This window comes from Microchirus variegatus (assembly GCF_963457635.1).
Source record: "Microchirus variegatus genome assembly, chromosome: 5".
NCBI lineage: Eukaryota > Metazoa > Chordata > Actinopteri > Pleuronectiformes > Soleidae > Microchirus > Microchirus variegatus.
The window spans coordinates 12,023,392-12,094,146 of record NC_139806.1 but is presented as its reverse complement, the minus strand read 5'-3'; the positions used below and the strand labels follow the sequence as shown (position 1 = coordinate 12,094,146).

Sequence of the window (70,755 nt, the reverse complement as noted above, 5' to 3'; positions counted from 1 at the left end):
GTTTTGCTTCTCTCGGTATCAGTATGAATCTCCCCAATAATGTGGTCACAGTTTTTTGCAATTTATTATTCTATTTTTGTAAATAAGATAATATATATTTCCACATTGCCATCTGCTGGCAGAGTACAAATGCATTTACATTTTAAAAAAAATGCGCACAGTGAGCTTTACAACACGTGGGCTTGTTATTTTGATATTGCATAGTTTGCAGTACGCCTTGTGATGTGCTCAGATTGTCATCCTTTGGATTAATTGCTGTATACATATGCTCTTTTCTAATAATTTCTAGGCTCGTGTTGGTATTTTGCACATACTCATAATGCTGTGATATATTTTCATACTTTTTAAATATTTCTACATAAAATGTCCTTGACAGTGTGAAAATATTTAACCCCACCCTGCCTTGCACCTGCCAAATTCTTATTTATATATATTTTATTTCTTTGGTGCTGCAATGATCCAGTGTTGCCAAGGGGTCATTTAAGTAAGAGTGTATTTTATCAAACCATATGATTATGTATCATAGTGCACTTACATTCGAACTTCTCTATTGTCGGACAGTTGGTGTATTTTCAGTTTGATAACATGAAAGCCCGGTCGGATATTATCTGCTCTTTGTGATGCATCACCCCGTTGTTATTTGAATGCATGTCAGGTTAGGTACTGTTGTTATGAGATCTGACAAAATGGTGTATATAGCTCTTAAATGCAGATCCACCAGGCCTCAAGCTTAAACGCTCAGGAATGATAGTTATATGTAAGCCGATGTTTCATATACATACATGTGTGTATATAAATGAAATGAAAATAAAATATATTTTAAGTAGCAGCCTTGGTTATTGTCATGTAAACCTGGCCCTTCAGTATTTGAGAGTGATCTGGTTAAAACATCTCCCTGGCTCCCCCTGGTGTTTACTCCTTGTATTTTTTTCTGTGCTCTGACACCAGGGGTCTGGTTGTGTGCCTGGGAGACTGGCGCGCGACAAAAATGACGTCATATCCTGTGTCAGATTTTTGTAACTGTCGGCTGCGGCACGCGCCAACTCTTCCATGAAGGGTAGCAGTTCCGCTTGTACAAGCATTTGTATGACTCCGAGAGAGTCAAATGGCCTTAAATTCAAGGAAGGAGATTGTAACCACGTTAGAAAAAGACGATGGTTTTTGTCGTAGGACGTGGAAAAACATGAGAGTTCGCTTTGTGAAGGCCAAAAGACGAGCACATGGAAAGAGTGGTGACCCAGGGGGAGAAGCCCTCCCGGTGGTTGTGGTGGCGCTTTGGTGGCTGTGAAACATCGAGACACGGTCAGCAATGTTGAGACCAATGTAAGCGATATCCTAAAATTCAATGGCGGAAATTTGTTACTACTGTTGCTAGGCAGCGGACGTTTATATCCGGCGGCACACGTTGACTTGCTGCATAGTCACTGAATATTTTTGGTTTTACGCCCCCTGCCGTTGAGGCGAATACTGCAACACGTTGAGCATAAACGCCTCCGTGGAGCCAGCAAACATATTTGATCCATAGAATGAAGATAACCATGTATAAAACTGTCTATCTGTTTATCTATCTATATAAACTGTTGCATTTATCAAAACTAAAAAGTAATGAAAGAAATATACCCATATAACTGTAACCTAGAGCCACTAAACTTCCATCCATAGAATGAAGATAATCAATCATGTATAAAATTGTCTGTCTATCCGTCTGTCTATCTATCTAAATAAATAAACTTTTGCAATCATTAAAACTAAAAAGTAATTATAGAAAGAAATAAACAATTTTTTTTTTTTATCTCCAGGGAGCCACTGCAGAGGCGTTGAAGAGGCCCCTGTCCTACACGGAAAACCTCTGACCTGTGTGAGTATTTTGATAATATATGGTTAATTAGCTGAATGATTGACCCATGGATTTATTAAGAGATACAATTCAGATCATTTATTAACTACATATAAATGAATAGAGTATATAGGGGCCACACGGTTGATGTTGTGGTTAGCATGCATGCAGATTTGGGGATTAGGCAAGTGGACACTCTAAATTGACCATAGGTGTGAGTGTGTGGCCCTGTGATGGACTGGTGACCTGTCCAGGGCGTGACCTCTTTATACGCTTTATGTCAACTGGGATTGGCTCCAATGTCCCTCACGACCCTCATGTGGAGGATGAAGCAGTAGAAGATGGATGGAGTATATAGGGATGGAATTATAAACACATATATGTTTAAATAAGTACATGCTATTATATTCAATATTTAAGAATATTAATCTCCTAATTCACGATATATTTTAGCATGTGTTTACTTTCAATTCAATGAGTCATGTGTCAATTCTCTGTAAATGCAAACTCACAGTGAATAATCACCAAAAATAAGGATAAACCTTCAAAAACTGAACTGCGGCGCCATCTGCTGGCCAATCAGACAGCTAACAAGTGCACGAGGTTTCATGTAAATGTAACAGATTTGTGTATCTGTCAAACACACTGAAGAAAATAACCACAGGGAAGGAAGCACATACTAAGACTTTACAAAAACAGGAAACAGGACTGATGTTTTTACTTTTTTATCTTCATCATTTCTCCTTCAAAAAGATACAGTACAGTTTGACAGCACTATGTCCATGTTTTTGTCTAATTAGAACTAGTTACATGATTCATCACTGCAGTGAAGCGATTAAGAAGTGAGGTGTTGTAGTGCGCTGAAGAACGAGTTATTAACCATACTGAGCAACCAACAACTACACTGAAGCCTTCAGGTTCATCTATTTGGTCTGAAGCACGATGGCTGCTTCCAGTGACATGGCTCTGTGGACACAGTAGAGACATTGCTTTTTTGGACTGTTTTTCCCCTCTCCAACTTCTCACTGCCACTGACACAAAGAGTACAGCAAATATAAAAGACACAGAAAACCAGAAAAAGAAAAGAAAAAGAAATCAAATAAAAAGTTGTGTGGACATTAACTTATAGTGTACTTGCAGTTGATAAAAAGAAAGCCATTCAGGTAAATGAATGTTGCTGGAAGATTTGGAAAGTTCAATCCTCCTTTTCCAGGATGGCTTTCACATCAGCAAACACCTGGAAGAGAGAAAAACAGGTCAAACATATGGGACTAGGATTTAACTCCACAGAAGATCTACTTATTTGAATAATTGTGGAATTGCTTCAATTCAATATCTTTTTTAAACTGAAAAACTTTCACTAAATTGATTTATATGAACAACAGCCATGCACGCTCCACTGACTCGCCTATAGACATTTATTATAGCTGTTCACTGATGCTCCATATTTTCCCTGCATTTAAATTAATCAACACACCTCATCCACGGAGCGGGAGGCGTCTACCGAGCGCACTTTGCCCTGTTTCTCATACAGTTCAATGATTGGTCGTGTGGACTGTAGATAGGTCTGGAGTCTGCATCAAAGAACAAAAAGTTTCTGGTTATTGGGGACAGAAGACACACGGGATTCTAAGGAGACACAAATTAGGTCAAAAACACACACTTGCGGTATCCGGGTCAGTTAAATAGGTCAGAGAAATCCATACTGATCAAATATACTTGTTTCGGTTACAGACAGAAATAAACCACTACATGAAATCAATATTTAGCTGCAATGATTAGAACTCTCACTGTGTTTATTCACAGATGTGGAGGAATGTACCTTTTCTCCAGGCTTTCTCTGTTGTCGTCTGTGCGTCCACTGCTCTTCCCTCGTTCTAGACATCTGTTGATGCAGACCTGTGCACAGACAAGATCACGTCCTCATTGGAAAGTGTCTCCAAAGATATCGGCTTAGAATTATGTATGGAACTCAGTATTTCTAGTATCATGAACTACCTCATTGCTGCAGTCAAAGAAGAGCACAAAAGTGACATCTGCTTTGTCATCCATGTCCTTCTTCCATCCCTGAAGGTTGTCCTCATTGCGGGGGAAACCATCGATGAGGAAACGGAACTTTTTTGCATCTTTCTGCATCGTCTCTTCCATTGCCTTAGGGAGCAGAAACAACACACGTTATTCTCAATGTCAATTCATTTAATTATAATTATTAGGGTTGGGCGATATGGTCTAAAAATAAAATCCCGGATTTCTTTATAAAAAATTAGATTTTCGATTTAAATCGATTTTTTTTAAACTACTTAAGACAAAATCAGCCGAATCAGCCTGTGCTACTGCTGCCTTTTGTTGAAATGGGCTTGAAACAAACTTTGCAGCAGACAGTCACTTGTTCCACGTCTGTCACTGCAAAACCAAACCAGTTCCAAATCACTTAAGATACTAGTCCTTTCTTGGGAACAAAATTCTCACAACATTAATTAAACTGAAACAAACATCATATACAGATCATGTCAAAAAGCAGAAAATGAGCATGTACTAACATTACTATCCTGCTTTAGTGTTTTATGTATAAAAAGGACATTGCCACAGTAGTGACTTCATTCACAAAGCAAAGACAAGCTGATGATTTTTCTGCACTACAGTAGACATTCTGCCCCGAGAATGGCATTCAGTCATAATTCATTCCTTATCTACCGCTTGTCCTCCAAGGTCCACAAGTGGAGCCGGAGCCAATCCCAGTTGACACAGGGAAAGAAGCATTGTACACTACTGACAATTGGTGAGCTTACAACTTACACTTACAGTCATACAAATAGTCAGTTTAGTATCTCTGATGAATCCAACCCAAATCGGCACATATTTGGAAGCTGGAAACTTGAAAACTTCCACAGGTCCTGAGTAACTTGCCTGACCGCTGTGATTACGTGAGGAATCACAAACCTGTATTGCAGGCAGTGCTTGGTACATACCTTCCTGAGTAAGTTGATGGTGATCTCCACGGGGACAATTTTGCCATCCTTAATGTGGCTGGCAATGAGCTGTCCGAACTCTGAGCCCTCTCTTGCTCGTTCTGCTCTCAGCAAGTCCCCGGCAGACAGATGGGTGTAACAGTAGTTCTGAGAGACACATTTTAAACATGAAGAGTTGTAAGACTTTTCTGCTGAGGTGAATGTGAAGGTTTTTTTTCCAAATATAAACTTGTGCATTTTCTTTAACCTTTACATGCCCACGTCAGGAAAAAGCAAGTCCTTGTGCCCAGAATGAAAAGAGTCTCTATGCGTAGCTGCCATTCAGGCCTAACCACTGTACATAGAGCACAGCAGCCAACACCCACGGACATCCGTGAAGAGAGGTAAGTAAGTCATTACTAAGTGTCTCTTATTGAGGCCCATACAAAAGAAAAACAATTTAACAGCATTACATAAAATAAAAAAAAACATCCCCACCCTTGAGTATATGACTGACAGTAAAACACAAGAGCTGAGTAACTGTAATAACACTTAATGCTGCAGTAACAACAGAGACTTATCTAATCAGTCTATGGCAAAACAGCTACTTAATGCAATCAGGCATGGAGATGAGTTCAAGACACTAACACAAACACAAAATATGAACATAAATGTGCAGTCGGTTAAAAGGATTTTGGATAACATAAAATGTGTTAACATTAATATAATCTTGACTGTTTTGTGTCGAGGCAGGGCTGGGTCACTGTTTATATAATCTCAACTGAATCAATATGTCAGTCTGCTTACAACACAGAGCAAAAGTCAATAGTGACACTCCTGCTGACTGTATTTGCAGTACACTGAGATAACAGGAGCACTTTCATTTAAGCCATTTATTTCAGTTTTTCTTATGCCCCCATGTAACCCCGGGCTTGTTTTTAAACCGCTTATTTGTGTTATATTTTTTCTGTATACATGTTTCACTCCTAAGTTCTGTTTTAGTTGCTGGTCAAAATGGTATTTACACAGGCATTCTAATCAAACACCTTGCTACACTGCGTTATATTTTAGTTAAGCTATATCAGCAGTATGATACTAAAATGTCCATCTTTAGAAGATAGATAGAATTGAGTTTACAGTTTATTATAAGGAACAGCGGCTTCTATAGCAGCAAATAAACTGCACAGCTAGTGAGGCTAACTAGCTCGCAACACTGGTTCATTTTTAGAGGACAACCGGAAGTCAATGAAATGTAGACATTTAATCATAAAAAGAGCGGAAATAAAACCAACAACCACGGTAATAACAAATATCATTTCCATTACGACATGCTATAGCCTAACATCAACAGTCAAACGTTTTCACTGTCCCTTTTCTCGCCATTAGTCGTACCTCCACGATTTTGGAGCACTGGGTTCCTTTGCCGGCGCCAGGGCCGCCCAGCACGAACACAACCTGCGGCTTCTTCATCAGCGACACCCGGTACAACAAGCTCGGCACCCTCTGATACACGGTAACGAACAAACGGCCGATCATAAACCAACACCACCGTGAGCCGTGACGGGGTGGAGTGATGATTGGGTGGGGGGGCGGGTGGACAGAGACAATAAAAACAGGCTGACCGGTGAATGCGTGTCGATGCGGCTCGGGAACCCGGACACACTACTTCCGCTGTTGACTTCAGCAGCCAATGAGATTTTCACAGAGGCGGGACGCAGACACAGACACGCCCATCTGCCCTCTTCAGTAAAGATGACGTATAACATTCAACTGAGCCCGAACATCCACAATGAATACATTATAATGGCTCCACTTCATACTTTTATTGAGGATATTAATAAGATCCTGAAATCAATCAATATATCAATCTCTCTCTCTCTCTCTCTCTCTCTCTCTATCATCCCACATGTGGTTTGAAAGTCCAACAGTCCAGGTTGTAAGAATTAGTGACATCTAATGGTGAGACTGCATATTGCACCCCTTTCCCATCTATGTCAGGGAACTATGGTGGCCTTCACATACCAGAAAGGATGTAACATACTCCACCTTGTCCTCCTCCTTTCCTTGGTTGATGCTTCTTTATTTCCATTTATTAAAATAGGAGACACGCAGGTCTATTCAGGGAAATATATAGAGCATGGCTCTATGAAAGACTTATTCTATGGCCAGAAATTATACATGATTTATCATCATGGGTAATAATGTGTATTTGCATTTGAAAAAGTAGTTGCTGAATAGAATTGGGTTGAATGTAGTTATTTAGCCTTAGTATTAAATTGAATAAGATTAATTAATTCCATTTTTAAGATTTTTTTAAATTGGGAGTGGGGGGTGGGGGTGGGGAAGTGTTATTGCTGTTGTAAATGCAACCAGCCGGGAGACGCCCCTCCTCCCCTGCCTCTCCAGCATCAGCACCTCAAATCAGAAAAGGGCGACCTGGAAGGCTGGAAGATGATGCTCTCCTCCGGCCCGTTATGACTGGACACGCAGCGATGAGACGACGGAGCGAGAGAACGCTGCGAGCAGCCCGTGCTTCTGCCTCGCTGCCTCCATTCATGATGCACCATTCATGCATCCACGAGAATAAACGCGCGCGCTGAGTGGAAAACATGAACACCGCTTCTTTTTTCTTTTCTTTTTCTTTTTCTTCGTAGCGCTTCTTTTTTAAGACATCTCTCGAGCCTGTTGTGGAGCGTCTTTGATGGAGAGTCGTTTCATGTCCGTCAAAGGGATGAAGAGCCACATTTTGTCTTTTGAGGGCGCCGCGCGAATGTAGGGCTCTTACACGGGAAAGCGGAGCAAACAAAAGGCATCCAGACCCCCCTCCTCTGACGCACCTGGCTGCACTGTCGCCACCTGACATGACAACGCAGAGCCGGGAGCAGAGCAGCAGGATCAAGGGGCACCGACGTGCAGCCGGACGAGTGGACTATAAGCGGAGTAGTGGAGCCTCCGGTCGGAAGGTGGAGGAGAAGCAGCGGCAGCAGCAACAGCAGCAGCAGCAGCCCCGGGGAGGCCAGATTACAGTTTCTGGGGACGAGCGCCAAGGGCAGTGCGGCAGTCAGCAGGCAGACCGGGGGGAGGAGGCTGCAGAGATCTGTGATACTTACCCCCACAGTCCCCACTCTCCTCCATACCATCACACCCTGACAGTATAATGGGTGGATGTTTTCAAATTTGATCAATGGTGACTGTGATACTGCCCATCATTTTCTCTCCCGCCCCCCTTTTCCCAACTGTCAGTGATGATGGGTAAGTAAATGATCAGATCTGCTCTTCGGGCAGGGGTGGACCCCGGCGGGGACTGATGTGCATACTGGCCAGGTGTCATTTGCCCCCTTCTTCACTGGTTTTGCTCAGTTTCCTCGTCGCCTGCACTATGGGCTGTATTCAGAGCATTGCATGCAAGCCCCGCATCAGACGGGAGAACATTGTGGTGTATGAGGTGTCAGCCTCCATTGACCAGTGCCCCACCATTATTGAGGAGAACTCACCAATTGTGCTGCGTTACAAGACGCCTTACTTCAGGGCCTCAGCAGGGGTTGTGATGCCACCAGTGCCCCGCAATGAAACCTGGGTGGTGGGCTGGATCCAGGCTTGTACCCAGATGGAGTTCTACAACACGTATGGTGATATTGGAATGTAAGTGGAAAGACAACACAAACTGTGTGCATGTGTATGAGTTTGGGTTAGGGCTAAATAACTGAGAGAAGTTACCAACAGGTAGCAAGGGCATTTCAAGGGACTCTGTGGGACCTTCATGAAACCATCTCCGTCCTCAGCTCCCTGTGACTGTGGAGTTACAGTCTCTTAACAATCACTCATTTAAGAGAGTTTTCAGCAGTCCACCTCCCCTGTTGCAATGCCCCCATTACTATAACCAGACTGTTTCCTCACTCAGAGCATTGAGACCACAACTCTGTATCATCCACTCACCTGCTTTTTCCTTCCTTCTCCACCCACTGCTGCAGGTCGAGCTGGGAGATACCAGAGCTGCGAGAGGGTCGGGTCAAGGCCATCAGCGACTCGGATGGCGTGAGCTACCCCTGGTATGGCAACACCACCGAGACGGTCACTCTGACCGGTCCGACGTCCAAACCGTCCCGTCTGACCGTCAGCATGAACGACAACTTCTACCCTAGTGTGACCTGGGCAGTCCCCATCAGCAACAGCAACACACCCATGCTGACCCACATCACCAGGGACCAGAGCTTCATCACGTGGCTAGTGGCCATGAATTCTGTCACCAAGGTGGGACAAAAACACACACACACACACACACACACCTGAGAAAGGTTTGGTGGAAGATGTTATACTATGTTTAGGCATTGTCAGTTTCACAATCTTGTAAGAATAAAAGTGTCTTAATGAAGTGAACCTGTCATGGTCTCAAACAACAATTTTCCGGGCAAAAATGTTGTTTTGTTTCATTGAAGTGAGTACATTGTCCATCATCCTCTGTACTCCACTCACTGCCTCTATAGAGGTGTTCGTGATGGACAACCATCCAAAAACAATGTGCACGTCTACACATTTGTGGAATAAGAGTAGCATGAGAGGCCAACTGGCAAATTGATACCCCGAAAAGATTTGAGAGAATGTGAGGGAAAAATCCAGTCAGGTCGAAAGAATCTCAAGGAAAAAATGTTCTTGTGATAGCAAGGAGGAGGAAGAGGAGGATGATGAGAGAGCAAATGATCTTACTGGGAGGAAATCTGCCTATTATTTCAGCGTTGGCGATAATGGTGTTACTTTGAGAGCTCAATATTTTCCCAGGTGATACTTGCTATTAAAAGTTTGAGAACCTCTGATCTAAATTATTAACTCAAAGTGAGACCACAGTGAAATATGCAAAATGGTAACCTCTGTAACATTATCTCTGGAGGCTATGCTGTTGTTTATGTCACGTCACATGCACTTCACAGAGGTGAAACCACTGGCGCTGGGAATGGTGCTAATTGCTTTTTTAGTTACTTAAAAATCCGGAGTATATTATGCGTCACAAGCTTTTCAGAGCCATATTACTGTCACAATGTTAGGATTATCATATTGTAAGATTTTGATTTGTGCACCATGCATACACATATTATGTACATTCCAGGCCATGTGTATTTGATGCTGTTCTCCTCTTCCAGGAGCGCATCGTGTTGCAGACAGTGCGGTGGCGGATGCTGGTGGATATAGCTGTGGATCCAGACATGCCTCTGGGCTCCCGGGCCTCACTGATGGGCCGTTCTTACCAGGAGCAACCGCACATCCTCAACTACCAGGAGCCCATTCCTCCCAACGCGCTGGGGAGGCCAAATGCCAATGATGCCCAAGTTCTAATGTGGAGACCAAGAAGAGGAGCTCCACTAGTAGTTATACCACCAAAATAAGAGGGTAAATAAGAGGCTACACTGACAAAGTCTAATGGTTCCCTTTTGCTGAAATGGGAGTGATGAAGTATGATGAAGTCACAAGTCTTATCAAAGAGAGGACTGACGGTTCCTCTGTGCTCAAGATGCCAGTGGATCTTCTGTCCCCAAGAGATTTAAGTGAACCATTGAAACAAGTGGATATTATGTCATGAATCTGACACAGAAGAGTGTCGGGGAGGGGGAGGGGATGAACTTGTGTCATCAGCCAGGAGTTGAATCAGGGACTGTTCGGCCCTTGGCAAGTTTTGAACTGCAATGAAAAGTTATGCCTTCATTTTAGTGAAGAAGGAACATTGTTTTTAGATGTATCACAGAGGTATTAGTCCACAATCAGAACTGCATCCTGCATCCTTTCGTAGATCTTATTGCATGAGAGATTGAGAGACAAAAACTGCTTTTGAGACGTTTAAACATCAAATTCTTTTTTTATGTACCTTGACACACGGAGACATTTTGATTGAAAACTCAGTACTGGTTTAAGATTGTCAGCGCCAAAACAAGGCCTTCAGAACACTCAGTATTAGAGTTAAAGAATGTATTCTAAAATTTTTCAGAACAATAGTATTAAACTGCAAATCTTTTTAGGTTAAGATTAATGTCATACATCCATAAGGTTGAAGTCTGGAAGAGAAACAAATCTGCTGTAGTTGTCACTGGAGTTTTGCTAATACACCGAAATTATGCACAAACCTATTTTTAAGCCTCTGTATTTTAGCTGATATTGTATTCAGACGGGTGACAAATGGAGATGAGCCGGATCTTGTTACCACATTGAATAAATAACGTCAGCTGTGCTTTCAATGAATGTGGCGTAAATGACTTGGAGCAGTGCCAAAAAAACAGTCACGTCATATATCACGGGTGGAATGTGGCCAAACTGAGCTCAAACCAAGGCTCGATTCGATGTGGCTACGAGGTAACGTTGCACTAAGAAGTTACATCAATCTTCCTCCTATCAGGGAATCTAAATGTACTATAAAATTAATAGTTTCCTTGACGTGGAATTAAACATAACTGAATTTATTGATTTGAATAAGTGCTTTTTTTTTGAGAGGTCGTATCACAACGTTTCGAATCACTGATTTAAATTGTTTTGCAGGAGATAGTTCAGCTGATGAAAGCCTCTCGGTGACATTATGGTCTGTCCATGTCACACAAATCACATGACTCATCCTCCATCTGTGCTTCTCTCCAGGTTCACACCTTACCTTCCTCTCGACTTGCTCTTTTCCTCCCCGTTCTGTTGCTCCCTACAGCTGTAGTATTTCTAAATGCAAAATGTACTTTTGAAATCCACTCCCATACAAAGACAATAACAAAAATAATGACGAAAAGCTGGTGCGATAAGTAGATAATCTGGCTATGCTCTTAAAAAAAAAAAAAAAAAAACATCTTAAATTCACGCAGGTTAAACGTGCTTCTATTAATTCAGTCGGTCTCCATTTATCACTGCACCGCTGCTAATTCTGCCATCTGTTGCTATAGAGACGGCTTGAGTTTTTCTGAGCGCACTGCAAATGGAAAGAAAATATATATATATTCATGAGTCCGACCACCTCTGTGTGTGAGTGTGTGGTGTCAAACGTATCCATCAATTTTACTTTGAAGTCGAACCAAAAAAAACAAAAAACACGACTGTTTCAAAAAACACTAAATTATGCATTCACTCTTCCACAAAGACCTTTATTTTGCATTTAAATAACAGTACAAGGAGTGCTTTTGATATAAATAGTCTGTGCAGCAAGGTCAAAGCAGTCACATCCCATATTTTCTCATCTTGTATACACACACACAAAAAAGGACATTCAGCATCTTTGAACAGTTAACCCCCTCCTCTGTGCATCAGGTTCATTCCTCATTTCACCACTAGGTGGAAGCTCCATCAAAGTTTGTCCCTCTTAGTGTCAGCATTATTAAAAGGAAAATTCAGCAGTTCCTTCTCATGGTGCATTAAGTTGAGCATACAGAATGTTGTCATTAGACAGAGAAGTCAAAATGACTTTGTTTGTTTCTGAAATGTCAAGTTAGCAGCAGAGGAACAAAGGAAATACATTATTGACCCTAATCTTTTGTGCAAAACAGTGTTTCTTGTTGAGGATTGATGCGGCGCACAGATTCACGACAATGTCGTGGTTGAGAACTTCCACGTTAGCCCCGCATTCTTCATTTTCCCGCAGTTCCATGGCGTCTGTATTTTTTCTCAGGTCTCTATCTTGATTATGCTAACAATGGCAGGTTTGCACTGGTAGCTGTAGAGAAACGTGGCAACAATAACCAGAACTGCCCCTGAGAAAAAGGCACTGAAAGAGGGGCAAGGACAAAAAGACAAACGTGTAAGAATGATGAACAGGCGTTCAATTATTGTGAGGATGTACACTTATACTACGTGCTTTTCCACTAAACAGTCCCAGGCACGGCTCGCCTTGGCTCAGCACAGGAGTGATCATAGCACGGCTGCATGAAACTGCAGGAAATTTCTGTGCTAAATGTTGGAGATTGATGCAAGTTTTCAGGACTTTTAAGCCTTAGTATTGCCTCAGTTTGCCTTGAACCTCGCAAGAGCAGGTACTAAAACAAGTACCAGGTGCTATAGCTCATCACGTGCCGAGTCGAGCCGTGCCGGGAATGTGTATCGTGACATGCCGACAACTGAATTTGACCTTAAATAGTTGCTAGAGTTTAAAACAACACTATGATGAAGGAGTGTGACTGTGAATGTGACTATGTGTGTGCTTACCCAGTAGGATTAAAGTCCTCCAACAGGAAATATGAAATGACAGCAGACGCAATGATGGACATAGAAGTAGCAAATCCTTTGAGGATGTTGTCTGCGTATTTAATAACCACTGCTATGATCAGCCCGCCCAGCGCCTATAGACAGATAAGAACTTATAAGATAAGAATAAGAATTGAATCTGGTGAACTTCGACAACATCTTCACAAATGTGACATGCATAGAAACATAATGATCGAACCTGTAAGACAACAACAATGCAGGTCAAAGTGTTGTAGCCCTGAAATATTCCTGATTCTTGCACCTTCTCTCCATCATATATGATCATTCCTGCAAATGCAAATATGAAGCCAAAGACTCCTGTAAAAGACAAGAAACATTCCATCAACACATCACGTGCCTTTAAAGCCTTGAGAAACTTAATAACAGGAACAAAACTGGTGGCCTGTCACTTCTCTTGTTTCCTAGGCGAAACTCACATCGCTGCCACTTTTAAATCTGTGAAAAACTTGATATGTCTTCACTTTTACAGGAAGTTTTCTGAAAGTGAAAACCTGTCCGTTTGGATTGAGAGGCATATTTTCGGGAAGCCTTTGGCCTTTTGAAGTCAAATCGTATGTTTGCCTTACCCTTAGGCATTCATTTGTCATAGTTATTATCCATTAAATCTCTGATTCACGTGCCATTCATTGCGCACACATACCGTTTCGCCTCACTCAGGGTCACTCACCCAGCTGTATGTTACGGACCCACACGCTCTGTTTCGTTTCCTTGAGGATTTTCTCAAAGTAAACTCCAGCAAAGCCACTGGACACACAGGCCGTGAGCACAGCTATCAGTCCCACAAACTGTGAGCCTGAAGACAGGACCTTCTGCTCAGCTGGAGCATCCTGAGGTAACTATGGAGGTTCAAATATGAGGTCAAAATGTGCAGGGCAGTGAAAACGCACTACTGAGTACAACATTTTTCTTTTCATTCCAAAGCCAGGTTTGCTGGTACCTGCACAAGTGTGACGCCAACCATGAGAAAGAACAAGGAGAGCCACTGGTGGAAACTCAGCTTCTTCCCCAGCATGGCGACAGAGAAAAGTGTTGTGGTGAGGATCTTCAGCTGGTATGTGACCTTGTTTGAGAAGTGCAACACAAACACAGAAAGTAAGTCAATATGGGAGATTGAAATCCTGTCCCTCCGGTCTACGTGGCCACAGGTTGACTTGCTTCCTATGTCCTGTGTGTTTTATTCAATGTGTCTTTATGTTTGCACTGTAAACTGGCTATTTCAATTCCATCAAATGAACGTACAGTGAACATAAAATGACAATGAGCAGCGCTTGTGAGTTTGGGGTCACTCAGAAATGTCATTATTTTTGAAGGAAAATCACTTTTTTTTTCAATAAATTTAACATTAACCGAGTCAGTTAATATATACATTGTTAATGTGGTAAACGGCTATTCTAGCTGCAAACGTCTGGTTTTTAATGGAATATGTACATAGGTGTATAGAGGCCCATCTCCAGTGTTCTAATGGTACATTGTGTTTGCTAATGGTGTTAAAAGGCTATTGGATGATTAGAAAACCCTTGAAAACCCTTGTGCAATGATGTTAGCACAGCTGAAAACAGTTTTGCTGGTTCTTTGACGAAAGGGAAAATTATGAAAAATATGAGTAACCTGATAGGTGGCTCCGTCCAGGTTGGACAGGGCAACATAGAGCAGATTGTTCTGCAGCGTGTAGATCCCTGCAGGAATCGCCAACTTCATGGTCTCCAAGGGTTTGTTCACAATCTCCTCCTTCAGCAGCTCATTCATGGCCTGCACACTGAACCCTGGCAGAGACACAGAGTGTGTTGTCAGTGAGGTAACCAAGGGACCACCCGCACGTGGAGTTGAGAGAAACACACACACACACACACACACACACACACACACACACACACACACACACACACACACACACACACACACACACACACACACACACACACACACACACACACACACACACACACACACACACACACGCTCACTCACTGCTCTCCCTGAAGACCAAGAGGATGCAGGCGAGGACTTTCAGCACCTCAGCAGACACAACGGCGGAGGAGGCTAAGTAGCGCGGACCATGTTCCTTCAGGGTGCGAGAGTACCGCATGGTGAGCACCAGTGAGGTTGTCTGCAGCACCAGCACCCCCAGAGACACATACTTCAGCCTCGAGGAGTGGGACATTGCAGGAGACTCTGAGTTCACTGATGAAGGAACTGACGTCTCCTTTGGCGAGTCTGTGTACAATCACAACATGAAATCAACATGAAGAAGACATGGTTGGAACAGAGAGAGAGAGAGGAGGAAGGTTTTAGAGGATCTGAAAGAGAGAAGTGAGAGTTTTACGTCCAGCATGAAGAACTGAGATGGCAGGGAATGAAGGAGAGGCAGAGTTGTGAGTTTGCTCAAAGTCCACTCTGCCAAGTCCTGTAACAAGCCCGACAGGAAACGAAGGAGGGTTGGGCGTGGAGTTAACGATATATAAACTGTGTGCCAGTCTATACCGTGTGCTTGATAACAGTTTCCATAAAAATGATGTCATCTTCTGAGTTTCTTCAAAAGTTTTACCTACATTCTCTTTTTAGTGCTGATTCTGTGCAGGGAGTGAAGTCTCCTGCATGTTCCTGTTTTTGCACTACAGTCTCTTCCAAGTAAAATATCTATTTGCGATATTTCTGACAAATATCGCAATTAGATTTGCAATATAAGTCGTATAAACTACTATAGACTAACGCAAGAATGGGAACTCAAAGATATGGACTCTCTCTGATTTGGCATAGAACAGACAGAGATTTGCTGACTGCATTGTTTCACACACACACACACACACACATATATATATATATAATAAAACCATAAAAGCATTTAAAGCACCCTTTGGACTGTACCAAAACAAAAGCAAACAAAGCAGTCTATAGTTTTATAGTAGAAGCAGTGCTCTCTACTTAGCAAAACACTAGACTTTTGATTCTACAGTATACTTTGATAAGTCATGTGTTGTTTATGCGTTTTTTACCGTAGCGTAACTTGTCCAGACTGCATCTGGGAAACTTTGAGCGGTGAGGTGTCTGACACAGGCAGATTGGCACGTGCAGGCGTCGGCAGAGCATGCACTTTCACTATCGGATGATCAAGTGCTTCAGAATCTAGACAAAGCACCCAGAACCTGGATTTAATTGTCAGGGTGCGATGCCGTGTCAGTCACCAGCCCATAACTGTGATATGTAGCGTATATGGATGTGTGCATTTGTTTGCTTGTTGTGCGTCATCAGTTTCCCTCCTAACGCTTAGATTTAAATCTAAAACACATTAGCATCTCAACAACTCGTCATGATAAAAGTTGTGAAGTCATACTGAACGGCAGTAAAATCCACCTCTTTTGACAATGACTTGAATGTAACAGACATTCATTTATAATTAGAAGTTACATACTGCAGCTTTAAACTAAAATAATCACTATAAGAAAAGTTGGTCAGCTCACATGCCTTGATGATACTTTTTTGTTTCACAACTGTTGATAACTGTTTTTCATACACAACTTTGATCATGTCACGTCTAGTATTTTAGTTTTCATGCAATCTGAGGAAACGTGAAGGCTCATGCGTTGTTGATTATGTGGTCAGCTCACACCTCTGCTCACACCTCTGCCACTGTCACCAGCAACTGACATCCTGTGTAATCTCAGTGATCACATTTAAGCTTCCTGCAGTTACTATTTAACAATTGCTTTATCATTTCGAGCCCACAAATTAAATCATTTCTTGAACATGAGACAGTTTCTACCTACCTATCAAAAGTGGGATGTTAAACAGAACGTGAAGCTTGAGTTAGCGGTTTGTTGAACACACTGAAGTCCTTATGTAGCGACATGACTGCACAATGTGTCCTCCTGTGTATGATATGTGTGCGTGTCCTTACACACACCTTACACACTCTCCACTCCCCATGTCTAAACATTTCAGTTCATAATCAGCTCAACGATGGAGTATTAGTGCCTCACATGAAGAAAAAAAAATATTTTTGCTGTGACGAGATTAAACTCGAAATGTCGAGAATAAAGTTGAAATATAACATTTCAACTTTTTTTCAACTCAAAATGACATTTCAACTTTATTCTCGACACGTCAACTTTAACCCTTTAAGGTACGCACCAAGAATATATATATGCGGTATATATATATATATATTCATTTATTTATTTTTTATTAGACCCATAGTATTTTAGATACAGGCCTCTAACGGTTGAGATGTCTGTTCATAATAAACCTGGTTTGCATAATTCATAAAGTACAACATTCAGAACAAGTCATTAAATTAATGTAAGTGAGTTCAGCTTGATGCATTTTTCAATGAGATATAGTGACTTAAAGTGTGGTCGACCAAATGGTTGAGTAGTACCTTAAAGGGTTAATCTCGTCACAGCAAAAAAAAAAAATTTCTTCATGTGTGGCACTAATACTCCGTCGTACAAAACAGATATATACTGTATCAGGCTTTTACGAAAAATATAAAACACATTTAGAATATGTCCACAATTCAAAACATATCAAATCTTGACACACATAACATTAACTCCCTAACTCTTTAACTGCTATTAAATCATCATACATTGATATTTGTTTTCGCTGCTTTTGTTCTTCTTCTTCTTCTTCTTCAGTAAAACACTTAAACTACTTCAGAGTTGCTCAAAACTGTGAAAAACATTAAATCATTTTTTTTTTTAAAGGTGTTTTTGCTGGAATCCCGTAATCAATTTCAGCTCTGATCAAAACGATCAAACATTCAATCAGGATTTAAATTTTTTAAATTTACACTAACTATAGAAACACACCTGAGCAAAAAAGTACTCAATTTGAATTTGTGAAATTTGGAAACCTGCATGTTCAAAGTTCGCTCGGCTCGTTGTTATGATTTTTTTTTTGTGTGTGTGACTTCTGCACAATAATCCCATTTTTCAAAAGAAATATGCGATACAAAATAATCATAACTTTGACTGACATAGCAACACATAAGAAGAATGCATTTTGTAAAGCCTGAAGATGTGACCTATAAACACACATCCTCAGCATGTCCATATAAGGATTTGCCTATTATTCCCACAAGGGTGCACCTGCGGCAATGGTCTGTGCGCGTGAGCACTATGGGTTAAATAATAATTAAATGTAATACTTTCACACACAGAAAAAAAAACAACTCTTGCTGCCCATAAACCGACAGACCAGATCCAGGATCCAGGATCTAAGTCTGCAAACGGAAGTTGACGTGGTTTAAGGTTGGACACAGGCAGCTCTCAGGTGAAAGGACGCAGTGTGTGCGTGGCCGTGTCGAGCTCCACCCTTATACAGTAGGTCACTTATCATAGACAAGACCAAGTGGACACGAAAACGGATTCACGTCTAAACACACATGCTCCTCCTGGAAGTTAAAAGAATCCTATAGAGAGTGTGGAGCTCTGCAGTGTGTGCGGGGCTCTCGGTGCGCTGGTTTGATGAAGACTTGAGCAAACAGTGAATTTCACAACACAGAGGATTTAAGGCAGACCCTTCCACACACACACACACACACGCCCACGCACACACACACACACACACACACACACACACACACACACACACACACACACACACACACACACACACACACACACACACACACAGACTCACCGACTCACCTCAGGGTCTGGGTCTCAGCTGGTGAAACACAAGTTGTCCGCTTGTTTCTCCCATGCACTTTTGCTTCTTCTCCTCATTTTACATCACAACAGCCATGAAACCGACACACACATACACACACGTACACATACACAGAGAAAGTGAGATGGAGAGAGAGAGAGAGAGAGAGAGAGAGAGAGAGAGAGAGAGAGAGAGAGAGAGAGAGAGAGAGAGAGAGAGAGAGAGAGAGGTCTCAGTCAAAATGTGTCTTGAATATGAAGCAGGGACAGAGCAGTCATCCTGACTGTGTGTGTGTGTGTGTGTGTGTGTGTGTGTGTGTGTGTGTGTGTGTGTGTGTGCGTGCGTGTGTGTGTGCGTGTGCGTGTGCGTGTGTGAAGTACATCACAATCTCCAGAGGTTTGGTGACACCTGTTGGAGGAAAATGAAATCATAATTTAAAATCATAAATTGTGATTATATATATATATATATACATATATATATATAATCATAAATTGTGATTATATATATATATATATACATATATATATATATATAAAGCTCTGAATGCTATACTATAACTCCTCCTCACACGATGACTAGATTTATCAACGTATTGTTGCATTGATGAACATCATTTTTGTATAGATTAGTTCCCCATTCTGTTCATTGTGATGCACAAACATTCAGTGGCTGGAAAAAAAGGGACAGAAAATATAAAATAATACACTGCAATATTTAATTATTTAAAGTTCAGTCTAGTGATGAACGTACACTCACTTCCAAAGCCGTGGAAACTCTGTTGTCTGTAGACAGGTTCCCACTGTTTTCATTCATCAATCACCAAGACAAGAATGAGTTGTGTGAAGTGTCTGCACATTTATTTCCACTTGTCTTACATCCAAGTTAAAACTAACCTGAAACAAAATTAACTCAACATTGGCTCCTACATTCAGTCTTGTATAAAGTACCTATAAGGGAGTAAAAGTACTAGAATAGCAGAGCCAGGAACTCAGAAGTTAACTTTCTTAATAATTTTACTTCTAAAACTTAAATACATTTTATATCACAAAATTACCTTTGATACCTAATTACAGTGTATGTCATATACTTTGAGACTATTTTAAAAAAGTGACTTCTACCAAAGTCATTTTCTGGTAAGATAGTTTATTTGTTTAAAAAAACAAAAAAACATTTATTTAGGAGTATTCTAGTGCTTAAGTATACATACATTAGATTATATACATTTAATTTAATGGTAAACAAATTAGAACAATAAAGTTTCTACTCGAATTTACTGATGTAAGAAGATATTTCATTTATTTGAATACATGTGTTGGCACATTGTTTTGTAATGACCGGAGATGATGATGTTGGAGAGCGATAGGTGGCGCTGTGTTCATTTTTGACTTGCCGTTCCACCTTAAGGTGTAAACGAAGAAGAACGACACGTGTTTCCTGTGTTTTCCTGAGCAGACGCGGAGTAGCTCACCGTGAAGCAAGCTAACCCTGTGAATTAAAAACGTGTTCATCCTGCCGAAGGCGTGAAAATGGTCCGTAAATTAAAGTACCACGAACAGAAGCTGCTGAAGAAAGTTGACTTTATCAACTGGGAGGTGGACAACAACCTGCACGAGGTCAAAGTGTTGAGGAAGTACCACATCGAAAAGAGGGAGGACTACACCAAGTGAGTGAGGGGGTTCACACTTTATCACTGACCCATAGTCCTGAACGCACACAAATATCTCTTAAGGTTTACGAAACGAAAAGTTATACTTTAAATGTTAAAATGGTATTATTATTGTTATCCATGGGTTTTCAAATGTACTCTTTCAGATGTAGATATACATTTGGTGAGCTTAATAAATGCCAGTGTAGAAGTCAAGGAGCTAGCAGCCTATTTAGCCTGTAATATGGGCTACTACTTTCATAGTATATGATACTATATCTGCCGATACTAATATCCTGCCGATAATATCAGTATCAGCAGATATTGGTAGATAGCTCGGTTATCAAGCAGTTGAAAAGCAGTTATAATCAATGTTGTTTTATCCATATATGGGTATATTTACTGTGCTCTATATTATATTTTACATGACTGTTATAGTATATTTTAAGGTCGTGCAAATTCTGCAGATGGAAATGAGCTTTCTGCTATATCTGGCGCACCCAACTTATCATTTTATTTAAATGATCATTGTACATGCAAACTTTCCTGTGTATATATATATATATATATATATAAATAATAAATTCTTGATTCAACGGTTCATGGTTACCAGTCAGGTATCCAGTGTGACAGATACAAGAAAGTGTGCTAACTGTGATCCTCTGAACTTTATTCAGCCAGGTTTTTTTAAAAGAAAAAAAAAATATTTCACACAGAGTGGAATTTATTCTTTTCACTCCCTTTTCGTTTTAGGTACAACAAGCTGAGTCGGAACATCAGAGATCTGGCCCAGAAGATCCGCGACCTGGATGAGAAAGATGGCTTCAGAGCTCAGATCTCACATCGCCTGCTGGAGAAAATGTGAGCGTGATGACAGATCTAAGTCACACTGAACTTTAAAGCGCGGTGTAGGATTTCAACCTACAAATAATGTCTCAAAGATTGTGAATGCATCGCCTGCATTGGCACTATGTTACTTCGGGTCCATGCCACAAAATAACTAGAACGTTCTGGTTTCACCTGTGTGCAAATCCTCTTCAATGCACATGCATTGAGTTGTGCGGCCTTTACCTCTCTTGTCACTGAAAGGCAAACGCTGACGTAGATCTAGATTGATGTGTAAATACACCCTGCGTGATGGTTTCTATTCACACTGATCATGTTCTTGTTTCTTCTCTAAAGATACAGCGTTGGCCTCATCCCCACCAAACAGAACCTCTCCCTCACAGAGAAGGTCACAGCTTCTGCCTTCTGCAGGTAAATAACCACACGTACTGTAAAATATTGTAGATGACTGACTAAGTTCTCAAGGAAGAGGGGAGGGAGTTAATTTTTTGTATCGGTTGATTTTGGAGACAGACTTTATCTGTGGAAAATCTTGACTTGTTTTCTGTCAGATAAATGCAGACTTCCATTCCTTTGCAGGCTGGGCCCAGTTTTGTTCAGGAGAGGACACTAAATTATAAAAACAACACACATTCTGTTTATAGCTGTTACACAGCATCACCTGTTTTCCTGTGCCCTGGTGCAGGAGGAGGCTGCCGAGCATCATGCTGACTCTCCGTATGGCTCAGAACCTGAAGACGGCAATCACCTTCATTGAACAAGGACGTATCCTTCATTACTGTGTTTTTTTTGTTATCTGAAAGTGAGATTTGTGAGAGAAATCGTATATGAGCAAGAATAGAATTTGTTTTGCACTCCTTGATTTAATCACAGATGTGCGTGTTGGCCCAGACATCATCACAGACCCAGCATTCCTAGTCACAAGGTTGGTTTCTTTTCCTTCATTTACATATTACTTGTGTGTTCTGTAACAACAGAAAAAAAATCCCCTGTTGTATCACATGATCAAATATTGATCCTGTGACTTCATTTTCCAGAAATATGGAAGATTTTGTCACATGGGTGGACTCCTCCAAGATCAAGCAGCATGTGTTGAATTACAATGACGAGGTCAGTGAGGAATTCAGAATGTGCTTGTTTCTGCACTTTTAGAGTTTGAAGTAACTCACTGCCTAGTGTTTTACTTGCACTGCTTTGTTGTAAAAAAAAATTTGTGAAAACAAATAATTTTTTTTAATGTCATAGAAGTGACTCGCGTGCTTTGTTTGCAGAGAGATGACTTTGACTTGGTGGCATAACGTCAAACGTCCGTTTGTCGCCCTGGAGGACGGGACAGGAAAGGATCAGGAACGCTGCTCTTGTAATGGCTGCGTGAATAACAACAAATGACTATGAATCTCCTGTTACTTTGGGCTGTGGAGATACTTCCAGGCTCTTCAGTGATACATTTGTTTTGGATGACTTTTGGGATTGACCCAACAGTTTTTAATCCATCCAAGCATCCAGTTAATCTGGAAGTGACGTTCCTGAGTTCCTCGGTGACCGTATTGGTGATTGTTGATCACCTATTGACTCTATACTAAACCTGCTCAGTGACCAGTGGGACACAAGTGGAATCTCGGCTGTTTTCTCGTCATGATTTTTCTCACTGGTTACACAGAGCAGCTTTCACAGTTAGATGTGTGTGTGGTGGCGGCTGTTCCCTCTCCTCTAACTCCATGTTGTCATGTGTGAATGTTAGTCAGTGTGACCAGGGAAATGTAGTTTTACAACTGTGTAGTATTGAACAATATCTCAAATATGGCCTTAAATAAACAATTATAGTTTTTTGGACCATAAAAGATTATTTCCCAAACCTCAAAATGATAACGTTATTTAATTATAAAGATCTTCAAATCCCCTGTGTCCTCCCACAGTCCAGTGCAGAGGGTAATTGAAAACTAAATTGAGCACAGGTGTGAATGTGAGAGAGAATGGTTGTTTCTCTCTGTGTTGGCCTTGTGACCCGTCCAGGTTGTACCCTGCCTTTTGTCCGACCCGTGACCCTCACGTGAAGGATAAAGCGGTAGAAGATGGATAGATTATCAAAAGCATAGTTGCAGATTATTGACCCTGTTAACCCTACACATGCATGTGCTCCATGTCCATATCAACAAAACCTGTGCCATTCATGAAACTCTGATAAATATTTATTTTTTTCAATGACCTTTACAGTGCAAACTTTGAACAATAAACCTCCTTTATCACAATATTAAGACTTCTTACAGTTTTATCCAACGCTGAAAACCCCCCATACCAACATGTAAACATTATCTTTGTAAACACACGTCTCCGAATATTCCAGTAGATACACAAGCTCACCATAAAGCATTCACACAGAGAAGTCCCATCTCAAATTAGTGGCTCAGTTTAAACGACATGTGGCCCTTTTTTTAAACCGGAATACAGCATAATATAGAACATTGACCCTCAACATGAACAGGCTGTATGTGACCTCCCCCCTCCCCTCCTCCCTAAGGCACCCAGGTGTGCAACAGTCCATGCATGAAGGTCCATCAGAGCCACCAAAAACGCACGTAGATGATGAGTGTGACGAAGAACACGGCCACAGCAGCCACCTTGGCGTACGCAGAGCGGGTGTTGAGGTACTTGGCATCGCTGCGGTACTTCTTTGACAGGGTTGACAGATTGCTGGCTTTAGTGTCTAGAGCTGAGGGAAAACGCAAATGTTGAGATGATGAGGACTTTGAATAAATAATACAATTAACTATTAACTATTATCTATAAATAAACTGTTTCTGCCCTCACCAGAAAGAGCCTCTCCTCTCTGCAGAACTTCCTCAATATTGGCCACCATAATTCTCTGTACATCATGCAGCTCTGTGTTGATGCTGCCCAGGTTCCTCCTGGCTCTGCTGTCCACATATCTCTTCTTCGTTTTCTGTATGTATGTGTCTGGAATGAAGCATGTGCAAAAAAATAATAATTCAAAAGTTGTTTTCTCTCCAGAGGCATTGAAGAGATCACACCTTTTTTTTTCTTTCCTTACCAAACTCGATGAAAGAGTACGGCCTCATCGCTGTGTTTACTCTTCTTCCATACTGGTCATAGAACTCATTGTGGAGATCTTCAAGGTAGGCGAAAGCAATCTTTTTGGAGAATGAAGCCTCACAGAGGCACAGGTAGCATATTCCCTGTGCTATTAAATAGCTTGAAACAAGACACAAAAATGTATTTGTATGATATTCAATGTCTGTCAAGCGTTAAAACAGAGAACACTTGTTTTAATCTTACTGAAAGTCCATGTCTCCAGCCTCCAGGGTGCAGCGGTCTGGACTCTGAGCGTTGAGTTTACGGCACAGCTGCTTGGCCTGGCTCTGGTACTGCTGGAGGTCTCTCCCTGACTGACACACGTCAACAAGCACAGATTAACAGTTAAAACTGGATTCTGGAGATACTTTGGAAGGCGTCAGGTAAAGGGTTTCAACTTCAGCACATTTTATTTTCATCCCAACAGACCCCCAATACCCCTACTACTAGGTGGGAAGATAAATGTTATTTTTCCTTCAGATGTTTTACTTATTTAAACAATTCATGTAGTAAAGAGTTTTTTTTGTTTTTTTTTTAAATCCCCGTTTTGCCTATTCTGTTGCAACAGTTCTGCTCACATGCAATAGTTGAATATTTGGAATATTTGGTTCTAAAACGTTACACTTTAAAGGGAACAGTACAGTCCATCTGCAGTACATCTCAGCACACCAACATTATATTAAACTATTAATTTTCACTAGTAATGTTTATTATATTCGCAAAAATCTCCAGTTAAAAAACGTAAACGTAATAATAGGCAATATACAGGCAGCTACGTATTGCATATCGACTCGATATGTTGATGATCGTTAATTCACTTCAAATATATAGTTGTATGAAATAAATGACTTTGGATTAAATGCCGAACGTGCAAGTTAAAATAATTTAATCTGCTGTATTTGAAAGAGAGCTGTGCTCCACTTTATGGAAAAGCTGTGGTAAAACTCGACACATTTTGAATGGAGTTTTGTTTTGTATGTAGCTCTCCCCACACACACACATAAGAAAATGAAGCTAAGCAGTGTCATCCATACCTGTTCATCCTCCTCTATGGACGCAGAAAGTGGGAGTCCGTCCTCCACACGAGCGATCATCGTCAGTGCAATCATGCTGATGAATGTCAGTCACCGGCGGCGTCAAGTGTCTCTAATGTCCGACAAAAAGTCAACTTCACCAACTTGTGTGTGTTAACTGTCAACTTTGATGAGGAGGAAGGAACGCGCTGGACGGAAGTACGTGGTGCGTCGGCGAATTGGCTCCGTCTGGACACTCACTAAAAGCCACCATCGCAGTCAAATTTCCATGTCTTAAAAGGCAACAACGCCTCTAAAATAGCATGGAAACGGCGTGGGTTCTCTCCTAGGACGGCATTCGTGTTAGGAGTCGCGTTACTCGTTTTTGGTGTTATTTTGGTGACTTTGACACAGTTACCAGGACATGAGCTCCAGCAGCCCGAGCAGACAGCTGGCAGACGGACTGACTGCGCCTCCTGTGCGGAGCTGAGGGGTGCAGATGCGGTCAGACGTCTCGGAAGGAGCCCCGAACTGAACTATGGATGAAACAAAAAGGTAAGCCTGCCTTATTACTATAGCGTGTCTTTTGTTTGTTTGTTTATTTAGTTCAGTTTGTGTTAAAAGGACTCGTCTCGTCGTTGTCTGCTGGCAGAGGAATGGCTGACCCCTCCTTCCCTCACGTCTTTTGTTATTATTTATGCAGGAAGCCGCGTTGTTAGCATCTTTATGTGATGCTGTAAAACGATGTTGTTGATATTTTGCAGCTTTCGTGGGAATTAATTTGTGTCACTATGTTTCCCTTCAACTGAATGGAAATATTAGATGCAGTTGTAGGTTTTTATATTTTTAAATATATGAGCAGAGTGAGGGGGATATCACAGAGGTGAGTGAGTGAGGAGCAGCTGCAGAGTCAGCTGCTGGACTCAGCTGTAAATAATCAACCAAACCATGTGAGGATCGATCGATACTCCTGAACCTTGATGCAAAAACACTCTTGTAATCGGGTTACATGTGATCCCGCATAGTGCACACTGCACTGTGGGTTTTAAACGGCTGATGTAACGGTGGAGATGTGAGTTTAATCCTGCACAGAAAATCAAACCTCCTCCTATTAACGGTGTAAATGCTCCGGCGCTTTGGCATCATCATCCTCCTCCTCCTCCTCCTCGTCCCCACACACTGAAAGGCCTCATTGTGGCGCTGCAGCTGGCACCGCCGTGCGCACGTCCTGGTGGTGGTTTCCCCACACCGCCGTGTGCGTGACTCCCAGCCCGGTCACAGACCACTTACTATAAATCTGATTTGTCACTGAGGGTTCCATCAAAGGGTGGGGCACTTCATTACTAATTTATAATCAAACATAGTAGAGCACATGCAGGGAGATTGCTTTCAAGTCAGAGTTTTGTCCCGTTGTTTTTAGATGATTTAGAGGACAGCCTCTCCACAGATGCTGCTCAGATGATTTCCCCAGACACAAAACCTCCATAACCACCAACAACAATCAGGCGTCTGTGCAATTCCTATTTTCCAATCAAACTTGTGTCACATCAGTTTGTAGTCTTAAGATGGGCACACACTACACAACCTTCACTGTTGTGTGGAGATTTTGAAAAAGACTTCTGCAGATTTTTTATGACGACTTAAAGACTGGGGATCACACGTTTAATGTCAAACCATCTGAATGCATCAAACATTTGAGCAAACTCTCGCAAAGAGACACTTGCGTCTGATGCTATTTCCTATCAAACCTATTCTTTTTTTTACTTGCTGTTGGAAACATGTTTGCAGTTGGATTAATTTAGTTCAGATTTGAGCAGTCTGGGTACAGTGGTTTTGGGTCAGGACCTGGTCCAAAGTGGTCTATGTGCTGAAAAAATCAGTGAAATGTGCCTTTATTGCATTTTCACAAATAGAATAAAAGTTTCACAAATCAGAGAGTGTGTTTTTATGAATCATGTGTTTAATGAGTCTGTATGATAATCCACATTTCAGAAGTCCAGGTACAGTGGTTTTGGATCAGGGCCTGGTCTAATGAGGTCTAGGTATAGAACAAAAACGGTGAAATCTCCCCTTTAGCATTTTCACAAATAAAATAAACGTTTTCCCAAATACAACAGTGGGTGTCATGCAAAGTTAATGTCTTATCTAAAATGTCTAAGTTAATTTCCCCTTAAGTGCCAAATCGGAGGCTAACTTCAGCGTCGTTTGGGTCAGTAAACCGTACACCCTACCTGATTGTGTTCGATTGACTGCGTCTGAGGCCAGGTCAGGTCTGGCTCCCTCACACACTTGCGGATTTGAGTCTTTACCCCTCTGCCCTCTGGGGTAAAATCGGGCAAAAAATATCTTGTCATGTGTCCCCAGCTTTAGATCAGAGAATATATTTCACATCAGCAGCCACATTGTTCAATTATGATTCCTTTCCATGTCATTACAGCCCTCTAGAACGGCACACGTGCAACCACATTGATACTTTTTTGCATGCATCATCAACAACAATGTAAAAAGCGTTATTTGTGAGTCTACTTCATTATGAAGTGGGATGTTGGTCTTAGTAAAGGAAGCTACTGCAGCTTAGTGGGTGAGGTTTACCTCCAGAGGACAGCACTCCGATCTAAACACTCACTCACTCACTGCCTCTCTCCTCAGGTTTGCCTGTCCTGCTCGGGGGTGAGGAGGAGGCAGAGGAGGAGGAGGAGGAGGAGGAGCAGAGCAGCTGAAGAGGAGGAGATGGGCTGCACCTCAGCGAAGCAGGTGTCTGCCGTGCCAAATGGTGAAGAGAGCCAGAGTAAAGCCTACAGCAATGGGGACCTCCTCTCCGGTCAGTCTGCCAACCGCACACACATCCAGGTTAATCGCTGATCATGTGTCCCAAACAGTTTCACTATTTCCTACAGATACATTATCATGATTAATTATTATGTAATAATTGAGGTCAAAGTATTAGCGATAAATAAGGAACTGCCAATTTCTGATGTTAATGCAAAAAAAAGATGAACAAAATCCTCACAACTGCTGTTTTTATTTTATGTGTGTCATAAATATGTTGTGTACAAATACAATAACTAAATGAAACACAAGTTAATCTCTCTATAGTGTACTGTGCTTCGCTGCTCTCGACATAAAAATCCCTATTTCATTAGAAGTAACAATCTATTAACATTTTTTTTTGAACAAGCTGTGAATGAAGTGTTTAGACACCTTAGCGTTGTTAAAGGACGTGTATTTAGGATGTGAATTCATTAGTCCAACTGAAACCTCATAAATTAGGCGTTCAGATAATTCTACTTTTATTTTGCTCTTATTTTACAGCATCTCTGTTTCTACAACTTGAAATAGTATATTTTAGACTTAAAAAAAATATTTGATTAAAGGAGTTTATTTAAATGTTTAAATTTAAAATACAACCATGCCAATAATAATTATGATCAGCCCACCTGTTTTTACATAGTATGATTAGAACAATCAACAGGTCACTGGAAAAAGCATCGCTTGCATCAGGTTGATTATAGCACCACGAAAAAGGGGCAATATGTGAGTTTTTTTGGCCTTTATTACGTGAATTTTTCTTTCAAAAAAAGCTCAAGTCAGTATCATCTGTCAGAAGATTATTCTGGCTTCATGAGCTGACGTTAAGGAACCACTGATTTACAGATAATGTGTGTCAGTCACTGGTATAGCATCAAATCTATATCATCATTTCCTTTCTAAATGTGTGGGGTTGATGTGGAGGAGGCAGCTCAGCATGAACCAGACTCACGACTCGTGTCTTTGGTGTTAGCCGACCTTTGTTATGAGCAGCTTTTGTATCTAGGGATAGAATCCGAGCACATAATTACTCAACCGAGAGTTCTGAGGACTATGTAGGGCTGTCCTGATCAGAGCCTGCCTGAGCGTTCGCCGCTCACCTCTGCTGTGGTGTGTTAATAAGACGTGTTTCTCCTCTCTCTGTCACAGATGAGTACAAGATGAAAGGAGTGGAGAAAGTCAAGTACATCAGCGGAGAAGAGGGAGGAGTGGATGGCCAGGACAGCACAGTGTGTCACTCTGTTCTTTTATTTCTATTTCTTTTATTACTGTCTTTGATAATCTGCCTGATCATAAAATGAAGCCAGTTTATGACATGTCATGACATTAACTTCATATTCAGACACTAAGGCACAGGACAGTGGTATATAACATGTACAAGAGAATGTTTTTAAGTTAACTGATACATTTAGCTGCTCCTGTTCATAATAACATAAATGCAATCGGGCCAAGTAGAAATAAAATAGAATACAAATGCTCGGCCAAAATGAATAGAACCTCAAAAAAACAGGAAACGGCACAAATGGATTGCAGATGACACTTAGAAACACAACTTTTAATACTTTCTGAAGTAAATTGGCAGCTACATCTAAAACATTTTTAGACGAGTTTGTCTCATGTTTTTTGTTGTCAGCGGTTTAATGGAAATTATCAGGACAAAAAATCATTCAGACATTTTCAGACGTGTGCTTCTTATTAATCCACGTGATGTCCTGCAGGAGAAAAGTGCTCTACTTGGTAAAGGCCAACATCTGGATGAAAGAGGATCAGATGGAAATGAAAAGATCCTGTAAGTATCACAGTGATTGTGCTTACATTTACAGGTTGTGTTTCAGCAGTGTGTTTGTCTGCGTTGTACAGATTAAGTGTGTCACGACGACTCTTTAACTTTGCAGGAGCATCCACTCCTCCGAGAGTCAGCAAGAATTCTTCAGGATGTTGGATGAGAAAATCGAAAAGGTGAGGAACAGTGAGAGCCTCGTAAGAGAAGCAAAATGGAGGTTAATCCCTCATCTACAGCAAAGTGGGGACACAAACGATGACGTGATGACACCGCAAAAGAGCCACAGTCTGTCCTGTGCTGTTGTTGAAAACATGTTTTTGGTGACGGTGCTGCAGTGAGTGTGGTGTGGTTAATGTGTTGAAGGCATGCTGACCCAGAACATAGTGGCCTCCATAACTTTAAGATGGAAGACGTGAGGAACAGCCAGGGTGTAGGAGTTTCAGGAGATGCATCTTAAACCTCAAGTTATTGTTATTGTTATTTACTCAGATCAATGATGCACAATGATGTGTCCACTGTTCGTTCAAGGTAGCAACACTTACAACGATGCATGTATTTGGGAAGTTTCAGTTCATCGGGTCCAGTCATCGTCCCCTTCCTTTGCCACCTGTCTTATGATTAGAGCTGCAACTAACGATGGTTTTCGTAATCAATTAATCTGTCGATTATTTTCTCAGAAAATGTTAAAAATCGTTCATCAGTGTTTGTCAAACCCGGAAATGACGATGTTCTCGAACGTCTCGTTTTGTCCACAAACCAAAATAATTCAGTTTGAATGATTTCTTTGTTACGTGGAGCAAAGAAACAAAGACAATATTGACATTTAAGAAGCTGAAACAATCAGAAATCTTGTTTTAATCGTGAAAAAAGGTTCAAACCGTCAAACCCCTCAATGTCGAAGTGTATTGAACTACCATTAATGCTGATTTTGTGTAGAAAAAAACATTAACACTTCTCTGGTTTGCACCAAGGGCCGGGACTACTGTTCAGAGGAGGAGGATATGACATAGCACTGTGGTCGTCTGTCCATCAGTCCCACTATGAGAGGACTTGTCATTCCAGTGTTGGAGTTGGGCTCTACCATGTGAAACCATGTCCAGGGGGGGAATCTGTCTCCCACCGTCCCTTGTATGTACATGCCTGAAGAACAGAGTAAGGACTTGAATCAAGCACCTTTTTGCCATCCTACTCACAGCCTGCTAGTCCGATTTAACCCAGAGGAGAGACTGAGAGACTGACATCTTAACCAAACATGGTTCAGTATTCGTAAGTTTGTAAAGCTCTTCAATATTGAAGTCTACTTCCTCACCGAAGCCACTGATATCTCGGGATCTGAAGGAACTTGTGTTTTCTTTCCCTGCGTGGATATCTTACCCTGAAAGGTCGCGTATACATGAGTGCAATAGACACTTGTAAACACACTACAGCAGTTAAGACCAGTGCTGTTGAGGACACTTGAGTCAAAGTAGAAAAAAGTGTCTCCATCCGCATCATTTTGAGTATTTCATCCTCGAAGGCCTCGCTGAAACAGTCAACAGGTTGGAAACTTACTGCATTCCAGACACAGTATGTACCTCTTTTCTACAGCACCAGTGCAGCGTGTTTGTTTGTCCGTCTGTTTCTGTCCGGGTCTGTTAGCGTGTCGAGTATTTATGTCCAATATCAAGGCTCAGGGCTGAAATTGTTGTAATCTCTGTCCCCATGTAGTCCAGTCTGTCCGTCCATCTGTCCCCTCATCCCAACACTGTTGCACCATTATATAAAAAGACACACATGCACTCACACAGCAGCAGGGTCACTTCCTCCGTATTAACCTGCAGGGTCATATTAGTCCGATTTATGTCTCTTTTTGTTTTTGCTCACCAGTGTTAAGTTGTAAAGTTTCTATGTTGGATTTTTGTTTTCTAGAAAAATTAAAAGCGTTTCAGTAACATATCCACACGTGACGGTGTTGTCTTGTTCTTAAAGACGTGCAGCCACTGCAAACGCAATAACACTTCAGCAACGTTAGCTAGTTGATAGCAATATAAAAATAGCCAAATTAAAGCAGCAGTGTGTAACTTTTGGTGATTTTTTTACTCTTTTTTTATTATTATTTTGTTTGGCCATTTTTATTTTCAAGGTGAATACACATACTGTATCTTCAATCTCTGCCAATAAACCCTCTGAAATGTTACATACTGAACCTTTAATGGATTCTTCCCATCCCTCCAAATAACATCATGAAATCAGTTCAGTATCCACAACTCATTGACTGAGATAATAACAAGCCCCGTCAGTGATAAGATTTTATCATCTTATTGCTTAAAAGTCGCTATCCTATTTTTCAATTATCAACAATTATCACGTCTGACAAAAACGCGAGACTCCTGTTTAGAATGAAATAATTCCAAAGAAACATTAGTTCGGATTACTTTATGGTAGACGCTATCTCAACACTTACTTGAGGGCTCTTTAAAAAAATAAGATTATCTGGCATTTCTCTTGGTTATCACCATCAGATCAACATATGTATCAGTCTCAGAACAGTGACAGCTGGACTCTATATGAACCCCCCTCATTTGGTGAGTAATGTCATGTGACCAGACCTTACACAAAGCATCTATTTAACTTTATAGTCTTGGTGACGTCACAACAGTTGTGTCAATCATAGCAGGTTCAAAGGGTCAACACACAAAGTGGAACCGTGAATATGAAATGGAAAAATCACAGTAATGTAAGACACTTTTTTTTCTTATCCCTGTGTATTACTGGGGCATAACACTTCTTTCCTACCCAGTTACTTAAACTTGAAGTGACTGGTTCTTTACTGAAGCCCGTGAATCACCGTCTGTAGTAGGGTTCATACTTGGAGAGACACTGTGGAAGAGTCCAGCTGAACCTTCCTCCATTTTGTCACTCAGGTAGCTTTTTTTCCCCCGATCATCTGGTTTTCATCCTTTGTGCTCTTCTATGCTTCATCGACTCCATCCTCCAGATGCTCAGTGCTGCTGCCGTCTCTTCCGGTGCTGCCGCCTCCCCACGTCCTGGAAGGGGCCTGCAGGCGGGTCAGGTGTCACCAACCCATCGGTCATCCTCTGGTAGACCAGCGTGGAGTCGGACCCCACTGCACACAGCAGCGCCGGAAACCCTCTGTCCAGCATGTGTCGTATGCTGTATGGCAGAGAGAGAGAGAGAGGATAGAAACTGTTTTAGATTAGAGCAGCACAAGAGCTTCTCCAGGTGAGTCTGGTGCTCCTCACCTTCTGTGGCTCAGTGATTTATGAACAGGCAGGGGAAGGACAGTCTGCGTGTGTGCTCCTTCCTTCTCCTTTCCCTCCAACAACACCAACTGCAGTTCAGGACTCTTGACACAAGACACCTCCTTCCACCGACGCACTGCGGAGAAAATGAGTTAGTGTGTGTGTGTGTGTGTGAGAGTAGTGACGTTATCTGGTCTCAGTCGAAGCAAAGACGCAGCAAAAGGGACGACTGTGGTGTCAGGTGCACTTCTTCTTCACCTGCATTGATTTTGTGGTATAAACTGCAAGGAGAAAATCAGAGAGCTCACTTTTATTCTGTAAAACTGAACAGGAATGAAGCTACAGTTAAAGCTGCGGTCGGAGAAATCCTTCAGGTGAAACATGTGGTACCTGGCTCTAAATGAATATTACATTCAAACCATTGCTAAATGAGTTCACAAAACGCTGATTAAGCCCAGGAGCTCCTCACGACTCCCTCTATGTGACTCCCTGTCTCTGTATAGCACTGATGTATTTTCTTGCAGACCAGCAACACTCCTGTGCTGCACAGAGGGTGGGAATCATTTTACATCACTGGTGATGACAGCTACATAGTAAGGTAAGATGGCTGCAGGTGGTTAGAGCAGGGGTCTCAAACTCAAATGACCTGGGGGCCACTGAGCATGTAGTCTGGTTACACAAGCTTCAACCGATAAAGATATCCCATCATATGGAACGATATATCATTCACTATAGAAGTGTATTTATGATAACTGCATAGTGGAAAAGCCCCATATCAGGTGGGGAAGTGTTTCAGTGATTACTCAGATATCCTCAGCCACACTGGAGCTTTAAAGTCTACAATAACACACAAACCATGCATGGAGGAATTTGAAAAAACAATTACATTAAACATAAGTATGCAATTGTAGATAGTTTGAAAAGTGACTCTGAAAGGTATATTTGCTCAACCCAGAGTTGACATTTGAAAACCAGCTAGAAGAAAATAGTTTTCAGAAATTTAGGGAATTAAAGTTTACATTCCTCTACATGTATTGGTGCTAATTATTTGACACAGGATTTAGGCCAACTGAATAAATAATGTATAGTTATTATTGCCATCATGTTAACTGACCCTTCAACTGAAGTTTGGGCCACAGAGGCACCAAAACCAGAAAAGACCAATAGATTCCATTAGACACCTGCTGCTTACACTGTCATTAAAAACTCATCCACGTGCACGTGCGATCCAAAAAACCCGGTGTGGACTACATGTGTGTTCCATGTGTGAACGTGTCTCACCCTCAGTTAGATCCATGTAGACCAGAAACGCTGCATGCAGCTGAGCGCTGTCCTCAACACCCAGACTCTTCATTTCCAGATACTAACAAACAAACAAACAAACTCAGGTGAGTGATTTATTTTTTATTTTTAAATCAGTGAACCAGTGCCAGCAGCACGGAGTTATAACCCGTCACTCACCGCTGGATGCAGCAGGATCCAGTTCTCTGACGTCTCAGCGCCGCGTGACGTCAGAGACATTTTAACCAACAAACTCCGGAGAAGTAAAACAACAACAACGACGTGTTGACACTGTCAGATGTCGACTTATATATACACTAATACTGTATATTTCTACATGCTACTCGCGGTCCGGGAGTTGTGTTTTTCAGTTTTTGCCGGCGTGCCACAGTGAAAGTCCTCCGGTGGGAAACGCTGTATTCTTGAGTTCCGCGCATAGTGGAATTTCCTCAGCATTCATAGTGAGGACACAAATCGTTGCCTAGCCCCTTACCGTAACCATAACCATCTCAACTAAGTACCTTAACCTAAACTAAACCCAATTCTAAACCTTTATTTATTTATTTATTTTATTTAACCTTTGTTTAACAAGATAAAGGACCCATATTGAGATGGAGTTATCATTACAAGGTCAACCTGGACAAGAGGTCAGTAGCACACGTCTTAAATAAATATCACAAATACAAAAAAAAAAGTTAACTAACGATAAATTAAGAGACTCAAAGACAACCCTCAAGAAAGTCGTTTTAAAGGCTGACGGAATGTGACTGAGGACCAGCCAAAATGTCATCACTTTCCAAAGATGTTCTCACATCCTTTAGGTTTTTAGGGTTCTTGGTCCTCACAAAGATATCCATACAAGAACACACACAGATATATGTTCACCCTGTCTCTGCACAGTGGAAAAGGACACACACACACACACACACACACACACACACACACACACACACACACACACACACACACACACACACACACACACACACACACACACACACACACACACACACACACACACACACACACACACAGAACCCAAGAGTCAGAGTACACACACTCACCCTCTCTCTCTATGTGTTATCGTGTGTGTGTGAGTCTCTGTCTCAGTCTCTCACTTGCACCTGAGGTCTGAGGTCACTCTGCCACAGACTCATAGATGTGTCCTGCTGAAAATAAGCCTTTGCCCACTGACACAGACGAGCTGTCGGCCGAGCATCTCACACCTGCAGTCCACAGAAAGTGGTTCCTGCTGAAGCACACAGTGATGATCACCATCCTCGCACGCAACTCGCATGCTTCTTATAGGATGCATTGACAGACTGGACGTTCCAAAGGACAGACTAGTCATCTGGTAAAGATGCACTTATTATTTCTATGTATCTGCTGTTTTGCAAATGCTGATTTGTCTATGTTGTATGTCTTTCTTTCTCCTGAAGGCCAGGATTGGGAAATGTTGTTAGAGACCAAACGACAGACAAAACATGCCCAACAAAGCAAAAAAATGTATCCACATAGAGCTGCTTTTCTGTGCACTCCACATTCCTGCTGGATCTGAGGCGTAGAGCCAAGCTTTGGCCTTCCGCCCTCCTCATTCCCAGCACCTGTACCATCTGGACAACATCATAGCCTTTGCTTTCTCTGCAAGACGAGCAGGTCAGACCTTTTTATTTCCTGTCAGGCACAAATGGTTGTGAAAAGCAAGGAACAGCAAACTTTATTGTGCTGTATAGGATTAACTTAAGTTGATCAAATGTCTAATTGTTTTACTGTAGTGCTGTAACAATCAGTTATTTCGATTATCAATTAATCTAGCCATAATTTCTTTGATTGTTCGATCACTCGTTTGGTCCGTAAAATGTCAGAAAATGGTGTCAAATTGTCAAACCTCAAAATGGAATGTCCACATTGTTCTGTTCATGATCCAAAACCAGAACATATTGAAGTTATTTTTTAATTAATTTTTGTAATTGTGTGGTCACGCAGTTGCTCCATGCCAGATAAAGAGATACACAATTATAAGAAATAAAGCGCAGAATATTACATAAATTATAGGTAATGATATGTATATAATTCAGAAAATGTAAGTAAAATCAAATAAAAATACCCCTTATGAAAATTGAGCAGTGAGCAGAATATCAGGAAGTGTAGTAATTATACGATTTGTTATGTATGAAAGCTGAAATCAGGGAAGTGAAACCGACCATTCAAGTGAGAAATGTCGTTGAAGCTGTAGTGAAAATAGAAGTAATAATACTTCTATAGTGATCACCTAGTGACGATCGCTTGACAATAAAATAGAAAAAGATGAATTTGAACTCCACAATATATCCATTTTCATTCATTCTCATGTGAAGATGTGACTGAATTCTTATTACATGGGAAAGTATATGTCGATACTATAATATTACAACACTAATACATGGTTATTATGAAGTTGAAAACTGAGTCAGAAATAAGATGGCATGGTGTTAAAGTGTTCCCACGGTTATTAATATGTATTTTATTGATACTAACTGTATAAATATCGCATAAATACCCATAAGCAGACTGTATGTGGAGACATTTATCAGCCACTTTCCAGTCATGTGAAGATCTTTTGCACTGGGGTGTGATGTGTGATGTCTTCCTCTTTGCAGGTGTCCTCGTGTTTGTGTGCAACAAGGACCATTATGGACATTTACCAGTGTCCCTCGATCAAGACCAGACAGTGCAGGAGGAAGAGGAGAGTTTCGCTGACTCTGAGTAAGCCCTCGTTTACTCGTTTAACACACTCTGTATGTAAGATATTTGGTATTTTTTGTCCTCACAGTCCTGACACATGTCTCACTCCTGTGTGAAAGGCCTCCGCCTCTCGTTTCTGTGTCTCCTCCGCTTCTTTGACTCTTTCATGTTAGATAGTCGTTGAATGAAGAAAGTCAAGTAAAATGGTGCAATATTTATTGGTGAAGCTGAATATCTCTATAAAGCAGAAAAATACAGATGTGTGGTAAATGTACTTTACACGTATTTTCACATTTCATTGGAAAATATACACTGCGTAATACAATTTATGTATTCCTGTGTACTAATCTGAAAGAAACTCTGCTGGAAACAACAAACCTATAATACATAATATGACAGATGTGGAGTGGAGTTTATGTTTTGTTATTCTGGAGTCGCCTTTGTATTGTATATCATTTGTTATTCTGAGGACTATATGTTCCCATAACAGTATGATTCCTCTTTAATCTTTATTCATTTATAAAAAAATGGCAGTGAAACAGATTAAGTGTTGACGACACTTGCTTCCTCAACATCTGGAAGCATCTGGATGCTGGCTGTTTATGGCACTGTGGACAGTTTAAGCTCATTGACGATGATGATGATGATGATTGTAGCTGCCATGTGTCGCCTTCTAGGTGGTACAGAAGAAACTGCAGCAGGTGCCTGTGCTGGAGAAGGATGTGATCCATTATGGACCACGTGATAAGAGTGGGACTCGACTGGGACCTGATGTAAGTCACTTTGTGTGTGTTTTTAAAAAATGTTTTTTTTATTAAAGCTGCAGTGTGTTAATTCCTTCATCAAAACACAGCTAGCAGTGAATCAAATGGTGTGTTTCCATCATGGCACAGTTTGGTTTTTGTACGGTTTGGAACGGTAAAGCCCTCGGTTAGGCTTGTGTTTCTTGGTAGGTGAGGTGTGTGCTGTGCTGTGTCAGTGAGCTACATAGCGTGCCGTGTGTGAACGTGTCTCTAGGTGGAAACACACCAAAATACACTTTCTGACAGTTTGTCAGTGGTTTTGTTTTAAAGCTCAAAAACCAGCTGCTGGAAGTAAAACCAGACGAACTGAGCTTCTGCAGTGAGTGATAGACATTTTTGTTTGTGGTACTTCAGACTTTCCTCACTCCTCAGGTGCAAAGTCTGCAGGGCTTTCTGAAATGACGACTCCAGGTCCATGTACCAACCCTTTAGCTGTTATTCCGCTGTCCTCCGTACAAAAGTGGTGATGTAAAAATCCTCAGCATCACCTCTTTGTGCAGTGCGCGAATGTCGCCAGAGACATGAAAACACTGCTATTCCAAGAAGCGCAGAGAGAGCTGCGTGGTTGAGCTTACATTATGTAAAAGTTACGCACTACAGCTTTAAACACACTCATTTAGTGCAGTTTTGGAGGAGTGGTCCAGAGCTACTTAAGACTGATCAAAAACACTCCAATATCTTGTTTTTTTGTGTTATTAGCGCCAGCATGTTGTATTTGTTAACACAAATTCAAGCGGAAAATCAGAACACTTACTGCACTTACACACTTAGATTACTGTTAAAATATCTTTAAATTTATGTTTTTATTCAGAACACCGCACTCTCCGACCTGTTTGTCTGTCTGAAGTTATGTGGGTCGTCCTGGGTGGTTTGTGGACTTTGGGTTACGTCGTGTTTCTGCAGAAGGCCAAAAAGCTTCTGCAGGCAGAACCTCGACACAGAATCCTGCCTGTGGATCAGTTCTTACAATTGATGTCCAACAAGCACCCAAAGTGAGTCTCATCTGCTGTTTATATGTGTAAATATCATCCTGCCATTGTCAGTAAGAGCCTCCTGAACGCAGCCTAAAGTGAAGTGAAACTGATTGTTCAACATCTTCAAACCCGTCAACTTCCTACATGCAGCAGCACGAGCAGAAGGAACTGAGAGCATTTTCAGTTCCCATGCACTACACCGGAGAACCCAGGGCTACGTCAGCGGCGCAGAGACGTTCCACCGTCTGGAACGATGAGGCAGTGGAAACAGACCGGGAAAAAGAGACGAGGCCAAACAGCAGCGTGGGCAGGAAACTGAGGGACCAGGATTTCGACATCTCCTCCTTGAGCTGCTCGTGGTGCTGTGTCTTCCCTCTCCTTATACCTATACTTCCACATAACACGTATATACACACAAACAACCTGTCGCACACATTAGCTGTTGGTTGTCTTGACCTCTCCCACTCTGTAAAACATTTAATTCTTTTTTTACTTTGATAAATGATCCAGTCCCAGGTAAAGTCAATCAGAAACTCAAGAAAAATAAATCTGCCAAGACCAAACCAAACAATGTGGAGTCTTGAAAGTGCATGTCTGTCAGCATAGATGATAGAAATAACTAAACTTAAAGTATTTGTTCATCTTTAACATTTATCTGGTTTGAACATTTTAACTTATAATTATCTTTTTGTCTGTGCTGATGAACCAAATAATGATTAAGTGTAGAAAAACTGATTTTCTCTATTTTTTAAATACACATTGCTGCCACGAGGTCGATTCAAACGTTTTACATAGTAGTGAAATGTTTTATATATTTTATTTAATACTGACTCAATTATTGTAATTATATAATATAAATTAAAACCCCATGTAGGTAATAATGCCAATACATTAAATACAATATATCCTAATATAAATAGTATTGTGTTCAAAGGAGAAACCACTTTTTTGTAACTGTGGCAGAAACACGTAACCAGGCAACAGTTGTGTGTTTGTTTGAATCAGAGCAGAAGCAAAGATGGAAACTTAAACCAAACGCCGCAGTTGTGTCATTTAAAAGCTTCAGTTAATGTGTTCATGTAATATTCCAGGGTTTGTCCACTTATTTACGCGTTAAAGAGGCTGTAGCCTGAGGTGCAAAATGTATTTTCAATTACATTTAAAGCAGCATTTTTTTTGTACTTTAACAGAGAAAATCAAATGTCTCTTTTTTTTTAAAAGAAAAAAAAAATGTAGGAAAGAAATGAACAACACAATCAACTTAAGAATCTTTATTTTTTTTCTCAATAATAAAAAAAAGCACTGGTATTTTCATGTCAAGCAAAAAGAAAGTGGAACCACGTAATATTAGTATTGTCCCATGTCACAAAGTGAGTTATGAAAAGAATAATTAAACCACACAAATTATACTTTTTGTAATAAATTAATCAGCATAACAAAAGAAAAGAAAACAAAAACATGCTTGTACTTCGGTGCTGCAGAGGATATAGTGAAACTCCAATGCTCAAAATGTAAGACACCTGAGAATATAAATATCAAAAACAGCTTGTTGCAGCAATTATTTAGTTCCACAGTTCACTTTTTAACTAAAGCTCTGAGAAGAGGATTTTTCTTTTTTAAAAATTACATTAATGTAAAAATTAGGCATCAATTTAAAAACATCAGTTTCTGTACAATGTGCATATCTGAATTAGTGTGGTGACGATTTCATTCTCTCCTCAACAAAAAGGCAGCGCAGCGGAAAATCTAATCCAAAGTGGATAACGCTCCTCTGCCATCAAGCCACATTCAGTGATATGAACAAAGAGATTTGGACTGAGCTCTTTCAATTGATATCTGCAGTGAGGTGACGATCGACGAGGATTTTTCTACTTTCAAACAAAAAAAACGCTAGCAGTGAGCTTTATCTTTAGACAGAGATCCAGTAGATTGTTATAATTTACCCCCGTCTATGAACAACAGGACGTCACTGAGGCGAGAAGAAAGAACGTCTACTGCTACACATGTAGTAGAGATGTTGCATAAAGGCTACTGACAACAAAAGGACAAAAAGGTACAAAACATTTAGCTGATATAAATTCTGAAACCCAAGGCTGAATGAATGGCTTTATATTAATTTCTGAACAAGTTGGATGGAAGCTGTACAGATACCAGAGAAAAAAAAAGAGTGAGGTATGTTTTGTGATATGTTAGCTTTGAGAGAACAAGACACTTCCGTCCATCTGTGAGAAAAGATCCATTTCATAGAAAACAGGTATTTGTGTGTGTGTGTGTGATTCAACAGTCCGTGTTTGAGGCTACTGCCAGCAGCAACCAAAAACTATCAACAGGTCAAAACCTCTGAGTAAACGTGTACAAAACTCGAGAGTTACAGTCATGAGTACAACTCCAGTGGAAACAAAAGAAAGACGAAAACAGTGAAATTGTAGCTATGATGATAGTTTGATGTATGAATGAGGAAGACACCTGATGTTCTCTTTGATATTAGTGCGCAAGCAACACAAACATCGACAGATCTGCGAGCGACAATGACGCGCACAAAACTACGAAAAAGAAAAATCATTACAAAAAAATAAAATAAATCTAATTCAACAACTTCCACAAATGGCCAGGTTGACTATGCACACACTCAAATAAAAGAAAACACAAACTACTCTTAAAACACACTTTCTAAAGCACTTGGAAAAAAGAAGGCAGTTTTACAAACTATCGATTATTAACACGTCAGCAAAGTTCCACGGCGCTTGCTTATAGAAGCACAGTAGCAAGCCATTACACTATTCAGCCAAACACACCTGTAGGAAAAAAGTGCCATATTGCATAATGAGTATCTGTAATAAGCCCAGTGCAGGGGCATCTATACCTATACAAGGATCCAACTGTAAACACGGTGCAAAGTAGTTATGACATAGTTTAAGGCTTTCAGAGTTTCCTGAAGGATTTGTTGTTCACTGAGATAAAAGGAATTATGTCCAAGACTGGGACAGACAGTGTGGAAACATTAACAACAACAAAACAGAGAAGAAAACGATTCAACCTTTCTAGAATCAGACCTGGACACTGCATGTGCTCAAGGAGATGTTAAATATCAAGTTTAAATGCAGCTTGTTTTGAGATTGTTGAATTGTCCTGGTGATATTTAGGCGCTGTATTGCTCAATATTGACATCAAAAGTTTTTTGTTTTTTTTTACAGCAGTGGCTTTTAAACTATAATGGCCATTTTGGTTCCATCCAACACAAATGTAACATCATTGTTAAAGGCTGCCGTCAAATGATGTGCGTGCTGGTTCAAACAGCATCGGTAAGTTAGTTACACCCCCGCTGCTTTGACTTCACAACAGAAGGTCTACTGGATTAGCGGTCATCAACAGAACCATGATTACATCACTTTCAGACCAATTTTGACATCTAGAGGTACAAGAAGAATTGTTTTTAAAACTCGCAGTTTAACTGGAGCTGAAAGCTAAACTGTACGTGGTGCACACCTGATCATGAAACCTCAGCAACTCCTGATGAGCTGTGGGGGAAACACCTTAACTTTGAAGGCAGCAGGCTGAAAATAATAGTTACCATCACATACACAATTTTGCCAGTTATATATATATAAAAAAACCACATACACACCAGCACTCACAAGCAATCTCATTCTATCAAGCATATAATGTTACCCCTAATATAAGGACTACAACTCATCAAATGTATTAATTCTGCTGCTAGTAGCATTACCTTGTTTCTACATTAAAAGCTTAAAGCTTATATACATTTGCATCAGTATTAGAGATAATACTACCGTGAGCGTTCTGTGAATAACTGCGCTAGGCTTGAGGATGGCGTGCAAACAGTGTGACCCACTTTCTGGAGGAAAAAAATAATAATATATGATCTACTTTTAATTCAATACACAAGAAACAACTTATTGACGATACCTCGATGATGGTTATGCAATAAAAATGAAGGAATGTGTCATCAATAAAACTCAAAAAGCTACAAAAGAAAACGCTCAACAGCTTCTAGTCACTGCCTCACTACCTAACATCACAATATCGAGCTACCACGGTGAAATACGATGGTCGTGAAGGGCACGACAATCAGGAAATTAACCACAAACAACTTTTGGCCTTTGGTGAATATGTACAGAAAATGTGAAAAATCCCTGCAACTTGTGAAAGTGATTCAGCTGAGCAATGTGGTCATGTTAAGGATTGTTGTTTTGTTTGTTTTTAAACAAGTGACATCTGCTTTATGATTCCAGTTCTTATCGAATCCTGTTCTGAGGAAAACAAAAATAATGAAGGAAAAAAAAGGAATAGGTGTAAACTGCCATAAATGGCAAGCTGATTTTATTGTTTTCAAGTTGACAAAAGAAAGGAAATATTCTGTTGACTTTGCCTCAGTTCCCACTGTGAGCTTTTAAAGCCAGACTTCAGCCAGCAGTGGTAACTCAGTGAGCCCAGCTTGACAGCTGTACGGCATAAACGATTCCACAGAATTATTTTTGCATCAATGTGATGAAGTACCTCGAGTTGTCTGGCATATCGTTCAGTGGATAAACTAAAGGCTCCTTTTCCATTTAGCCTATTGTTCTTTAAAAAGGTTTGATCATTTTAAACTGACAGTGTCACAATACTGCATATAAATGAGACACTGCAAACTTACACCCTTATGTGGTAAATATGTCACATTACATGAGAATTTTGCCCTTAAGTGTATTAATTTCCATTCCATTATTTTAATTTGACTTACTCGCTGCATGTTTTTAAGAAGTTACCGCTCCAGTCTAGCATGTAGTAAACATTACACATGAGTTCATACACACGTAACCAGGCATGTGACTGGAAGTCCATAATTTGCTTTCAGGAAACGATAAGAGGAATCAAAAAGCAACCCTTTTTTTAAATATACAAATCCTTAAATTTTGTAAGTTTGGAACGTTCTTGATAACTAACCCTAGTTATGTTGAGCAGGTGGATAGTGGTCAAATGACTCATCGTGGTGGATTGAGATTAATTAGGCTGCTTGTCCCTCACATCCAGCTCTTGTGTGTGTATGTGCACATTTCTGAGCGCAACACAGTCACTCTAACTCCTTTATCAGTGGATCTGATTGTAGCTGGTTAAACCTGAAACCACTGAAGGCGTTTCTGTGCTCCTGCTGACCCTGGCACACAGGAATCCCCAACCCAGACCCATCCTAGTATTGCATAGTTGGGCTGGAAGCAGACGATGGGCCTTTGTTGCGTTTCAACATGGAGAGATGGAAGTCAGGGTGGCGGCGGGCGTGCTTGATCAGGTGGTCGCTACGCATAAAGCGCTTGTCGCACAGCGGGCACAGGAAGCGTTTCTCTCCTGTGTGGGTGCGGGTGTGGCGGGCGAGCTCATCTGAACGGGCAAACTTCTTCTCGCAGTCCGGCCAAGTGCATGGGAAGGGTCTTTCTCCTGCAGAGTGGAGACGGGAAGAGTCATGATAAGACATTTCACAGAGATTGCACGTACACGCATGCAACACATTTAACTCAAAACATGCTAATATTAGTAATAATAGTTGAAACATTATTATTAATTAATTTGTTGTAATCGATGAAAATATTATTTGGTCTACGGTCAGAAAAGGTGACACCTTCTGACAAACAAAACTAAAAAATTAGAGAATGCTGGGTATTTTAGATTGAAAAAAAGCTACTGATATACTAGTTGATCGACATAATTATCCAATGATTAAAACTCTAAGATACAAGATATGCTTTTACTGAGGCCCTTTTTAACACATGTATTTCTAATTTGCTTGAGCTAGCTTGATTCATTAGCTGTTTGTATATCAATGCAATTTTATCACTGTATTTTCAGGAAATTGTGCCAGACGTTGTGCTCCTTAAAGCTAATATGTATGTTTTTAATAAAGATAAAGTTTGACAAATTAATAAAATAGTGGCAGAAGAGCTGCAGAAAATTATGTTTATTACAGATTAACCGATGAGTTGTTACATGGCCTGTAAAATGTGACATCATCTTCATACCTCAAAATGTTAACATCCTAAAAAAATATATTTTTTTGTCCAAAAACGAAACATTGCTTTTATAATTTCTTTGTTATGGACGAGCATGTAAATATGTATATAATAAATAGATAAATGTGTGAAATTGCTTATAGTGAAAACTCCACGAATGAAAACTATTGAAATATATAAAAATGACTGTGTTTGAATACCAAGATGGAGACAAATCTACAGCCTTCATCACTGCATCGTCCTGACAAAACATATCTAGGGAATTAAATCCTCCAGATTAGTTCTCCTAATCTACAACTAATCTCTTTCAGGCAACGCGACGAGGAGGAGGAAGAGAATGATGATGATGCTCGCTGCCATTTTCAAGATCACAAAACCAGGCCACGTTGTTTGTTGCAGGACACTTTGAGTGGGCGTTCCCACCGCTCTTTATTTCCTGCCCTTAATCCGTTTGCGCGTGCTCAGTCACTCATCATGAACGCACCGTGTCCACTTTTTTTTTTTTTTTTTTAAAGAAAAGAAGAAATCCCAACGCATTTCAATACTACAATAACACGCGGGTCGTGTGAAGGTCACACGAAGCTTTTACACAGCACAACCGAGAGCGTAGCGGTAGCACACGCCAGACAAAGTGGATGTTTAGCTCGGTTCATGTGTGATGATGGGATGTCCACAGAAAAACTACAGTAGCCAAACATGCAGCACTTGCTGCTGCCATCATCAGGGCAGCCCGTGTCCTACAGTGAACCCTCTGCCCCCGACGCTAAGGTTTCGTCTTACGTTCATTTCATATGCAAATGCAGTCGAAAGGAAGACCTTCGTCACCGGTTTTTAACGTCCAGCCCAGTTCTTTTGTTAGTTTACTTCTTTGTCAGACTCTCTGAGGGGGAGTTTTTTCTTCTTCTATCTTTCGTCTTTGTTTGGCCACGTTATTCAACCAAACCGGGAGAAAAATTCACCATCACCACGCTGCTACGAGCTAATCCCACACAGTACAAAAGAGCTTTGAGCGTGTTATCACTGACAAAAGTTGATATTCACGGGTTCGCGGCCATGTTACGCTCAACAACACGTTAAAGTGCTGATGTAACCAAACTGTTGTTGTCTCCATACCTGTGTGTGTCCGGATGTGAGCCTTCAGGTGCGACGATTTTCCGTAAACCCTGTCGCATCCGTCAAAAGTGCATTGGTGTCGCTTCACCGGGGACCGTGGGGGCCCCACGCCTCCTCCCCCCCTCAGCTGCTGTCCGGGGATCGGGGTGGCGGAGGGGGTCATGGTTGGGGTGGTTGGGTCCGACAACGTGGTGTAACCGCTCTCCCCACCACATGATGAGTTGCTGCTCTCCGAGTAGGCCGACATGGGGCGGAACTTACCGTGCAGGTCGGTAAGGATACCGGCCACTGCCATCATGTTCGCCCCCTCTAGCCTCAGAGTCTCCCGCACTTCCCTGTCCTCGTTCGTCCCGTCTGGCTCCCCAGGGAGCAGGCCCGCCGTGGCCGGCTGACTGGTGGGGATGACCGGGGTGGGTCTGTGCAGCACGGGACCGCTGGATATCGACACCAGACACTCGGCAGCGAAATAATCAGATGAAGCAGTCAACGACATCGTTATCTGTCTTTGTTTTCTTGACCTTTAGTTCGTAAAAAAATAACAAAAATAAAAAAATAGGGGGGGAGCTAACGGTTGTCTGAACCCGACCTCGTTTTCATCAAACTCGACGAACCAACCGTTTCCAGCCGCACCTTGTAACCGCCATACAGCGCGTCAGTAGTTCGAAAATAACCAAATTAATCAAAGAAAAGGCACGAGTGAGAAGAATAATGTGCTAAAACAGTGCCAACACCCCCGAGTCAACACGCACGCACCTCACCGACTGACGGTTCATTGTGTCTGAACCTCCGAGAAGCCGGTCAAACCTACGCCCCCTGGTCCGGACCAACAAGGCGTTCAGGTACACTCGGTGAAAAATTACCCGGCGCTTTCGCTACGTAAAGTCTATTAAAACAACACTAAAATTATTATATATCATTACAATTACCCCAGTGTAGTCTCCATAAGATGCGTATTATTATATAAACTGCAGTATTAGACACCAGTGGGAATACACCTATTGCGCATTTATGTTTCAGTATTTTTGTGTGTTATATCAAAAATAACATCGATTATTGTTTTTAATCCAGCGCACAAATCAATGTCTGGCATAAATAATGCAATAAAGCGCATAACCGCTGCTTTCTGACAACCCGAAGTTGGGATGAAACTGGGTCACGCTGTTAAAATGCACTTTTCCGAGTATTTGAACGCAGCATCAGGCAGGAGCGCGCAGTGACTGACGTCGGAGGCTCGGGCGTGGACCACGGCGGTGGCGGCGTCGGGTGCAGCGTGGTGGATAGTAGGTGGCAAGTACGAGCAGCTTGGGTAATGATGGGGGAAGGAGACCGGGATGAAAGGCGTGCTGGATAATTCATCTTCAGCCTAGACAGTGAGGTTTGAGACGAGAACGTGGTTGGAGTGCTGGAGGGCATTTCAGTTCACATGTGAAAGAGTTCAGTCCACAGCATAGTGGTAGTTCCCAAAATGTGTACTTTCTTCATCATTTGTTTGGTCCAAAAGATACCGACACTAGATGGCTCTGTTCTCTTTGGATGACTCTCTTCAACTGTAGCATTGTCTTCAGAAAAAGTAATAATAAAGTAAAACCCAAATATCTATCTGTCTGTCTAGCTATGTACCTACCTAGCTACCTACCTTTAAATTATATTTACATTTGTACATTTACTTACACCTGTAATTTTACCTTTACTTCTTAATGTATATTTAGCGTTAGCAGTAGCATTGTGCTTTGCTACATTTTTAAGTTCCAGTGTGTGACATATAGAAGGAGTTATTGTTGGCAGAAGTTGAATACACTAGGGATTAGTATATTTGTATAAGTTTAGTTTTCACAGCTTTGGAATAAAACTTAAATACACACTCAAGACAAGGGCTTTGCTTTGTTGAGGGTGCCATTTTGTGCCTCCATATTTCTACAGGTGCCCAAATGGACAAACCAAGAAAAACAAAGGTAAGAAGTATTTTACTGTTTATTTTACTTGGGTCTTTTTTTAGACTGATAATTGTATTTGTACTTAAGTCAAATTTCATCAAAGCATTCAAAATAGTACTTATTCTTATGTGATATCATACTGTCTGCCTATCAGTTTTCCTATGGTTTAACTTCCCCGCAGTGAACTGACTTTTCTCTCCATATGTGGCTCATGTCTTATGTCGATCCAACTCGGTGGGGGTGTAGAAAAACCCTCTTTTTTTCCCTGAGGCCCAGTGTTGTGTCAAGTGATTGGCCTTTTGGATGTTTGTAGCTCCAGCTTGGAAGGTATTTCCTGATTGGTTGCTGCGAGCGGCACGGGTCACTGTTGAAGCCCACGTACAAGTGTGGTCATTCAGTGACTCGGAACAGTGCTTCGTTTTCATCTCATATACATGAGACTGCGTAGAGGCAGCCAGACCTGCAGTGAGTTTTAGGTTGCTATGGCTGTGTTCATATCATGGCTTCACTGTCTCCACGTTGCACTGACTTTTCTCCTCCTGCAAGGTGAGCTTTTATGGCTTTTTGGTTTATGCCATTTTCATTTTTTAATTGAAAAGAAGCTTGTGCTGACATGATTGTTTTATAGATGTATTCTACATGTCTTTGTGAAGGTTGTGTATGTTTTTGTCAACACGTCTGCGATTTTTCATTCCGTGGTTTCTGTGTAGTGTGTGATTGTTCTCAGGTGGAACCAAATCGTTGTGATTCAAGTTGTGCTGGTGAGGATTTTTGTTGAAATTTGTTGACATTTTATTTTTATTTTTTTCCAATTTCGGTTGCTTCAGGTTATTTCTTCAGTTATTTTAATCACATAATTTCGTATACACAGGATTTCCTACCCCGGATCTATCCTTTCAGAGAGGGGTGAGGTATACTTATAGATATAGCACAACAATTACCACCACCCTTCATGGCTCTAATGCTGGCAGGAACGGACTGGCTTTGGACTGTGTGGTTGACATCGATGTGGTCTCCAAGTGTCACCTTATGATGCAGGTCAGCTTTTTCAAAAATTATTAATAACACACCCCAAAAGGTCTATGATAATGTGCTTGATAGTGTGGGTTCATATATGTTCAACAGATTAGGAATCCACAGATTAAGAGGCTTTCCCCTCAGAAGGAGCACTCTGTGCAGCGCTTAAAAAGCCTGAGGTAATGCAAAGAAGATTTTGTACCATTGTGTGTTTTTATGAAATTAATTTGCCTTTCTTCTGCTCAGTTATTTTGCAGATGTGCGAGTGTGTATGTGTAGTCTTTGTCTGCAGCAAGCACAGTTATAGTCCTGATCATTTTGGAATGCTCCAAATGTTTTTCCTTTGAATGTGATACTCTCTTCAGATGCCCTGCTTGTCTGTTGTTGGGTCTCGGGGGGCTCATCTGGTGTTTTTGTGTCCCAGGGAGTCACTGGAGAGGACGCGCCTCAAGTTCTCCCTCCAGGGGGGAAAGGTCACGGCTCTGTGTCTCCAGGAAGGGGAGCAGGTGTGGGCCCTAAACATTAAAAGAGCTATACTGAGCATGCTCCAGACCTCCCACATGTCTGCCAAACAGGAGTTAAGAGAGGAGGTGAGGGCTGATGTGGGTCTATGCCCCATTTACACACAAGTGTAACAACTACTTCCTCTTGTCTGACAAATACCTCTTACTCTTCCCATTAACAATAACTGTCATTATCACCATTATATACTGGATCATATACAGTCATTTTTTGACTTATCTTTAATGCCTCGTCCTCAGACAGACGTGTATGGGATGTGCACCAGCAGATATGAGAGGCAAGGGCCTGTCCTGCAGAAGACCAGGGATCTCAAACAGTGCCATGAGCCCAGGATGGCAAACCTCTGGCCTCATTCAGTGGCTTTGACTGAAGATACTGTAAGTTTACCCTTCTGGCCTTTGGAAGTCTTAAACAGAAATGACATAGATATTGTTATTTTTGGACTGTAAGTATCTGATTCATTTTTATTTCTCTTTCTTTCTGATTGTGGTTGTTACTTTGCTGTATGGCCTCCTTATTTTAAATACACAATACCGTTCAAAAGTTTGAGGTAACTTAGAAATGTCCTTATTTTTTAAGGAAAATCACTTTTTCCCCAATTAATATAACATTAAGGTTTTTAATGGAATATGTACATAGGTGTATAGAGGCACATTTCCAGCAACCATCTCTCCAATGTTCTAATGGTACATTGTGTTTGCTAATCGCGTTAGAAGGCTATTGGATGATTAGAATACCCTTGAAAACTCTTGAGCAATTATGTTAGCACAGCTGAAAACAGTTTTGCTGGTTCTTTGACGAAAGGGCAAAATTATTATTTCTAATCTTGCAAATCTTTCGATGAATAAAAGTGTGAGTTTTAATGGAAAACACAAAAAACATTGTATAGGTGAACCCAAACTTTTGAATGGTACCATAGATGTAACACAATTCATTCATGAGGATTGATTCCTGTCTTTTTGCCAGTCGGTGCAGTCAGAACTGCACTGTGTTCAGCGACACGGATCCACTGTGATGGAGGAGGTCAACTGTACGGAAGCCTCTTCCATGGCACTGTGGTCCAGTAATGCAGTGTTGGTGAGGACACAGACGGTGTCAATGCTCCTTCTGCTCAGAGCCCAGCCAGGAAGTCCCTCAGGAGCAGGTCAGGAACACGTAAAAAAAAAAAAAATCACTTATCATGCTCGTGTTGACCTGAATTCAGTGAATGACCCTCCACCTGACTGTTCTTGCAGATTCTTGGAGTCGTAGTGTGCAAACGGACCTGCAGTTTGAGGAGGAGGGAACAGCACAACCAGGAAAATCCAGGTTGTCAACCCCACGACAAGCCAGTCAGACTCTCAGGATGTTATGTAGCCTCACCTCAAACCCACAACAGGTATAGGCTCCAATGAAACTGGTTCGAGACGGCTTATTACTTATTTTTAAGCAATATGCATTCAACAAAATATGTATAATTTCTAAGTAGCACCCACACCAATGAAATAGTTGTGTTTGGTTGTACTTCCCCTGGGATTTTGCTGCCCGTATGAGCCAAATATTTTAATGACTCGCATGCACAGAGGGTTAGTTAAACACAATGTGGTAACAATAATTATGACCTATTTACCTGCAAGGTTTTTTTTAAAAAGAGGCCCTTGGAGCCGGGGGCCAACTGTCTGTGATGTAATTATTGTGTGGGGATGTTCACAGGAGGCAGTTTGTGTGTGTGTGTATGTGTGTGTGTGTGTTATAAATATAAAGCAGGATAATAAACTGTGTGTATTCTATCTGATCATAAAAGGTGTCACAGGAGTTCCTGCACCTGGCTTTTCTACTCAAACACCTGACTCTCTCCCAACTCAAGACTCTCTGGGAAGAAGCGTCTTTCAAGTGTCGCAATGACTGGTCAGTATTTACTGAATATTTACTGAATATTTACTCCACTGCAGTGGATGACCATGCATGAATCAAGACTAATACAATAGATGGATAATAACATTTGGGAACACACCAGACATAGAGGACAAGTGACGGATTCCACTTGGCTGAAACCTCATATTTACTGGATTAACTAAATTGAATGGAGGTAACGCCAAAGATAAAGTAAAAACATTTTGAGAATAGTGATTCCACTCTTGCTGTGAGTCTGGAGATCTGCAGATTCTGGAGCAACTGTTAGCTCGTGTAGCACAGCCTCCAGCTGCACTGACAGACCCAACAACACATTGTGGGTTTCATGTTTGGTTTTCCCCCTCAGGAAGTCACATTCACATCACTCAATAACATTTACACACCTGACCACATCATATGCTTTCATACCTAATTCATTTGATGGTAGTAGGTAATTAACATTCTTCTTCTTTATTTTATTTTTTTATAAACCTTGTGACACAAACAACCTGTTTCCCTCAGTGTGAGCTGCAGACTGATACAACTTTTTTATGCAAAGGGTTAAAAGTTAATGGCTTTTCAAGTAGGACACAACATTTAAGGGCAATAATTTAAAGACTTGGTTCCACAGCGGCCCTGAGATAACTTGGATATGGGCCTCTACTCTTTTGTTTTGTCAGGGGTGGATAAACAAGTTATGGTGTGTCAGGTTAGTGAGCTTTAGAAGCAGATTTTTACCTTTGAACAGTTAATTTAACTTCACAACTATTGCTTTAATTTAATTTAATTGCATTTGTGTTTTTAATATGAAAATTTATTATATTTTGTATTTTTTCCTTCTTGCCAATTACAGATGAGATTAGGGTTAGTCCTGGATTAGAGGTCTCTGATCTGTGTTAAAAAGGGTCCCAGATTTCTGTATAGATGTCTAATTTACCATTTATTTTAATATTCTAACCATTCATATGAGGCTGTCTCCGTCCAGTGTCTCAGTATGACAGACAGTAGTGAGCTCTACCTTTAGCCACTGGGCTTTTTCCTCCTACTTATTCCCTCGTTTCCTTTGAGACTATTCAGTAGACACAATGCAGGGTTAAAATTGACCTCTGTGCCCGGACTATCAGTAATCTTCTCCACGACTCTCTGCCGTATAGTGATGTTGATGAACTGTTTGGACAGGCAGCCGTTATTAGAGGCATTACCAGTGTGTGGCTCTGAAAACTGCGTCGTGCTACTGACCGACCTCATGAGAAACAGAGAGCTGGAAGAGGAACAGGCTCACACGCTCCTCACCACCATCGCCCTCATCCCTCATCCATCACCAAAGACCATCAACTCCATCAATGTGAGAACCTCTGGGTGTCATTAATAATGACCAAATTAACCCTCATCAAAGCTACATCAGCTCAGAGCGATAAAGAGCTGTGTGTGCTAAGTGTGTTGCTTTGCTCCTGTTTGTGTAGACCTTACTGCAGGTCCCAGAGTTGTGGACCAAAGCCTTGTTGGCTGGATCATCTTTGGTCCATCAGCTGTGCCACAAGTCCCACATCTCCTGCAGTGAACTCCCTCCTGTACAGACCCTCATGCAGACACTCGAGGAAACACTCAGGGAAGGCTGCGAGGGAAGGGAACACACTCGAGTAAGAGACACAAATACTTGATACTGCTTTGTGCCGAACCAAGAACCAACAGATTAATCTCTCGATTTGCATTGACTATGTCGCCTGGCAGGTTTTGTATGCGCTGAAGGCAGTGGGAAACACTGGTCTGTCTGCTGCAGCCTTGACTCCCCTGCTGAAGCGATGTGTGCTCGACCACTCAACGGCACTTGAGCTGAGACTTGCTGCCGTTCAAGCCTTCAGACGTTTTCCCTGCTCAGCTGATGTGAGTTGATGCTGACGCTGCTCTGCTTTTAGTCTGTGGTGAAATAACAAAATCGTATCACATTTCTGCTTTCAACTGTCTATAAACAAGGAGAACAATGTTAGTTATTTTGTTATATTAGTATACTTTTAATGACATCATCTGCTTTACTGTCTCTGCTATAACTCCCAGTTCAGTTGTTAAACGACGCAGTAATTGATTCATCGTGAGTTGAAGTGGAGGTGAAGAGGTGAGTGTGAGTCTGACACCAGTGACTGACAGAGGTTTCCTCTTCTCCAGCGCTCTGTGCTGTTGCAGCTGTACGGCTCCTCCCAGGAGGATCCCGAGGTCAGAATTGCCGCATACCTGCAGCTCATGCGCTGCCCTGACCACAACGTTTTTGAAGTTGTGAAGACGACGCTGAGAAAGGAGACGTCCAGCCAAGGTCTGATTATCTTGCACACATATGAATATTATTTCATGTGACTGAAGGTCAACAGACATAATGACCCAAATACATGCACACAAATGGTAAATAAGGTGGTTGTAACTTTCCTATGTGTCACACGTCTGTTTTCCAGTTGGCTCGTTTGTGTGGAGTCACCTGACAAATGTCCTGAGGAGCGAGGACCCCATGAAGCAGCCCCTCATCGAGTCCCTTCCTGATGACATCATCAGCAGAGACTTCGAAGCAGAGTTTTTAAAGTATTCCTCATATTCAGACAACACGGTTGCCTCAGGTGAAACTTAATTTAAATTCTGCAGAATGAAGCATTCATATTATTAGGATTGACAACCCTGTTTGCTATTATTATAATAAAGACTTTACACAAACATGCACAAAAACATAATAATTCTGCATATTTTTGTTGTTTGTCTCAGGCATTGGATTGACAAATTTTGAAACATCGTTGATTTTCTCTCCCAAGTCGTTTATACCGAGATCTGCCACCGTCAACCTGACAGTGTATTTCCACGGTCGCGCCCACAACCTTTTGGAAGTGAGTTTGATGCTCCTTCAGTTTCACACAACTCCTTATATGGACATGCAGGGGGTGTGTTTATAGGTCACATCTTCAAGCTTTACAAAATGTGTTTTCAGTCAAAGTTATGTTTCAGCCATAAGCCAAGTGAACTTTGAACTGTGACATATTTCCACATTTCAAAATTTCAATCTGATTTTGTAAGTTTTAAGTATTTTGATTAGTTTTGCTCAGGTGTCTTTATATAGTTGGTTGCCTATACTAAGGTTCAAGTTTGGGGTCACCTATACAATTTTTGTTGTGTTTTCCATTAAAAGTCACACTTTTATTCATCAAAAGAGTTGCAAAATGAATAGAAAATATAGTCTGGACATTGACAAGTTTAGAAATAATGATTTTTATTCAAAATAATAACTTTGCCCTTTCGTCAAAGAACCAGCAAAACTGTTTTCAGCTGTGCTAATCATTGCACACAGGTTTTCAAGAGTTTTCTAATCATCCGATAGCCTTCTAACGCCATTAGCAAACACAATGTAATTAATTTAATGTTATATTCATTAAAATAAAGTGCTTTTCCTTAAAAAATAAGGACATTTATAAGTGACCCCAAACTTTTGAAAGGATATAAGACGGTCTATATTGCATATTCTTATAGCCTCTGTACATATGTTTTAACACCATAATGGAACAAATCCTCTGTGTTATAAGAGTAAATATTGGAAATATGGCAGAATGAAAATATCTTCATGCATTGTGTTTCCCACTTTAGCTGGACTTTCACATTGAAAACGCCGAACCCCTACTGAGGAACATTTTCGGTCACCAGTCACAGAAAAACCCAGACGGAGAAAACAGTGCTTACAATCGTGAGACGCAAAGGACAAGGAGAAAAGCAGATGAGAGCCACGAAGAAGCAAAAGAAAAGTGTTTATCCAGCACCAGCAGTTATCTGAACCAGGCCAGGGCCATGGTGAGGTCACTGCGATAGTTGTAAGACTGTCAGCTTCTCTCTGCGCTTATCTTAGGCCAGTAGTTAGGTTTAACATGTAATCTTGGTCATGTGGTTTGAGACCAGACAAAGACCCATACTGTTGTATGTTAGGAGAGGAGGTCTGTGAAGTGCAACTCCAACATTTACAGTGCAGTTTAGAGTTCAGTAGTATTTTCTCGAATAACTGGTGGTGCATTTGTATAGTATAGTTGTAAAGTATACTGCCAAAAGATTCATGTAAATTGATTAATTTACTGATACAAATCTGAAAATATCCCATTTTGCAAAGCCAAAGTTATCTTTTCTAATTTCTGGTGAAGATTTTATAGTTTACAATAACGCACAACAGAGAAAGAAAAAAAGAAAAGTGTCATGTTCTCACACCTAAGAAGCCGGAGCCATTAGTTGTTCTTAATAATTAACTTTTTTACTCATTAGTGACTAATATACTAATTATTAACTATTTATAAATAACCAGCATCTCAAGCAAAAAGGAGCACACATGTACATTTCATGTACCATAGTCTATAAAACATTCAGAAATGTACTTAAATGCATACATACATTGAAATGTAATAATACGGAGCCCCAGACATGACATGGCCAAAAAAATATTAAATTGTGGCCACAATATAGCTATAACGTGCACACAAAGTACTAAATTAATAATTATTATAATAATAATAATAATAATAATAATAATAAATGCACAAATAAATAGGGAAATGTAAAGTTGATTGTTTTCCACTGAGAGTAGATAATATGATAATTTGAGTGTTTACCACCACTTGTCTGTTCCAGTTGTTTGGGAGAAGGAAAACTGTGGAAGAGCAACCTAAGTGCTGGGTCGGTGTGAAGGTGTTTGGGAATGAGCTCAGTGTGTTCACGTGTGAAGATCTTTACAATCAAGTCAACCAGTTGTCTCTCAGTTTAGCAGGACTGGTTGTCAAACTGCTCAAGGTATGAAGGTGTTTTTTTGTTTGTTGTTGTCGTCTCTAATGTTTTTCATTTTCATACACAATCTCTGAATCTGTGTCCTCCAGGGTCATGAAGTTGACTTGAACCAAAGAGCGGTGCTGATGACAGAGGAGCTGCTTTTACCCTCACTCTCTGGTTTGCCTCTCAAACTGGGCATCAATATGTCCTCCCTGCTTTCACTGCGTCTGAAGGGCAACGTCAACTACAGGGATATGTCTCACTTCTCCCTGACGGGATACGTCAAACCTAAGTATTTACTCATTGTCGCGTGTAAAAGGGACTCCAACGTTTTGGTCACAGTCTGTGTCTAACTGTTCTCTGCTTCTTCAGTGCCTTCGTGGGGCTGTCAGTCAGGATGGGTGTGGACAGTGTCCTTGGTCGGGCTGCAGTGGACTGGGTCTCTGAGCTGAGGAGCTCCACCAGTCTGGATGGCAGCGTTCAGCTGCAGGAGGGGCGAGACGTCAGGGTCATGCTTAACACACCTGAGGACGTCATGAACATCATCTCTTTCAGGTTTGGTGTGTGTGAACGTGTACAGTAAAACATAAACAACAACATCGTGACAATTTGTGTGTGTGATTTTTATGTTCACCAGCTCCAGAGTGTTTCAGCTCAGTGGAGACCACAGAGAGGAGATAAGGGGACCAAAGAGTCGAATCCAGAAGACCACCTGCACACCAAAGACCTGTGAGTCCTCATACACTGTATCTGATGTCTTAAAGGAGACATATTATGTTATTTTAATACTTATATTTGGGACTCTGGAGGCCCTATGAGTAGGCAAAATGTGAAAAAAGATGACTCACTCATGTTTTTGTGGTCCTCCTCAGTCCAAGTACAGGAGATAAAACATGCGATGTTGACTTCTGCACTCATTGCTACGTCACAATGAGACATTGCTGGAAATATTGTCTCGCGGAGCTCCGCTTTGTCCCTTAAACGCGAGAGTGCAGGCAAGGGCAATAGTTTCCTGAAGAGCGGAAGTCTGTGAAGTGTTCTATTCTTGGCTGCACAGTGCAGCACAGAGTTCTACACAAGCTTCCAGCCTCAGAGGATTTACGTGTCCAGTGGATACATTTTATATATGACGGCAATGCTAGAGTCGGCAAATGGTGGCTTTTCCAAATGCTAACTGCTGTTAGCTCCTGGAGCCTCAGTGACCCTGATGTACTGTAGTTTCCTGTGTCTCAATTGCGTATAAAGAGACTGAGCATGTTTTGGCAGGGTGATTGAACTGCTGTGGTTCTTCATCCTTATGGTATTTTGACCAAAGCATGTCACAGACATGTTCATTAGGACACCAGGGAACTAGGTTAACTTGGAGAAATAGGGTATAATATGTCTACTTTAAAGGGTTGTTTGGTAAAGACTACAAATGTAAACACAACAAAACACTGATCTGTTCTCCTTTGCAGGGTCTAAAATAGTCGGCTGGCAGCTGTGCTCCAATGCATCTTATCCACTCCCTGCTGCGGGGAGTTTATTCCCTGTTGTTGGACCCATCCATCTCTCTGTCAAACTGCTGAAGCTGGACAGAGGACTTCATTACTACCTGCTGGAAGCTGCCTACTCACTGCTCCCTCAGGTGTGAAGGAATTAAATGGTTATTCAATGAATTTCCAAAATGAATAGATTTTTCTCTTTATTCTGAGAAGAATCGGTGTGTTTCATGTGTGAGGTCTCGCATCGACAATGACCTATTTATCCAATTAAACAAAAATGTCACACCTTGTGTTACAGAGAGGCTCCTGGTTTCCCAGAGAGGCCTCCATCCACCTCCTCCTGGCCAGTCCTCAGTCCTCTGTCTCCAGAGACATGTCTCTGGATTTTGCCTTTAACCCACAGAACCTGCTGCTGAGGATCACGCATCCTCTGAAAACCATACACATGCAAGGTTTTTTTCAGGAACACCTGAACACCCTGCCCCAAATGTATATATAAAAAAAGTTATTTAATGCTGAAAATGTGTTGTTTTCTCAGGGCAACTTGAAAAAGAGAGCGGTAAAAAATCAGGAAAGCTGGAGCTGATCATTGATGGTGTCCATTACTATATTATGGTATGTCCTGTCCTTCATTTATTAAGTTGTTTGTTATAAAATATGTTAATTATACTGTTGTTACAGGGTTTGGTTGACACGCAGACATTCCTGTCAGAGCAGAGGACACGTTACCATCTTGAGGCCAAGATGGCCGGCGATGGACGTCCCATGATCCTCTCTGCTAATGTTACTCGTGGACTGGGTCGGAAGATGAGTCTGTCTGCTTCGGTGAAGAACGTGTTCAGAGACACTGCATCAATGTCAGGTATGTAACTATAACTATTTTATATGTTTAAACAGTATAAAACCTGTACTTAGAATGTAAAGGGCCAGTGTGTAAGAATTCCTTTTTTTATGACTTAAAAGTTTTTAGCATGACCATCAGCTGACATTGTATATGGGTGTAGACATGTATGTGATACCCGTCTTCAGTGTCTCTGGAGCGCAGGCGTGACGGCAGCAGCAGGCAGTTCTCTGTGGAGTTGGAGTTCCTGTTACCTGGTGTGGTCAGCAGCAGGATGCTGGGCCTGATGGAGCAGAAGGGCTCAGTGTGGAGCTCCGCGCTCAGGCTCAAGTATGGTTTAGGAGGTGAGTCATCCTAAAAAAAAATTCCTGGTCAATGTTTTGACTATATTTTCTATTTGTTTTGCAACTCTTTTCCATTAAAAGTCACACTTTTATTCATCAAAACACCAAAATAGTATATGTGACCCCAAACTTTTGAACGGTAGTGTATGTACTTCATAATGTTTCACTGTCTTCCCTCCTACAGTCGATGCCCGACACTTGCGTCAGGAGTGCTACGCATCCCAGAGACTGAAGAGTGAGAGGGACTCAAACTCAACCTACATCATGAGAGCAGATCATGAATTCTTTTGCTCCAGCACTGCTCCTATCAACCACAAAGTAACTACACAACCTGACACAGTGTTATTTTATTCAAGTGGTTAATGTAAAATGGATTAGATACTTGGTTTATCGTTCATTCATGCCTGTCCTGTAGATATCCAGAGAATGAAACTAAAGAAACTGAACAGCAACAGGGCGTGTGTGTGCAGTAACGGGGTTCATGCTGTTTGTTCTTCTCAGATTCAGCTAAGGCACGAGGAGAGCCCCAGACACATTAATTCAGCCTTGCACATGAGCTATGGCAAACACTGGGATGAGATTAACAACAAACGTACAGTCCTTCTGAGCCAGTCCTTCAAAAACCAGTCCACACAGAATCACACCAGCTATACATTGGAGGTAAATTAAATGAAATATATTTGATTCTCTTTTGTTCCCTGCTCAAATGATTTATGTTATTCTTCTAGATCTAGCAAAATACAAAGAGTGTGTTTGCTTACTTTATTCCAGTTCAGCCTCAAGGTTCCAGAGAAAAATTTAAACTACAGGACGCAGCTTCTGCACTCGCACCTGAGACATGTTGGGTCTGAGAGCAGCTCTCACTTAAAAATCAACTACAACAATCTGACGCCGCTGGTTGCTGGACTGCACTGGAAAAGCCCTCCCAAAGATGGCGTGCATAAAAAATGGGAAGGTAAATATATTTCGCTTTGGACCATAGTATACTCACTGCTCGTGGTATTTAAAGCTGTAAAGTGTAACTTTTACACATAAACAATTGTCCATACATTCAAACCAATGCCAAATTAGTTCAAATATTTTTGTGTGTGTATCTGTGGTGACACAGGGATGGTGGAAGCATGACAGCAGTGACAGTACAATATGAGTGAAGTGCAACATATGTTGCAACCCGAAATGAATGTTGAAAGAGAACTGTTGGAATATGAACTTAGCGTCGTCCTTTCAGAGCTCTCTAGGGTGTATACAGAAGTTACACACTGGAGCTTTAACACTGATCATCATCGGTGCATCTTATCCTCATCCAGGCACATTTAACATGGACACGCCGTGGCTGTACATCTACACCACCCACAAGCTTAGCCGCCCTCAGCGCCACACACTGCAGCTCACATCGGAGCTAACCGCCAGCAAGTGGCTGACGATCCGTGTCCTCATCCTGGAGGCTTTCTACAGGGACAGAGGCAGAGGGAGGGAGGCTCGTCTGCAGCTCTACACACCAGCTGTCACCTACCTCCAGGTATGTGGGGAGAAGAGGTGGTTTCCGTGAAACATTCAAACGATCTGTTGTTTCATATCTGACTCGGTGGAAATCGAATTTCTTCGGATAATTGGATTTTTTTATTTTATATATATATATATATATATAGATATATATTTGTGTATATATATCTATATATATCTATATATATATCTATATATATATAGATATATATTTGTGTATATATATCTATATATATATCTATATATATATAGATATATATATGTGTATATATATCTATATATATCTATATATATATCTATATATATATAGATATATATATGTGTATATATATCTATATATATATAGATATATATATATATGTGTATATATATCTATATATATCTATATATATATAGATATATATGTATATATGTGTAACACATGCACTGACATACTAAACTGCAGCAACATAATATCCATAGTTCAACATGCAAATCATAAAGGTCCAATATCTTGATCATAATCTTTCTCCTAATCATCCTCAAACAAACCCTTAACCCTTAAGGTGGGGAAACGGAAGTAACTGTAACACATCACAAATGAGTCAATCTTTCTTGTGGCAGAAAATCTGATATGTAATCAAAAACACCAGACTATAAGGAGGTGAAAACTAGACATGTCATTTTATCCATATAGACAAATGTTTCTATCAAATTCTATCTGTCTGATGTTTATCTTTTGTTTAATTTATTATAAAGGTTTAACTGGAAAATGTTCACTACTAACGTCTTTCAAAGAATAATATATCTATTAAATGATGAATTGTTCCTCCTCCACCCTGCCCCAGGCAGAAGGATGGGGTGTGGTGGGGAAGCGAAGTGTGAAGGCCTCCTGCTCATTGAGCTCATTGTGGACTCCTCCCCTGGGAGGAGAAGTTTCTCTGGAGGCCTCTAAACTCAGCCAGTCCCTGCAGATGGCCTCCTCCTACGCCCAGCACAACGTCAGCCTCGCTGCTGTGCTGAATACTGTAGACAAGGTGGGTGGAGACACACACACACACACACACACACACACACACACACACACACACACACACACACACACACACACACACACACACACACGGGCTGCTGGGGCTTTGTGATTATGTCCACAGAAAGGTTATCACTTCAATTATTTTTAATGATCTGACTATGATATAGATTATTATTGTGTTCAAGCATACAATTAGTGAAAGTTAACACTTGTAAACTGTTAAAGGTTAAGTTGTAAACAATGCATACAAATGATATTCATATATACACTCAGTGGCCATTTTATTAAGTACACAGGAACTTACCTTGGTAGTTATTTTCTATCATCTTCTCCTCTGACGTCTGGCATAACTAAGGCATTTACACCCAGAAAACTGCCACTCAATGGATATTTTTGGACCACTCGTTACATTTAGAGATGGTTGTTGTGCGTGATAATCTCAGTTAATCAGCAGTTTCTGAAATACTAAGCAGCCCGTCTATCTCCAACAACCATGCTACATTCCCAGTCACTTAAATCACCTTTCTTCTCCATTCTGAAGCTCGGTTTGAAATTCAGCAGGTCCTCTCTGTCACGTCTACATGCCTCAGTGCATTGAGCCGCTGCCGTGTGACAGGTTGATATTTATATTGCGATAATTATTGTTATTGTTTTATGACTACATGATGTATTTTTGACTTGTTTAAGACTTTGAAAAAGAGGCAAGCGTTGGTGAAGATGACGTTCTCAAGGCCTAAGAGTCCGTCCACAGAGCTGGAGTTTGAGGGGACAGTGGAGGAGCTGAGGAAGGACAAGAGGATGTATCAGAAAACAGTCGTTCTTCACCTCAGGTCTGTGCTTGTAATGAATTTTTTGGTATGTTTCAGGATGACCTTTATGTAAATAAACGAATTGTACGATGAACAATTTTTCACAGACAGCCCTTCCAGACCTTTCCTCAGACTCTCCTCGTCAGAGAGACTTTCACTGTTGACCTCCTCAAAGGCCTCTACATCCTGGAATCTAAAGTCCGTCTCCCTGGCAACAGAGAGGTCATCCACACCCTTACTTTAGGCTACCAACCACCAAGCCCTTTTGTAAGATTGATTTATTAGCTCAACATATTATGCTTAAAGAGAAGCCGGGACAGTGATTTATTAGTGTCTCTTTTTATCTTCAGGTTTGCTCGGCATTGGTCCATCCTTTCATTTCTGATACGATTCCATCCAACTCAGAGTTATGTGTGACCATAACCAGTAACAAGGTAAACTGTTGTCTTCATAACACGCAACACTGACCTGAAAGACGCAAGGAAACATAATTTCTGATTTACGACTAGGACTTTCACATAAACATGTACAGCACATGCATTTACAAACAGCTTCTAAATACCTTTGGTGGGTCTCTGAGGAGAAAGGTGCCTCTTTCTTCTTCCACCCTGAACAGTTGCCCAATGCTTGAAGTGGGTAGAAACACTTTGTGAAGTGTGAACTTAATGATAGTCAGAAAAAATCAGGTCCAGTAAGTTCATGGGTAATGTCGAACTGAAGTCGGTAAAAAAACAGCTAAAAGTCATCAAAAATCTGCTGGGGTTAGAGTTAGTTTTGTTTGTGAGAAATGTATGATTTTTACAACAAATCAGCAGTATTTCATTTGCCAGAGCTGAACAGAAGAGCAATCATAGTAATAGAGACAGAATTTGGTTACAACAATTTAAAGAAGGCAGTCTTTCAACCCTTTTATTGTCCAAGAAAAGTTTATGATCATGATGTTCCAGGTAAATGACAAAAGCTTAATTCAGAGGGGGGATTATAGACAAGGTCATAGTTTACCAGTGTTTTTTTGTGTAGTTACTCTTAGGGTGCTTTCACACCTACAGCATTTGGTGAGCACCAAACATGTTTGGTCCCTTGGCTCGGTTCGTTTGCGTTGGTGTGAATGTAATCTCGGTACTTTGGTGTGCACCAAATCAACGGTCCGGACCACTTTATCTGCCCTACTTTGGTGCGGTTCCTCTGGTGTGAAAGCAACCAAGCCAAATGGGATGAAACGGTATAGTTTAATGCATGAATGTGGCACGTTTTTTCTGAAAATTAGTCTGGTTCCGGTGCCGATGGTCTTCGTGATCGATTTTGGTTCGTTTAGAACTCTGCATATGTGAAAGCAAACTGTACCCACGTCTGTTTGCTACGTTGTAACATTTTTCTGACCGGTGCGCACGAAAGCAATCGAACTATAGGTGTGAAAGTGCCCTTACTTGTCTACATTAACGCCAGCAGAAATATTGGAAACATTCATGCATTAAATGTCGGTTTCTGTTTCAATCCATTTCAGACTCAGAAGAACGTACATGGGAGGTTTCGCGTGGGCAGCAAAGACAGACTGAGTTTCTTTGGACAAGTTTATTCAAACCTCCAAGCTCTGGGTGTCAGAGCCAACTTTACACAACAGCTACAGGTAAAACAGCCCCTGCAGAAATGTAATAAGTGGTTTACTGCAAGACCACCTCCAACAGGGAACAGCATAGTTTACAGTAAAGAGGTCAAACTTGTGGCGAGTTTAACTGTCATTGCTGTTACAGCTGCAGCTCCCCTCCTTTGCTATAATGGAAGGAGATGTATTTTGGAGCCCAGAAAACACAACTGACTTTGATTATCAGGCCAGAGGGAAACTGAGAATAGAGCGACAGGAGTGCAAAGTGAGTCAATTCAGGAATATACTTTTTAATGACTGCTTGTTTAACCAGTAATGATACTGTAAATGTGTGATATCCATTTGCTTTCTTTCTTTCCAGCTCTCTGTACAGTTAAACGGAACATCAGACAGAGTGGGACTGTATTCATCTCTCAGTCACCCCTTCAAGTCAAAGATTCCCAAAACGCTAGAGGTACTCACCATTTTGTGTTTCATTAAATCACTCTAAGGAGAAGTGTTGTGTCTTTTATATTAGCCCTGTTTTCTATGTTAAGGTAAAGGCCTCCGTAGACACAGTGGCTGGTAAAGGAAGTAGCTTGGTGCATGTGAAGGCTGACGGGAAGGACAGGGTGAAGCTGGATGCACAAATGTTCCACTCCCATCGTAGGGAACACAGAGCCGTTGAGCTGAGGATGAATGTATCCCAAAACCTTCTGCCATCAGCCACTGAGCTGAGTATAAACATGGCGACCAACATTTCCTCAGACAGGTGCGTGTGCGTGTGTTGAACAATCCTGACTGCCTTCTTGTGGATTAATGATCTCATTTGTTTGTTCTCTGTTGTCTCTTACTCTTTCAGCGTGTCTTTACACGGCTGTTACACACAGGGGGATGAGCGTCTTCTTGTTAAAGGATCTGTAGAAAACACCCAAGGTCGGCAGCTGGCTGTGTCAGCGGACTTGAGGCACTCGATGGCCAACCTTCAGATTCTTCCTCCAGCCCTGACGTTGGACGGGGCCCTTGGACAGTCTGACATGCTCATAGAAGGTAGAAGTTTATGTGAAAATATTGTACATTTGGAAATAGTGTTTAGCATGTTTATCAACATTACATGATGATTAGATAGATTACTATAAAACAGGCACGTCCAATGTAATACTCATGGCCCGGGACAGACTCAAACAGAACATTGGCAGGGGTTTGCAACCCATCTGTGACAGACAGATACATGCGTTCATCTCCTATTATGTTATTATGTTATCTGACTCCAGATCTGATAGAAAGGCATAATTTTTTTTCACTCCTACGTGGCTTAGATATGGTTACGTTGCCATTATAAAATTATAATTGTGAAAATAAAAGGTCTGAAGGGACCAATGTACCCCAGGAATCTTCACATTATCAAATCTGACAACCCTGCTATAGAACATGCAAATTACTTCACCTTAAATGCTCAAAATTTAGTTCACGATACATGAATATGACTTTATTTAAGCTGCTGTCTGTAAAACACGTTAAACCAGAAGCACTCGGAGAGCGCAGACCTCCGGCAAGGCAGCTCTGCCCCCCACAAAATTGAGACAAAAATAGTGATGAACTTAAACTCTGCAAATACCTCACCCTCCAACTCACCAAACATTTTAACAATTATCTTTAATATCACATTAAAGCAATCATTGTATGAAGTGTGGAGTGCAAGGTCGTCTCCACTTTATCGTGCTGAGATTCTTATGTAATGCTGTGTGTCTGTGTTGCAGGACAGCTGAGAGTCAGAGTAAGGGAGACCTTGTACAGTGTGGAGCTCAGACATCAGGATGATCATGCACAAGCGTTGTACAGTGACGATAAAGAAGTCATGGAACAAATATCCAGCAGGGCCTCTGATTGGCTGCGTGTTCACCTGGGGGAGGAATACCTGTTCATGAACGTGAGCCACCAACTCGGAAATCATGGACGGGGTGAGGTCTACACCCAGCTTTCTCACTCTTTCCACCTGCTTAATCTCACAGGTAATCATAGTGGTTCACCTAAGTTACATTGAATTCATCGTTATTCGTCCCTGTCTCTCAGTCTGTTTGTCTTCTGGACACAGGTTTACCTGGCAACATTAGTGGTCAGGTCAGGTGGGCTCAGGATAGAGGTCAGCTGTCACTCCTGGCAGATATTCAAGCTGGACCTGAATATCTAAAGGCTCAACTTGATGGTGGCAAAACAGATCATCTTATCCCAGGATGGGAGTACTCCTGTGGGCTGCAGCATCAAGTCAAAGCTCTGCTGAAAAGAGGCTTTTCAAGCTCCGTACAAGCTAAAGCACATCACCAGGTAACTTGGACTATTTTGAAAATATACATTTATACATCTGTCAACGTCCTGTTTTTTTTCTGAATGTTTACTTGCCTTTGCTAGCTTAAAACAGGGGGACTAGATACTGGTTTGATCTTTCACATGGATGATCAGAGAATGGCTGATATAGTTCTCAACGTTGGATCAACAAACAGCACTGCTTCAGTCGCTGTGTCTCTATGGCAACAGATGAAACCTCTCCAGGGCCTTATACCCACCTCTTTACAGGTAAATCTGACATCATTCACTCTTTTGTATATACTGTCTGTACAGGTCATTTTTAAATCTCAATGAGGCTTTTTACCTGGTTAAATGAAGTGTGTGCATATGTATATCTACACATTATATCTTGTTTATTTGATATATAAAAACGAGCCTTATAGGTGAGTTCAGTTTGGACAGAGCAATGCTCGGTTATCTACATCTGTTTCAAGTCTTTATACTAAGTGAATCTAACTGGCTGCTGGCTATAGACTCAAACACAACTTTGTCAATATGTCTGTTAACGGGTTAACCCCCATTTCCAGTATGTTTATGACTAAGAATACAACGACTTCAGCTAAACGTGTCTTAGGGCTCAGATTAGCACTTTGGTGAACCATAATATTTTAATTCCTCAGAGATTCTTCCATCTCCTCCTTCAGTTTCTCCTTTAAACAAACACACTTTTCCAATGGGGGTTCTGTTTTCACAGATGAACTGCACAGGGGACACCGCTGCAGAGCGACTATCAGCCCAGTGCTATGGAAATGTGGAAGGCCGCCATGTGGAGGTACAAGGCTTTCGCTCTTATAGACCGCACAACAGGCTCTGTTATGGCCTGTCACTCACTCACTTGAGCCTCAGCGCTCAAGCTAAAGGCTGTTACAGTTCCAGTGGGCAGAAGGAGCTTAGAGCTAACCTCACTCATTCCTCTGTGCTACTGCTGACATATTTGGGCATACCTACCAAATCTGCTCTCCGGCTCTTGCTCCGACCGGGGCCTCAGAGATGGGCCTTGGGGATCGGGTTGGTAGCTGGTCCTAGGAGAACCCACTTGAGTGTTGGACTGAGGTTGGAGAGGCCCGGGCTGTATAGCTGTCACGGGCAACTTGAGTATGGGACCCGAAGTGTTACACACAGAGCTGAAGTGACAGGTCGGATGAGGGTGGAAAGTTGGTGTCACATTTGGGCAGATGTGACCGCAGCATGGGATTCAGTCAGCTCCAGTCTGCTGGTGTCTGCCCGGTGTACGGGTGTGGGGAGACTGGTGTGGGAGCAGATCAGGACTATTGAGGGTGGTGCGCCACATAAAACCTCTTTAACTGTGCGTGGACAAGCAGGGCAAGATGGACTAAAAGGATCTCTGGGATTAGTAAACCACCAGGACTCCCTCCAGTGCCTTTTGTCTGTCCTGCTGATGGAACAAAAGGCTGAAGTCAGCTGGACCCTCCAGCACCACTGGACCTCGCTTGCCTCCATCATTCCAAACAGAGTGGACCTTCAGGGTTCATTTCTGCTCCATGACACCTCGCTCTCTGGAAGAGCTCGATTCTCCGTCAACACCCGCTCTGCCGAGTTGGACGTGGCTGCTGCGTGGCCACGCTCCACCGCCTTTAGGGCCACATTTAAGCAAAACTTGGCCTCTACCGGTTTCCCAGGGGAGCTCACTGTTAGGTTGTCAACCATGGCTGGTCAATGTCAGTTTGAGGTTGAAAGTGATGTATGCTCAGTGCTTCTTCTGGCCAATCAACACAGACAAGCAGGGGACAACAGGACCAGCTGGACTTATTTTCTCCAGCAGAGATGTGGCTTACTGAAGGTTAGAGAGGAAACAAGACATTGTGTCAGGAAACTTGTTTCCCAACAAAGGGAAAGCAAAAGAAACATCTTCACCTTGAAGATGACTCTTGTCTTTCCATTGTACCAATAATAACACCAACACTATACATTGCACTATATACTGCACTTTATACAGATGTAATTAGAATGTTATAAGAATATGAGTATATGGAATCCTACAAGATAAACTGTAATAACTTTGCTGTTCCATTAATGTGTCCTCTATGATGTCATGTCACTTTGTTCTTATGTGTAAGGAAATATCTGTATATTCTCATTTAATGGACATTAGACCCTTTAAGGTGAATACATGTCAGCTTTAATATTTCTAAGGATGGAATAATATTTGTTTTTAATGAATGAAAAAGAATTCCAGGTCAAAATGTTTCTTTCTTTTCGTCCTTTTCTCCCCCCTATAGTCTCTTGTGTCCAGACAAACCTCGGCCAACGTGTCCATTGTTCGCTCTGGCTGCTCCACGAACCTCAGTACCATTCTCCAGGTTGACGATGAACAGAAAGGAAGTCTTATTCTGCACCTAACTTGTCTCACTGGTCTGATTCTGAAAGCATCTGTCCAGCATTCTATCAAAGCAATGCAGACTCTGGGATTTCCCTCTTTTGGATCTCTAACGCTGAATGCTTCATCTGCACATTTGCCTGGTGTGGATGTTGTCCTTGAACTGGGACGCTGTTATTTCAGGAGTAAATTGGCCAAAGAGACCAAAGAAACTGACGAGCACCAGTCTATTTATGTTGTTAATGTTACAAACGTCTGTCCTGCTCTACAGGTAAGAAAACATTAAAAAAATGTAAGATACTGTTTCTTAAAACCTGATGGAAATAATGTTTTAAAGGTTGGAAATTCAGATGTTAGCCTGTTGGACATACAGTACCTCAAAGTAGTACAGTAATGAATATTTTAGTGTAGTGATATATTCCCACACCCCTAATGTGTATGTCAACTCAAACAATATAACACCAGATGCTGCATAGTGGAAACAAATGCAAATAATCAACTGTTTTTCATAGGGAACAGTCCTGCCAGTATCCCTGGCTCTTCAGGGTCTCCTGTCAGTGTCCACCTGCCAGCTGATGGTGACGTCCTCTTTGAACGTAGACCACCACAACCTCACCCTGGACTTGGCGCAGTCCTGCAGGCCTTGGCATCTCTCGGGAAACCTTGCACACTCCTTCCCCGAGCTCAGCATTCGAGGTCTGCCACACGTCATCTCCATCGAGGCCACGGCTCCTGCAGGCCCCGGGCAGGGTGAGCAGACTGTGCTCATCAAAGCTGGAAGTTGTCATATTCGAGCCAGTCGAGTCATGGAGGCCAAAGGAGGGCCACAGTGGCTCTGGGCTCTGGACTCAAAGTGCCCTTTGTTACAGGTATGACTTATGTGGATGATAACTGAAGCCTTAACACAGATCAAATTTAAGTTAAATATAATTCAGTAATGCAGTGTTTTATGTTGTTTTGAAAGACAAGACAAACATGTTTTGCTAGTTAAATAATTCTAATTTGAAACTATTAGTACTGAATATTGTTAGTCAGGACACTAATTGGGTTTAGCACGATATGTATGTATGGAATTTTTTTTCAATATTTTTTTAGTTTTTAAGTAAACTTTCACAAAATATATGCAAACATGCATCCATTTATATTGAGTCAAAGATAACCTGCCCTTTCTAAAAGGTATAGTTCAGGTTTTTGAATGTGGTTATACAAGGTATTGACACATTACACTGGGTTACAAAAAAAAGGAAGTTGTCTGTCTTTTCAACTGAATTAAGACCATTTTGCACCGCTGAATCCAAAAATGACATCCATTTTTCTCAATCAGGTCAAGTTTTTATGCTAATTTGATTTTGAAAAATGCGATCTTCTGACTAAATTGATAAAATTTTGTGACATTATCAGTTGATTTTCGTTAATATTTCTCGTCCAAAAAAGGTTTTATTAGAAAAAAAATTGTTTTCTAACAGATTCCTGAACTATGGTGTATTCACTGCAGATGGAGCAGAATATGTCGGGTTTACTTTTGCAGGATCTTCTAGTCGAAGCCATTTCATTCACTTAAATATATATTTTTAAAAAATTAGTCATAAGTTGGCACATGCAAAATCTTCAGAATTTGTTTATTGCAAGAAATATAAAAGAATTTTGCATCATATGACGTGAAAATACCCGTACATGTAAACAAATATGTAGCTTTGTTCAGAATTCAGAAACCTGATTGAGCAAAATCAATGTGATTTTTGGATTCAGCACATCACAATGATCCTAAATCCGCCTTTTTTGCTAAGCTAAAGTATGCAGTTCAGTACTTTAATTAGCCACAACATTAAAATCACATGTTTTAATGGAATGCCTAATCAAAAACTTCTCATCTTCTTCCGCGTTATCCTCCACATGATGGTCACAAGGATTTTTTTTCACAAATTTGTTTTTGGTGCCCTGTGCTCATTCCCCTTTTTGCTATCTTCTTACTTCCCCCAGGCGCAGGTGAACGGGTCAGTGTGGCAGGACTCCGAGGGCATCTGGACAACCGTGCTGGACACTGATCTGGAGGGCAAAAGGGGTTTCCTTAGTCTGAAGGCAAGGCCATGGCCAGAGCTGAGTGTAGAGGCTCAGCTCCTTCACAACCTCCCTGCTCTCAGGGGTTTACCTGAGCACAGCAGACTGAGAGTGACCGGCAGGGCTGGAAAGCAACGATACCACACGGACGCCGTCCTTCAGATAGACGACTGTGCTGTCGGTGTCAGTGGAGCTGTGGTGTCATATTCTGGCCTGCAGGGGTCAGTGTTGTATCACAACAACTGCACACTGGTTCAGGTATTGATGTGACTTAATCATTTCTCCTCATTAATCATTTATCAGCTAAAGAATGCAAAGCTATCACCTCTTCATGTC

General features: G+C 41.3%; 9 protein-coding genes across 9 annotated transcripts in view; 4 read left to right on the top strand and 5 right to left on the bottom strand.

Moving 5' to 3' along the window:
• bcl6ab (BCL6A transcription repressor b) overlaps positions 1-817 on the top strand; it is a 5,605-nt gene extending 4,788 nt beyond the window's left edge. Inside the window, exon 9 of the mRNA XM_083888818.1 lies at positions 1-817. This exon is cut by the window's left edge and continues 444 nt beyond it. The gene's annotated coding sequence lies outside the window, so the exon portion shown is untranslated.
• A 1,895-nt stretch (positions 818-2,712) lies between these two features.
• On the bottom strand, positions 2,713-6,321 carry cmpk (cytidylate kinase; the record flags this gene model as incomplete). Its single annotated transcript, XM_083890534.1, has 6 exons — positions 2,713-3,074; positions 3,315-3,411; positions 3,660-3,736; positions 3,836-3,988; positions 4,807-4,953; positions 6,178-6,321. 6 exons carry the CDS (start codon positions 6,319-6,321, stop codon positions 3,033-3,035), a joined length of 660 nt encoding a protein of 219 aa, XP_083746660.1. The 3' UTR covers positions 2,713-3,032.
• Positions 6,322-8,092: 1,771 nt separating this feature from the next.
• On the top strand, positions 8,093-10,163 carry fam78ba (family with sequence similarity 78 member Ba; the record flags this gene model as incomplete). The annotated part of the gene is made up of 3 exons (XM_083889166.1): positions 8,093-8,427; positions 8,757-9,036; positions 9,921-10,163. 3 exons carry the CDS (start codon positions 8,093-8,095, stop codon positions 10,161-10,163), a joined length of 858 nt encoding a protein of 285 aa, XP_083745292.1.
• Positions 10,164-12,388: 2,225 nt separating this feature from the next.
• Positions 12,389-15,163, bottom strand: slc35a3b (solute carrier family 35 member A3b; the record flags this gene model as incomplete). Its single annotated transcript, XM_083890450.1, is given in 7 exon segments — positions 12,389-12,505; positions 12,943-13,076; positions 13,082-13,299; positions 13,670-13,838; positions 13,940-14,062; positions 14,611-14,765; positions 14,971-15,163. Coding segments are annotated over 7 exon segments (1,092 nt in total). The 3' UTR covers positions 12,389-12,405.
• A 4,955-nt stretch (positions 15,164-20,118) lies between these two features.
• On the top strand, positions 20,119-22,548 carry imp3 (IMP U3 small nucleolar ribonucleoprotein 3). The gene is made up of 7 exons (XM_083888998.1): positions 20,119-20,317; positions 21,053-21,160; positions 21,482-21,556; positions 21,831-21,910; positions 22,019-22,070; positions 22,183-22,255; positions 22,417-22,548. The coding sequence occupies exons 1-7, from the start codon at positions 20,181-20,183 to the stop codon at positions 22,441-22,443; spliced, it is 552 nt and encodes a 183-aa protein (XP_083745124.1). The 5' UTR covers positions 20,119-20,180; the 3' UTR covers positions 22,444-22,548.
• Positions 22,549-23,689: 1,141 nt separating this feature from the next.
• Positions 23,690-25,404, bottom strand: sec22ba (SEC22 homolog B, vesicle trafficking protein a). The gene is made up of 5 exons (XM_083888997.1): positions 25,270-25,404; positions 24,440-24,549; positions 24,195-24,355; positions 23,954-24,100; positions 23,690-23,855 (listed from the first exon to the last, which is right to left on the bottom strand). Exons 1-5 carry the CDS (start codon positions 25,342-25,344, stop codon positions 23,701-23,703), a joined length of 648 nt encoding a protein of 215 aa, XP_083745123.1. The 5' UTR covers positions 25,345-25,404; the 3' UTR covers positions 23,690-23,700.
• Positions 25,405-27,965: 2,561 nt separating this feature from the next.
• Positions 27,966-31,685, top strand: LOC310927824 (uncharacterized protein C1orf21 homolog). Its single transcript, XM_083890227.1, has 5 exons — positions 27,966-28,069; positions 29,206-29,285; positions 29,775-29,845; positions 29,952-30,015; positions 30,811-31,685. Exons 1-5 carry the CDS (start codon positions 27,979-27,981, stop codon positions 30,847-30,849), a joined length of 345 nt encoding a protein of 114 aa, XP_083746353.1. The 5' UTR covers positions 27,966-27,978; the 3' UTR covers positions 30,850-31,685.
• Positions 31,686-32,820: 1,135 nt separating this feature from the next.
• Positions 32,821-34,626, bottom strand: tsen15 (TSEN15 tRNA splicing endonuclease subunit; the record flags this gene model as incomplete). Its single annotated transcript, XM_083890549.1, has 4 exons — positions 34,543-34,626; positions 34,363-34,444; positions 33,082-33,217; positions 32,821-32,992 (listed from the first exon to the last, which is right to left on the bottom strand). The coding sequence occupies exons 1-4, from the start codon at positions 34,600-34,602 to the stop codon at positions 32,821-32,823; spliced, it is 450 nt and encodes a 149-aa protein (XP_083746675.1). The 5' UTR covers positions 34,603-34,626.
• A 9,428-nt stretch (positions 34,627-44,054) lies between these two features.
• Positions 44,055-46,474, bottom strand: LOC310927214 (Krueppel-like factor 9; the record flags this gene model as incomplete). The annotated part of the gene is made up of 2 exons (XM_083889508.1): positions 44,055-44,299; positions 45,982-46,474. The coding sequence occupies 2 exons, from the start codon at positions 46,472-46,474 to the stop codon at positions 44,055-44,057; spliced, it is 738 nt and encodes a 245-aa protein (XP_083745634.1).
• Positions 46,475-70,755: the final 24,281 nt, after the last annotated feature.

Excerpts from the sequence above, each read along its gene's own strand:
- LOC310927824 (XM_083890227.1), top strand. The coding sequence starts at position 27,979 with ATGGGCTGCACCTCAGCGAAGCAGGTGTCTGCCGTGCCAAATGGTGAA. Across the intron at positions 29,286-29,774 it reads TGGATGGCCAGGACAGCACA|GAGAAAAGTGCTCTACTTGG; the intron begins GTGTGTCACTCT and ends GATGTCCTGCAG. Across the intron at positions 29,846-29,951 it reads GATGGAAATGAAAAGATCCT|GAGCATCCACTCCTCCGAGA; the intron begins GTAAGTATCACA and ends TTAACTTTGCAG.
- imp3 (XM_083888998.1), top strand. The coding sequence starts at position 20,181 with ATGGTCCGTAAATTAAAGTACCACGAACAGAAGCTGCTGAAGAAAGTT. Across the intron at positions 21,911-22,018 it reads CACCTTCATTGAACAAGGAC|ATGTGCGTGTTGGCCCAGAC; the intron begins GTATCCTTCATT and ends ATTTAATCACAG. Across the intron at positions 22,071-22,182 it reads CCAGCATTCCTAGTCACAAG|AAATATGGAAGATTTTGTCA; the intron begins GTTGGTTTCTTT and ends TTCATTTTCCAG.
- sec22ba (XM_083888997.1), bottom strand. The coding sequence starts at position 25,344 with ATGATTGCACTGACGATGATCGCTCGTGTGGAGGACGGACTCCCACTT. Across the intron at positions 24,356-24,439 it reads GCTGGAGACATGGACTTTCA|CTATTTAATAGCACAGGGAA; the intron begins GTAAGATTAAAA and ends TCTTGTTTCAAG. Across the intron at positions 24,101-24,194 it reads GTACTCTTTCATCGAGTTTG|ACACATACATACAGAAAACG; the intron begins GTAAGGAAAGAA and ends GCTTCATTCCAG.